General features: G+C 34.0%; 3 protein-coding genes across 5 annotated transcripts in view; 2 read left to right on the forward strand and 1 right to left on the reverse strand.

The window, feature by feature from the left end:
* LOC124936789 overlaps window positions 1–1,619 on the forward strand; it is a 3,477-nt gene extending 1,858 nt beyond the window's left edge. Inside the window, exons 3-5 of one of the 2 annotated variants that reach the window (XM_047477317.1) lie at window positions 545–795; window positions 994–1,167; window positions 1,305–1,619. In XM_047477317.1, coding sequence (XP_047333273.1) covers window positions 545–795; window positions 994–1,167; window positions 1,305–1,391 — 512 coding nt within the window. In that variant the 3' untranslated portion in view covers window positions 1,392–1,619. Of the gene's footprint in view, window positions 1–541; window positions 796–993; window positions 1,168–1,304 lie in introns of both variants that reach the window. The other variant, XM_047477316.1, reaches the window with a different exon arrangement.
* Window positions 1,620–34,501: 32,882 nt separating this feature from the next.
* On the forward strand, window positions 34,502–38,232 carry LOC124934399. Of its 2 annotated transcripts, none has more exons than XM_047474925.1 (5): window positions 34,502–34,837; window positions 36,177–36,303; window positions 37,019–37,260; window positions 37,587–37,760; window positions 37,894–38,232. In XM_047474925.1, the coding sequence occupies exons 1-5, from the start codon at window positions 34,670–34,672 to the stop codon at window positions 37,978–37,980; spliced, it is 798 nt and encodes a 265-aa protein (XP_047330881.1). In that variant the 5' UTR covers window positions 34,502–34,669; the 3' UTR covers window positions 37,981–38,232. The 2 variants fall into 2 exon arrangements, with proteins under 2 accessions (XP_047330881.1, XP_047330882.1); XM_047474926.1 differs by having other exon boundaries at window positions 37,022–37,260.
* Window positions 38,233–39,836: 1,604 nt separating this feature from the next.
* Window positions 39,837–44,271, reverse strand: LOC124934259 (BRAP2 RING ZnF UBP domain-containing protein 2). Its single transcript, XM_047474760.1, has 12 exons — window positions 43,969–44,271; window positions 43,686–43,801; window positions 43,499–43,607; window positions 43,268–43,382; window positions 42,327–42,424; window positions 41,929–42,035; window positions 40,791–41,043; window positions 40,644–40,697; window positions 40,430–40,567; window positions 40,295–40,359; window positions 40,146–40,200; window positions 39,837–40,066 (listed from the first exon to the last, which is right to left on the reverse strand). The coding sequence occupies exons 1-12, from the start codon at window positions 44,188–44,190 to the stop codon at window positions 40,016–40,018; spliced, it is 1,383 nt and encodes a 460-aa protein (XP_047330716.1). The 5' UTR covers window positions 44,191–44,271; the 3' UTR covers window positions 39,837–40,015.
* Window positions 44,272–60,948: the final 16,677 nt, after the last annotated feature.

The raw sequence follows: 60,948 nt of genomic DNA on the forward strand, positions 1-60,948 counted from the left end.
AGATTTGTTTCATTTACCTTACCATTCTTTACTAAAATTTTAACTTTGAAGGATAAGGGGGTTTCATTGTTGTGCTTTTATGCCTATTTGGTATTATGATGTTGATAATGATACAACAAAATCTACATTTGTTATGTTTTTAAAAAATCACAATCATTTAGAAAATAATATAGGTCGAGATATAGAAAATTGTATGCATCATGATTTTTATGCCCAATGATACACAAAATTACAATATTATTTGGATCATCATCCAAAAAACACAATCTTATACCCAAACAAAAGAAAATCACTTTCAGCAATTTTCCAATGGGATCGTGATTGTGACAGATTGCGGACTGAGTTTTCTTGTCTGCCTCTGTTTAGATCCACTACAATATGTCTCAAAATTTTTTGAAGTGTATGTACTCTCTGGCCACTCATGTTTTAGGTCTTTTGGGGATATATACCATAAGTGTATAGTATACAAAGTTGAGGTTTATTCACTAACAAGAGAATCGATATGTATGTATGTACGTATGTATGTGCTAAAATAATGTAGCAGGTGGAGTGTCTGTGGCTGTGGATGGAAATGTAGCTCCTCTTGTTCTTGAGTCGCCTTTAGAGCAGAAGAACTTCGCCGCCACCCCAAGGGATGGTTCTGAATGGGTGGAACTGTTGGTGAATGAAATGATGAATGCATCTAGCATAGATGATGCTAGATGTCGTGCCACAAAAGTTCTAGAAAGCCTCGAGAAGTCAATTGGAGCAAGTCACAACAACACCACTGCAGAGGCAACAAAAGACATTCATAAGGTGAGTTTTTAGCTCTTTTTTGTTGACAACACATTTAACACACAATCAAATGTGTCGATTGGATTGGACTTAATTAGGGTCTTGAACTAAAAGGCTGAGTTTGAGGTCTCAGGTTCGATCCCAACTTAGACCACCTGAGTAAAGTTCAGGAAAGGGTATTGTTGTACTCGAAGCCAACATGTTTGTTTGTTGTTGCAGGAGAACATGATGCTAAAGGAGCAAATTGAATTATTGCTAAGGGATAACACAATTCTGAAACGAGCTGTATCGATTCAGCATGAAAGACAGAAAGAATATGAAGATAAGAATCAGGAAGTTCAACATCTCAAACAAATGATATCCCAATATCAGGAGCAGATGAGAACACTTGAGGTTAGTAAATTCATTTATATGCAGCGTCCTTCTTTCAATTTGTTTTTCAAATCTTTGTTTGTTTGACATAGGACTTTAAAATAAACCGAAAAACAAAACCCCATTTTCCTAGAGACTTATATTATGTGTTGTTATAGGTGAACAATTATGCGCTGTCAATGCATCTGCAACAAGCACAACAAGGAAACTCCATTCCTGGTCGATTCAATCCCGATATATTTTAAATAAAGAGATAGATGATGATTATGATAATGCTGAAGAGTAACTTTCTTGAGAGGTTAGCCAACCGAGCAAAGTTGATTATGTTTCATCAGTAATACTACATTTTTAATATGTTGCTTTCTTTTTTTAATGAATGGTTTATGTAACATTACCCGTTTTTACATCGAATTGTAATGCAACTTGTAAAAGTCCCATATATGTTAATTTATTATGACTTTTAAGTTGTGTCATGGGTGATTGGTTTTAATTTCACTTGTTAGGATGATAGTGATGATATAATGATTCCATTGAAATAATTCATATCATTTAAGGAGTCTTCTTCTATTTTTGTTCTTTTAGGCTATTTACGAAAAATTTAAACGGTTCAATTGGCTTCCTCCAATTGTAAAAATTTGTTTTTAAATAATACAATTTTACATAAAAGTGGTTTTGTTTATGATAATTTTTAATAGAAAAAAGATATTATATTTATCTACAAAATTTAATTATGTATTAAAAATATTTTGTTTCTGAAAAAGCAATTGATCTGTTGATAATGACATGTATTTTTTTGTGTGTATTAATTAATATTTTATATTATATATTAAAATAATAATTCTAATATACAAGAATGTACTATCTTCCAAGAGAGAGCCAATAAATAAGTTATAAATATTAGATTGAAAGATATCTACAATTTTGTGCAAGATGTCATGGTCCACTTAAGTTGGATGGAAAACCAGCTCACAAAAGAGAAATATCTAGAAAGTTCTCTAGAACATTCTAGAAGTGCCCAGATTCTTTCTTCCAAGGATTTCTCTAGAATTCTCTAGGAAGTCCTTAATGTAAATAAGTAGGAAGATGTCTCTAGAATTCTCTAGGACTTGTAAAATATAATTAAATATTAGAAGTCTCTAGAAAGACCTAGGATAAAAGAGTATCTAGAATGATCTCCTCCCATGTATATAAACAAGCCTTGGTCATTAAGCCAAGCACCAAGTAATACAATTCAATCTTATTCTCCAAGCTTTCACTCTCACTCTAAAGTTTCCTTCTTGCACTTTCAAACAGGTTGACTAGTTAGCATTGTGGCAATACTAATCTAGGACCGCACGGGTCGAGGAAATCAAGCATTCGAAAGTTAGCCCGTGACAAAGAGGTCTATTTCTGAATATCTACAATGATAGCCTCAATCTTCTAATATACATATTATTCAAAGAGAAATGATATTCTCAACAACGACAAGTTAACGAAAGCAAGGCCACGAATTCTACGTGGCCTTGCCAGCTAGGAGAGAGAAAAAATAAAAATAAAATTGAAACTTTCTATTTCCTCCAAAAACCAAAATTCTATTATTTCTCTCTCTTTCTCTTTTGTTTCATTTTTCCTAAAGCCACCTACGATTCTCTTATTTCATTTTCACCGACTTCTCTTTCGATCGATCAAAATGGTAAGACTTCTTCCGTTTATGAAACGTTTCATTTTTTCCCAAAACCAAAACCCCCACGACAATCTCTCTCTTTATTTTTCGTTTCAATTTCCCAAAACCCAACCCACTGTCGATCTTACTGAAACGTTTCATCGACTTCTTCTCTTCCGATCGATTGAAATAGAAAGTCTTTTTTCTTTCTTTCGTTTATCTTCCGTTCGAAATGATTGTCATATCAATATTTATGTTTAACGTTTATGGTTTAGCTGCTGAATCGATTTAGATTAGGGTTGTAAAAGATCTGAATCTTCGTACATGACCTACAAATCAAATTAACATTACAATAAGATTATTGGTTTAAAAAAAAATAAAATAGCCATAAAAGATCGTATAGAAACCATTTCGAAGTCTGAAATTACCCTAAAATGGTGATTTCGGGATAAAAAATGCTAATTTCGGGACTAGAAATGCTAATTTCGAGACCAGAAAAGCTGGTTTCGGGACTAGAAAAGCTGGTTTCAGGACCCGAAATGAATAGTTTTGAGACCAGAAAAGCTGGTTTCGGGACCCGAAACGGTAAAAAAAAAGTTTTTTTTTCCGAAACGAGTGGTTTCGGAACACTTTTTTGAATTTTTTTTAATCTGAAACATTATAATGAATCATAGAAAATCAAAAATAATTGAAGATAATGCTGTTATATATTAGAAATTTACATAATTAAAAATTTATTTACAATGTTACAACTTTTCCTTTATATCACGTTTAAAATACAACATACAATTTGAGAGATCTCAAATAAATTAAAATAATCTCATTTCTTCATTAACTTAATCAATAAGAAGATCTGGATCTTCATATATGACCTACAAATTAAATTAACATTATAATAAGATTATTGGTTTAAAAAAAATAAAATAACCATAAAAGTTTGTATAGAAACCATTTCGGAGTCTGAAATCACCCTAAAATGGTGATTTAGGGACAAGAAATGCTGGTTTCGGGACTAGAAATGCTAGTTTTGGGACCAGAAAAGCTGGTTTCGGAACCCGAAACGGCCAATTTTTTTTTTTTTTTTTCGTAATGATTGGTTTCGGGACACTTTTTTGAATTTTTTTTAATCTGAAACATTATAATGAATCAAAAATAATTGAAGATAATGTTGTTATACTAGAAATTTACATAATTAAAAATTTATTTACAATGTTACAATTTGTCCTTTATATCACATTTAAAATACAACCTACAATTTGGGAGATCTCAAATAATCTCATTTCTTCATTAACTTAATCAATAAAAAGATCTGGATCTTCATACATGACCTACAATTCAAATTAACATTACAATAAGATTATTGGTTTAAAAAAGAAATAAAATAGCCATAAAAGATCGTATAGAAACTATTTCGGAGTCTGAAATCACCCTAAAATGGTAATTTCGGGACAAGAAATACTGGTTTCGGGACTAGAAATGCTAGTTTCGGGACTAGAAAAGCTGGTTTCGGGACCCGAAATGAGTAGTTTCGAGACCCGAAATGAGTGGTTTCGGGACTCGAAATTACTCTTTTTACAATACTAATTGAAATTAGTTCTGCAACTAAACCAATAACAACAGCCAAACATTATATAATCATACTTTTGGGTCCCGAAAACACATTTTCGGGACCCATAACAGCCAAAGATTATATAATCATACTTTCGGGTCTCTAAACCATCCATTTCCGGACCCATAATGCAGCAAATACACAATAATCATAGTTTTCTATCGTTAAAATCATTAAAATCCCAAACCCTAACTGCAAAAACCTAAACGATCTTCAAATCATCAAAATGATCTACGATTCTAAAAGAGAAGATGTTATTTACCTTGTCCTTGGAGATCTTGGAGTCTTGTATGGAGATGTACCTGGACCACCAGCCTGAAAAAATAATATGAAGTGAACACGAAGGCAGACAATGAAGTGAACATACACAAATGAGTTCTCTTACCATTTTCGATCGAAAGAAGATGAAGAAAGTAGAAGAAGTCGGGGATGCCGGAGAGAAAAAACGCTAGAGAAGAAATCGGGGTTCGCCGGAATTTTTTCTCTCCGGCATCCTCGACTTCTTCTACTTTCTTCATCTTCTTTCGATCGAAAATGGTAAGAGAACTCCTTTGTGTATGTTCACTTCATTGTCTGCCTTCGTGTTCACTTCATATTATTTTTTCAAGCTGGTGGTCCAGGTACATCTCCTGAAATATTTTTCTTTTTTATTTTTGTTTTGCTTTTTCTCTCTCCTAGCTGGCAAGGCCACGTGGGATTCGTGGTCTTGTTTTCGCTAAAGAGTCATTGTGTTTATCAATACTCTTATTCAAATACCCTATTTTTTCTTGTTTAACTTGTAATTAAAGTATTTTTATTCAATTAATATATAGTAATTAATTTTTTTTGACCTATATTAGTAAATTTATTAACAATTTGTCAAAATGAAGATAAATGTAAATTTCCAACAAATTTGAACTAATTAGAGAACCACCCATTCTTTCTTACCCCGTGATGGACACAGCCACACATTATGTCGTCATAAACTTAAAATGTACTTATAAAATTTAATCGCAAATATATGAAAAAAATATTAAATGGTTTTGTAAAATGATGTTCAAAGATTAAATGAATAATTTGTCTTAGTCTTCAATTCTTTCAAACTTAAACAATTTCCACAGAAATAATGAAGATGGTACAAATACCCATTCCTTATTCAAGATGGACTAAACTAAAGTCATCAACAACACAACAACAAATCATATTCTTATAAAATATTTTATAATATTCTTTTTTTCATTTAGACACTAAGATAAATAATATTTTGAATTTAAGTGGAAACTGTGAGTGTAATTTCAGTTCTCCTCTAATTAAAAAAAATCTTAACTTTTGCTCAATAACTATCAAATAAATATATCGGTTAGACTTTTCAATATTCTTTCCATCATCTATCTTCCTTACTTCTAACCTAAATGAAACGAAGTTATGCGGTATATAAACTTATGTTAAATATTATTATCAATAAATAATAAGGTACATTATAAAACCTAGGTCTAGGTGCAGGTGTAGCTGTAAGTGTAGTTGGTGCCTTGATGATGATAAATCAGAATGACGAAATAGTCCGACGACAGTTTCTTACACTTTTCTTGATCGATGACACATAATTTGGAAAAAAAGAAAATTATTATGGCCCAATTACCATTTGGGGCTCAAATTTGAACATTTTTACCATATGGGGCTCAAAATTTAATTTGAGCCATTTGGGGCTTCAACTATCAATTTTTCTGAATTTAGACACTAAGATAAGTAATATTTTGATTTAAGCGGAAGCTGTGAGTGTAATTTCAGTTCTCCTCTAATTAAAAAAAACAATTCTTAACTTTTGCTCAATAATCATCAAATAAATATATCAGTTAGAGTTCTCAATATTCTTTTCATCATCTATCTTCCTTACTTCTAACCTAAACGAAACGAAGTTATGCGGTATATAAACTGTTAGGATCTAGGTCGCCGCTAGAGGACCGGGGTTGGACCGGTTAGCGGTTCACACTCGAAGGGTGGTGATTAATCCGGTTAGAGATTAACACCGGGGTTTCAATACTACACAACCTGTCACAAACCCTTGAACTAGGTTCAAGCGCGGAAGAGGTTTGCTTTCAGGTTGAAGCGGCACGCTTGTATGATAGGCAGAATCGGTATTGTATAGTGGAGATTTGAAGTTTGATGGATCGGCTTTGGTAACCTGGAAGTTCGGTATGGTTAGGATTAAGTCGGTTATAGTGGTATAAGTCGGTCTAGTGATGAAACCGGCAGACAGTAAATAACAAGACAGGTTTTATGGATGTTCGGAGATAAAACTCCTACGTCACCCCTTCCTCTCGAAACCGCGAGAAGGATATTCACTAAGGAATACAAGTACAAACCGATCGAGACTTATTTCCTGCTCGATAACACTCTTACAATTTACACTGAAATTGTAAAACACACTTCAACTTTCAACACTTAGGCTTTCTAACACAGCACAATCTTATCACTTGTAGTATATGCTCTCTCAAAAATGTGCCACAACGTATATCCTTCTTAAGTCACTGCATTTACTCTTCTTCAGCTACCTCCTTTTATAGGTGAAATATGCCAACGGTCATATTTCACTGCCTTGAATCTGATTGGCTGATCAGAGGTGCAGTGATTCAGTGTTTCAGAGGTTCAGACCTGCGGTCGTTTCCTCAGACCTGGTGCTCTGTCTCAGACCTGGCGGTCTGTTCTTCCGGTGTGTAGGACAAACCTGCCGGGTTTGTCTTTTACTTGATTTAGGCACTGTCTGTTGGACAGTTGTCTGTACTTGGGAGATTTCCTTTCTGTCTTATCCCGAAGTGGAAGGATCCGGTAGTACTGTCTTCTGCAGCCTACAGTTTTTCCTCAGACTTGCATGAATATGGAAGTGTTCAGCCTGTTCCTTTGGTATCGTTCTCAACAGATACCCGAAATGTCTTCTTGTACTGGCCGGTCATTTGACTTGGCCGAAGGGCTTTTGGTGTGAGTGATGTAACCGGACTTCTTCCGGTTATTCCTCTCTTGTGGATGATCGGCTGTTTGATGATTCTGGTTTTAAGCTTTGGCCGATCCTTTCTTTGTGCGGTCATGTTCCGAATACTCTTAGTCGGTTTGGTAGCTTGACCGGTTTGGTTTCTTTAGTCGGTTCTTTTGTTCATCCGGTCCGGTTGCTTGTTCCTACATGGGAAATTTATTTAAGTTAGGTTTATTTGAACCGGTCTGAATTTATCTAACAATTTCTCCCTTTTTGATTATTTTATTTAAAATTATCAAAATCATGTAAGTTTGCAACCGTAGGCCGGTTGTTTTGTTTGTCCGGTTTTTGAGAATGATTTAGAGAATTTTTCGAAAAATTTTGAGAGAGAATTTTGAGAAGGGTTTTGGAAGAGTCTTTATCTTTTATCTAACAATTTCTCCCTTTTTGATTATTTTATTTAAAATTATCAAAACTAAGTAGAAATGCAAAATAAGGCCGGATTCAAAAATAACTATATATTTATATATAGGTAACCGGAAAAGACAAAATATATATAAATACTAAGGCCAATAAGAAAAGAAGGATAGTCCCTATTCAGAGTCCGTGAAGTCATAGATGCTCTTCTTTTTCTTCTTCGGTTGCTGTTGACCGGTCGGTTCGGAAGCTCGCCTTCTTGTAGACCGGGACCGCAGTTGTTCTTCGATTTCATCCTCGACTTGGTCGGCCTGCTGCGATGTACCCGTAATGACCGGTTCAAAGACCTCTTTGAGCATCTCGGCTATCCGAACTTTCTTAGGGGCCTCCCTCTTTCTCTTTTTCGGTGCTGAAGCGGAGGCGGCCGCCTTCTTCTTCTCGTTTTCCTTTGCATAGCCTTCCAGCCTCCGTGCTTCCCTTTCCAACCGTGCGGCATCCTCCGCAGCCTGACTGGCCACTTTCTCAGCAAACCCTGGGTATATGGCCTCTGCTCTTTCCATTCTTGCGGCCTCCACTTCCGCTTCGGTTGGTTGAGACGATCGCGGCGCCTCTTTATCTTTGCTAACTTCGGCGTCCAGCGCATCCTGGACCCTTTTAGCCACTTGAGCATCAGCCTCTACAGCCGCGGCTTCCGCGTTCACCTTAGCCTTTAGAATTTCGGCCATTTGTTCGGAGAGCGCCTTTACTTCGGCCACGAGACTCTCGTTTGTCTTCTCGAGTTCGGAGACCCGGTTAAGTGTCGTGTCGACCCGTTCGCTGAACCATTCAGCCGGATTTCCTCGAAATCCACCTGAGAGTAGAGTTTGAACAATGCCGCATCACGCCCCATGTTATAGAATTTGAGAATGAGAGAGAGCCGCTTCAAAGAGTTTAGAAAGCTTAGAGAGAGAAAGTAGATTCGCGTGAGAATGAAAGAAAATGACCGAAGGTCCCTTTTATAGACGCGGTTTGGAAGCCCAACCGTCCCATCATTAATGGGCGGGAATTTTCCCTCCAAAATGGAAGAGACGCCAAACTGTGGGCGGTAAAACAAAAACGGGGGGCGGCAATTTTGGGCGGGAGATTTCCCTCCAAAATCCTTTGCTTATGTCATTGATGACGCACTCGTTTCTTTGAAACCGATTGATTGAACGGTTTCTAAGTTCAATTGGTTATTTTGAGTGATTAAAGTGTTAACAAATTTGGCAGATTCCATGTGACCGGAAAAGAACGCGGTTATAGTTAGAAGATGTGAACCGGTGACTTAGATAAATGTTCAAAGAATTAAGAAGACACGGTCATTTAAACTGAAATGATATTAAGATTCAAGAAATATCAGAAAAGGAAACCGATATAAGATTCGGTACAGAGATAGGCATACAGAAATAATGTAAAGTACAGCCTATTGAGAAGACATTCTCCAGATTCGTTCTATTGCCGAATCCCTGTCGAGGATGTTTGAAGAGGAGGCCGGTGTGCCCGGTCCGAACTCTGGTCGGTACCCAAGAATCAGCTTGCTGATATGCGGTGCATACCCGAGACCTTTCTTGGTCAGCACCATATTCTTTAGGTTTTCCCATATGACCGATGACCAATTGATGGCCGATTTGCATAGAATGTGGGTCATGATGTTGTAGGTATTCCAAGAATACCGTTGAATAGGTGATTGACACAGAATCGACCGGGTCACAATTTCGAGCAGTAGCTGACCGTGACTAGCAAGTTGGGTTTTTGCCCCAAAGTGTTCCACCGGAAAAGGGGTGGCCGACAGGTATTGCGCGGTTTCAAATCCCGCAAGGTCCTGAATAGTCGGAAAGTCAGAGAAACCTTCAGTGGGTAGACCAAATAGTGAGGCAAATTCAACCTCGTCGATCCAGAATGTGTGGTCTCTGACAGTAGAGACGATATACTTCCCCCCTGATGCAGGCGCTTCGAAAGAAGGTCTTGACATCGTCTAGAAGAATAGGACCAGCCTCTTCAAGAAATGGTTGAAGACCGGTTTCAACGAGAGAGTCATACATGAGTCTCTGCTTAGTAGTACAGTCCCTTATGCCCGTGCAAGAGTTGAAATCGATGCATAGGAAGTTTCCCAGAGTTCTGCTCGGCATGATTTCGGTATTGAGAGAGAGAAACGGGATTCAAGAAGAATAAAAGTGACTTTGTGCTTTCGGATGTGATAAAATGAGTAGAGGATGGCTCCTTATATAGGATCGGTTTTGGAGGGAAAATCTAAGCATTGATGGTTAGTTTTGTTTTATTAAGGAAAAGAATCTTTCCCTTTTCAAGGCGCATGGGGAAGCGGCAGATTGCAAGGCTTGAGGTAAGTGTTAGTTGGGAAGTAACCAGATTAGTTGGGTTTTAAATGTGTGGGTGGTTGGGGGTTATTTCATTAATTATGGTTATCTCATTAAATGCACTTAAGACATAACCGATATTAGATTAGATTAAAACCGAGAATAACAAGGACAATGCCGAAAATGGCAGAAGGAATGGTGAGAAAAACATAAAAACAAGAGAATCATGGATAAAGCCGATAGAGATGTGGGTGAAGCCGACATGATCAAACTTGAGTTGGTGAAAAATACACCCGGTGCATGAAGCAAAACGACCGGATGTAGGAAGGAGTGACTTAGGGTGCAAAGGTGTTGACATCACCATTCTGGCGGTTTCTTCTCCTCCAGACTCTCTCGAACCGCCTATAGAATGGGTCGGTTACTTCTTTGGTGAGCACCTGAGCTTGGTTCAGACCTTCACCGGGACAGGTCAGTACTCCAAGCTCTACGAGGAGACAGCTCAGCTGGGGAATGAAACCGACTGATCGGATGCCGATCATCCAGATAAGGATGTCAAAGAGCACCCTGGACCAGTTGACCGGTGATCCAGTGATTATAGCCGCCATCATGTTGAATGTTGAGACATTGTAGGTGTTGGTGACATCCCTACCAAAGATGCTCTTGCCGATTACATCGTTGAGAAGCTGATATTCAGCTCTCAGACATGATTTTGCTCCATGGTCCTCAACCGGTTCGTCAGACCGGGAAAAGGCCACGCATACTTCGGCTTTTACATCCCCAGGGATGTCCAGATCTGTGATCCCGTGCCTTGGCAGGCTATGACACCTCGCAAAGTCCCGTTCAGTGAAATCGAAGACGATGCCTCCCACTTTGGATTGGATGTGGGTGTCAAAGTGGGGGGTGCCCCGAAACACCCTTGCATTGTGGAAGAACTCCAGAACGGAGTCCGGATAGATGGAGTGCTTAGCACATAGGAAACTCTCAAGGCCGGTTTCCTCCAAAGATTTTATCATTTTGTATATCTCATACTGTTCTGTGGAAGAACAGGATTGAAAATCAACTTGAAGGATGTTGGGAAACTGAGACATTTTGTGCCTTAGTGAGAGGGTGTTCTTGTGACTTGTGAGTGTTGTGGTGAATGTTTGCTTCACTTAAATACTAGTTTAGGGACTATCCTATTGTCCAGGCAATAAATGAAATGATGTGTATTAACTGCAGGATAAGAGATATTGCATGAAATAGGCATGTTTGCAGTCTAGGTGTCGGTCATAGGCCTGGACTGTGAAAGATATCAAAAGATCTTCACGTCTTTTTAGGCGCGACCAGTTACTCTGAAAAGGCAATGTTTCAGAACAGATATCTACAAGCATTGATAGTTGTTCCACTTCTGCGTGAAATTCAAATAATCTAGAATGACCTGCTTCCAAACCGGTCAGTCATCAGTTGTTCATCCCGATGCGGTTAATTGGTGTATCCACCAAGTAGCCGGTCGGTTTACTCTATCTGATGAACTGGGCGGTTCTTCCACAGACACCCTGAGGATTCGAAATTCAACAGCTTAGGAGGAACTACCGGTTTTATCTGTCTGAACCGATTTCCCTTTAAGCATCCTTAGGAAGGATCTGATTAATGTCGGTTAAACCGAGAGTAAGTCTGAATTGAGAGAACTTAGCTTCCTGTAGAGGTTTTGTGAAGATATCGGCTACTTGTTGATCGGTCGATACGTACTCCAGCCGGATATGCTTCAGCGTGACATGTTCCCGGATAAAGTGATGCCGTATGTCGATGTGCTTGGTTCTGGAATGGAGAACCGGATTGTAGGTTATTGCTATGGCACTCGTATTGTCACAGAATATTGGGGACTCTTCGGCTATGACACCGAAGTCCTTCAGCTGTTGTTGTATCCAGAGGAGTTGAGAGCAGCAACTTCCGGCCGCCAGATATTCAGCTTCTGCAGTGGACGTGGCCACCGATGTCTGCTTCTTGCTATTCCATGAAACAAGCCGGTCACCAAGGAACTGACATGTTCCGCTGGTACTCTTTCTGTCAATCTTACAGCCTGCATAGTCTGCATCTGAGTAACTTGTTAGATTGAAAGACGAGTCCTTTGGGTACCACAGGCCGACATCAGGTGTGCCCTTCAGATACTTCAGTATCCTTTTTGCGGCTGTGTAGTGGGATTGTTTAGGATTTGCTTGGAATCTTCCACATACACCGACTGCAAACAGGATGTCCGGTCTACTTGCTGTCAAGTATAGGAGAGAACCGATCATGCCCCGGTATGCAATCTGGTCTACCGATTGGCATTCATCATATCTGTCCAATTTAACTGATGAGCTCATTGGAGTAGCCGCCGAGGAGCAAGTATCCATTCCGAACTTCTTTAATAGCTCCTTGGTGTACTTAGGTTGGCTTATGAAGGTTCCTTCCTTGAGTTGTTTGACCTGAAGACCTAGGAAGAAACTTAATTCTCCCATCATACTCATTTCAAACTTGTCAGTCATCATTTTTGAGAACTGATCACATAATTTAGGATCGGTTGAGCCAAAAATGATATCATCTACATAAATTTGAACAAGTAGGATATGTTCCTTCTTTTCGAATTTGAACAATGTCTTATCCACCGAACCGATGGTGAAATCATGTTCTAATAGAAATGCGGTTAGTGTATCATACCAGGCTCTAGGTGCTTGCTTTAGACCAGTATAAAGCTTTGTTCAGCCGGTATACATGGTTTGGAAATGCAGCATTCTTAAAACCGGGTGGTTGTTCAACATACACTTCCTCACGTAGGTCACCGTTCAAGAATGCACTCTTAACATCCATTTGAAAAACCTTAAAGTTTTTGAAAGCCTCAAACGCTAGAAAAATCCTAATGACTTCAATCCTGGCTACAGGAGCAAATGACTCTTCAAAATCAATGCCTTCTTCCTGTTTGTAACCTTGAGCCACTAATCTGGCTTTGTTCCTCGTGACCAAACCGTCCTCATTGAGTTTGTTTCTGAATACCCATCTTGTTCCTATGACCGATTGATCTTTTGGTCTGGGAACTAGGTACCAGACTTTACTACTCTCGAACTGGTTCAGCTCTTCTTGCATTCCCAAGATCCAATTTGGATCTGACAATGCTTCATCTATTCTTTTCGGTTCAATCTGGGATATAAAGGCTGAGTTAAAATATCCTTCCAGAAGTTGACTCCTAGTTCGAACAGGTTTTGAAGGGTCACCTATAATTTGCTCAGGAGGATGTTTACTATTTCTTCTGAGATTCAGCTCAGGGATGTCTACCAAATTACCGTTTATTTGATCAAGGCTAGACACGTCGGTAGGCTGAGCAGGTTTATCAGACCGACCGGCTTCCTCGGTTTGGACCGAAGTGTCAACTTCCTGTTGTGGAACAGCTTGATCCAGCTGGGTTTCAATGTTACCCATTTGGTCATGGACAAACCGCCTGAAGACCGGAGTCTCATCTTCACTGTCAGAATGAATATCGTTATTTTCCAATCTGTTGTGTAGATCAAAGCATGAAGCTGTATTGCTTTCAACCGATTCATCGAAAACAACGTGAATTGTTTCCTCTATGGTTGCAGTTCTATTATTGTATACTCTATATGCTTTACTTACTGCTGAATATCCTAGCATGATTCCGGTATCGGTTTTTGCATCAAAAACAGCGAGTTGGTTTTTACCATTTATGTGTATATAACACTTACAACCGAAAATCCTGAGGTACTTAAGTTTGGAAACTCTGTTAAAATAAACCTCATACGGTGTTTTGTTGTGAAATTTGTTTATCAAAGACCGGTTTTGTGTATAGCATGCAGTGTTGATAGCCTCAGCCCAGAATTTCTGAGCAATGCCGGAATCGGCTATCATGGACCTTGCGGCTTCCTTGAGAGTCCGGTTTCTTCTCTCGGCCAGGCCATTTTGTTGAGGAGTCCTAGCACTAGACAACTCGTGTCTAATGCCGGATTCATCAAGATATGCAGTTAGTGTGCTATTGGTAAATTCGGTACCTCTATCACTTCGAATGCTGTTAATGCGAGTTGATTTTTCATTTTGCAAACGCTTAAGAAGTGTAATCAGGTTTGATACCGTTTCACGTTTAGATGGTAAGAATATTACCCATGTATATCTAGAATAATCATCAATAACTACCATGGTGTAAAGCATACCTCCTAGGCTAATGACCTGAATCGGTCCAAATAAATCCATGTGAAGGAGATCTAAACATCGGCTAGATTGGATGTTTCCTTTGCTTTTAAAGGATGACCTAGTTTATTTACCCATTTGGCATGTTGAACAAACCTTATCCTGGTTAAATACTATATCAGGAATACCTTCAACTAACTTTTTACCGCGAATGTAGTTTAAGGTTTTCATGTTTAGATGGTTTAGTCTCTTGTGCCATAGCCAGGTTTGATCAGTCTTAGCTATCATGCATATAGGATATTCTAGTCTAGTTTTCCAGTCTACCTTGTAGATATTACCTATCCTATTTCCGGTTAGTAGTACGATGCCTTGAGAATTCTTAACTAAGCATGCATGTTTAAGAAATTCTACCGTGTATCTAGAATCACACATCTGACTAATGCTAAGTAAATTAAAACTTAGGTTTTCAACTAAAAGTACATTATCAATGGTTAGGTTACCATGGACAATCTTACTCTTGCCCACAGTTTTACCTTTTGAGTTGTCACCGAAGGTGATTAGAGCACCGGTTGCTGTTCTGATATCGGTTAACAGATTGCTGTTTCCGGTCATGTGCCTGGAGCAACCGCTGTCCAAGAACCATTCAGAGTTTCCTAGCCGTTTCTTTGGGTCCTGCAAAATGTACATATTTACAACTGTTTGGTACCCACATTTACTTGGGTCCACATGCGATTAGTCCCTTAGGTATCCAGACCTTGATGAACCGGACAATCTTCTTTGCTAGGGTTTTAACTGTCCTTTTGACACTTGGTTTTGTGTATTTCGGTTTTCCTTCAAATGTCCTAAATGGTGATGGTCGTTGATTCGGTGATCTATGGTTTGACCTACGGGGTTCAGGAAAGTTTTCCTTATATCTGAGGATTTCGGCTTTTCTTTTCTCAGGGTCAAGCCATGAATCGGTTGGACCAACATAATCGTATTTTAGCTTTTCTTCCCTATAATATGCGGTCTCCTCTTCTTCAGCGGTACAGGTGCTCTTAAGAAATTTTATAAAGGGGAGGTTTCCTTTTGTAAACCTTGCTTTCCCTATGGGTTTTCGGTCTTTAGAGCTATTCCCTGTGTATCCTATGCCACGCTTACAACGAGGATGCCTGTAGTGTCTATTTAGGTTCTTTACTATATCACTAGATCTCTTAAATGCGACCATCTTATATTGAAGTCGGGCATTCTCTTCCTTGGTTAGTTCTCTAGTCGATTCACTAGATTGTTCGGTCTTAGGATCTAACTCGGTTTCTAGAGTATGGGTATCATCAGATTGTATGACTTCCGGTTCGGTTATGATAAATACATCTGGTTCTATTGGAATAGGTATTGTAGGATCGGTTCTAATTTTGAGGTGCTTAGGTAGCATGGTTAGTAGGTTCTTATATTCTTCTACCATGTCATTCAATGCATTGTATAATTCATCTTTACTAAATTCTTCACAAGGAGAGTCAAATACTTGTTCCTCATTTGCCATGAGACATGTGAGATCATCGTCACTGTCACTGTGAGCCCTTAGACTTCCTCCATCGTCGGCTATCAGTGCTTTCGGTACTTCACTTCCTTCACCGATTTGCTGATAGTTGTTCCGGTTGTTTTGGTAGTCCGGTTTCTGAGTATCTCTCCTTGGTTTCCTGCATTCCCACTTAAAATGTCCCAAACAGTTACAGTTATAGCATCTTACATTGGATTTGTCACCATAATAGTTGTTCGTTGGTTGACTTCTTTTCATGAACCTCCCAAACTTCTGTGCAAGCATTGTCATGGCATCCTCGGTGAATTGTTTGGCGGTTCTGATCGGTGCAGGTGCAGGGGCCGGTATCGGTGCAGGTGCAGGAGCAGGTGCAGCCGGTTCCGTAGATGTGATTAGTGCTCTGGTTGATGTTGAGGCCGAGACTTCCTCTTCAGTTCTGGATATCATCTCGAACTCATATGCCTTAAGATCTTCGAATACATCGTGTAGTTTCATCTTACGTAGGCTCTTTGATTCCCTCATGACCATTGTTTTTATATCCCAAGTACTTGGAAGAGAACTTAAAGCTTTCATAATGACCTCTTTGTTGTCATACTTCTTACCTAGAGATGCTAATTCATCCAGCACACCAGTGAACCGGTCACTATATTCCTTCATGGTTTCTCCTGGTTTCATTTTGATGCTTTCAAACCTCTGTGTGGCCACCATTATTTTGTTCTCCCTTGTTCGTTCATTTCCCTCAAAGATCTGGATAACCGTGTTCCATGTCTCCTTTGCGGTTTTACAGTCTCTGATATTGCAGTATGTGTTTCTGTCCACACTATTTGAGATCCGGTTTCTTGCATGATTATCCAGGTTGTTTCTTCTTCTATCTTCAGCCGTCCATTCCTTTCTATCCTTATCAATGAATATCGGTCCTTCGGTTAGAATGGACTCCATTTCGTCATCCAAGGTGACTAAGGGCAGATGCATGCGTGCCTTCCAGTTGACAAAGTCATCACCTTCTAGCATTGGAGGCCTATCTTGATACATGCTTGCTTGAGTATTGAAACAACCTGGCTCTGATACCAATTGTTAGGATCTAGGTCGCCGCTAAAGGACCGGGGTTGGACCGGTTAGCGGTTCACACTCGAAGGGTGGTGATTAATCCGGTTAGAGATTAACACCGGGGTTTCAATACTACACAACCTGTCACAAACCCTTGAACTAGGTTCAAGCGCGGAAGAGGTTTGCTTTCAGGTTGAAGCGGCACGCTTGTATGATAGGCAGAATCAGTATTGTATAGTGGAGATTTGAAGTTTGATGGATCGGCTTTGGTAACCTGGAAGTTCGGTATGGTTAGGATTAAGTCGGTTATAGTGGTATAAGTCGGTCTAGTGATGAAACCGGCAGACAGTAAATAACAAGACAGGTTTTATGGATGTTCGGAGATAAAACTCCTACGTCACCCCTTCCTCTCAAAACCGCGAGAAGGATATTCACTAAGGAATACAAGTACAAACCGATCGAGACTTATTTCCTGCTCGATAACACTCTTACAATTTACACTGAAATTGTAAAACACACTTCAACTTTCAACACTTAGGCTTTCTAACACAGCACAATCTTATCACTTGTAGTAAATGCTCTCTCAAAAATGTGCCACAACGTATATCCTTCTTAAGTCACTGCATTTACTCTTCTTCAGCTACCTCCTTTTATAGGTGAAATATGCCAACGGTCATATTTCACTGCCTTGAATCTGATTGGCTGATCAGAGGTGCAGTGATTCAGTGTTTCAAAGGTTCAGACCTGCGGTCGTTTCCTCAGACCTGACGGTCAACCTCAGACCTGGTGCTCTGTCTCAGACCTGGCGGTCTGTTCTTCCGGTGTGTAGGACAAACCTGTCGGGTTTGTCTTTTACTTGATTTAGGCACTATCTGTTGGACAGTTGTCTGTACTTGGGAGATTTCCTTTCTGTCTTATCCCGAAGTGGAAGGATCCGGTAGTACTGTCTTCTGCAGCCTACAGTCTTTCCTCAGACTTGCATGAATATGGAAGTGTTCAGTCTGTTCCTTTGGTATCGTTCTCAACAGATACCCGAAATGTCTTCTTGTACTGGCCGGTCATTTGACTTGGCCGAAGGGCTTTTGGTGTGAGTGATGTAACCGGACTTCTTCCGGTTATTCCTCTCTTGTGGATGATCGGCTGTTTGATGATTCCGGTTTTAAGCTTTGGGCGATCCTTTCTTTGTGCGGTCATGTTCCGAATACTCTTAGTCGGTTTGGTAGCTTGACCGGTTTGGTTTCTTTAGTCGGTTCTTTTGTTCATCCGGTCCGGTTGCTTGTTCCTGCATGGGAAATTTATTTAAGTTAGGTTTATTTGAACCGGTCTGAATTTATCTAACATAAACTTATGTTAAATATTATTATTAATAAATAATAAGGTACATTATGAAACCTAGGTCTAGGTGCAAGTGTAGTTGTAGCTGCAGGTGTAGTTGGTGCCTTGATGATGATAAATCAGAATGACGAAATAGTCCGACAGTTTTTTATATTTTTCTTGATCGATGACACATAATTTGGAAAAAAAGAAAATAATTATGGCCCAATTACCATTTGAGGCTCAAACTTTGAACGTTTTTAACGTATGGGGCTCAAAATTTAATTTGAGCCATTTGGGGCTTCAACTATCAAATTTTCTGGATGTAGACACTAAGATAAGTAATATTTTGAATTTAAGTGAAAGCAGTGAGTGTAATTTCAGTTCTCTAATTAAAAAAAACAATTCTTTACATTTGCTCAATAATCATCAAATAAATATATCGGTTAGTGTTCTCAATATTTTTTTCATCATCAGTCTTCCTTACTTCTAACCTAAACGAAACAAAGTTATGCGGTATATAAACTTATATTAAATATTATTATTAATAAATAATAAGGTACATTATGAAACCTAGGTCTGGGTGCAGGTGTAGCTGGTGCCTTGATGATGATAAATCAGAATGAAGAAATAGTCCGACAATTTTTTACACTTTTCTTGATCGATTACACATAATTTGGAGAAAAAGAAAATAATTATGGCCCAATTACCATTTGGGCTCGAACTTTGAACGTTTTACCATATGGGGCTCAAACTTTAATTTGAGCCATTTTGGGCTTCAACTATAATATTTTCTGGATTTTGACACTAAGATAAGTAATATTTTAAATTTAAGCGGAAGCTGTCAGTGTAATTTCAGTTCTACTCTAATTATAAAAAACAATTCTTAACTTTTGCTCAATAATCATCAAATAAATATATCGGTTAGAGTTCTCAATATTATTTCCATCATCTATCTTTCTTACTTCTAAGTTCTAACCTAAACGAAACGAAGTTACGCGGTATATAAACTTATGTTAAATATTATTATTAATAAATAATAAGGTACATTATGAAACCTAGGTCTAGGTGCAGGTATAGCTGCAGGTGTAACTGGTGTCTTGATGATGTCAGAATGACGAAATAGTCCAAAAGTTTTTTACATTTTTCTTGATCGATGACACATAATTTGGAAAAAAGATAATAATTATGTCCAATTACCATTTGGGGCTCGAACTTTGAACGTTTTTACCATATGCGGCTCAAAATTTAATTTGAGCCATTTGGGGCTTCAATTATCAATTTTTTTGGATTTAGACATTAAGATAAGTAATATTTTGAATTTAAGCGGAAGCTGTGAGTGTAATTTCAGTTCTCCTCTAATTAAAAAAAATAATTCTTAACTTTTTCTCAATAATCATCAAATAAATATATCGGTTAGAGTTCTCAATATTCTTTCCATCATCTATCTTCCTTACTTATAACCTAAACGAAACGAAGTTATGCGGTATATAAACTTATGTTAAATATTATTGTCAATAAATAATAATGTACATTATGAAACCTAGGTCTAGGTGCAAGTGTAGCTGCAAGCAGTGGCGGACCCAGAAATGTTTTCTCGGGGAGCTCCAATACATAGTAACGTAGCATTTTTTTGGCGATCAAATAAATGCATTTTCTAATTAAAACTTTACTCGGTAATTACATAAAAATACTAACAAACACAATTATAACATACTAATAAGCACAATTACTAAATTATTCTTGTCCATTAGTCAGTACAAAAGAAGACAAATTTATTCTACGAGATTCCATTTGTTGAAAATATTACAATATTGGCTCATTTTCAATTGTTGAGAAAATATCTTTCTCAACATATACAACTAAACTATCATTCATCCATTCATCTCCCATTCGATTATACAAATCAGTCTTCATTGGAGAAAAAACTCTTTCAACGGATGCAGTTGCAACTGGTAAAATTAAAGTCAATTCTATCAATCGATAAACCAATGGAAAGACTATATGTTTTTCTGTTGCAACCAATTTCTGAGCAAGAATTCCCAAGTCTTTAATTGAAGATAATTGAGGATCATCCCCCAAATTAAATAAGTAAGCCCGAAGTTGTTGTTCCAAAAACAAATAATCATTGTCCGTGAAATCTTCGGGATAAAGTTTAGCAAGACGAATTAGTTTACGAATATCAAATTGGGAGAATGAATTTATGGGATGAAGACATGATATGCAGCCAAGTAATTCTGTATTAACTTTTGAAAAACGATTATTCATTTCTTGTATAATCAAGTCAACAACCTATCATTAAATAATAAATAATAAATATTAATAGATAATAAATAATAACTATTAATATATAAGAAATAATTTTTATTATATACTTGACAAATGATTTCTACACGATAATGATGAAGATTAATGATGAGTTCCCATTTTCCTCTTCGCCTACCATTGCTATCAATTATCATATGCTCATTCATATCAAGTATCGAGATCGAGTGTAATTGACAAAAACTGTTAACTTAGTCCAAAATATCATGCCATCCATTTTTCTAAATTTTTGTAATTGATTTTTCGAACTCGCTATCAATGACATAGCTTGAACTATATTTTGATCTCCTCTTTGTAGGTAAAGTGACAACTCACTTGTAATTCTCAATAAAATTTTCATTAAATAACATAAAAACAAATTCATAAAATATTAACTATATAAAAAAATATGAAAATCTAATTTAATAGACTTCAGCTTAGTTTTTTGAGAATATAAAAAAATATAAATAAGAACAAAAATACAAAAACGTGATAAACACATGTTATTAAGTGAATAAACACTCGAGATACCGAATCAAACCAATATAACTATTTTAACTTGTTTATTAATATTAATTTATATTTTTTTATAAATTTTTGAAATAGTTTAAAATTAAGAAATATAAAACACTATTATTATTTTAATTTTTATATTTTACCCTTATAAGTAATTTGTATTATTAATTATATTGAAATAAATAAAAAATGATGTATAATTATTATATAATTTTAAAATAAATAATATTATTATATGATTTATATTATTTTATATATAACTTTTTATACTTTATTTATATAAATAAATCTTATTTATATATTATTTAAAATTTATGTATTATTATAAATATTTATATATTAAAAAATATGGTTAGTATAAAATAAAATATTAATAATAATTATTTTAATAAAATTATATTTAAAATTAAAATAATATAATTATGAATTAATTTATAGATAAATTATATAGATATAAATTATATTAGTTTTTATTATATTTTAAAATATAATAAATAAAAATTGAAGGTGAGGTTACAAAGCCAACTAGACTAAGAGTTACATATTAAGAATATATATATATATAAATAAATTATTTTATCTTAAGGTTTGGGGAGGCCCGGCCCCTTTGTAGGTCCGCCATTGGCTGCAAGTGTAGGTGTAGCTGGTGCCTTGACGATGATAAATCAGAATGACGAAATAGTCCCGACAATTTTTTACACTTTTTTTGATCGATGACACATAATTTAGAAAAAAAATAATTATGGCCCAATTATCATTTGGGGCTCGAATTTTGAACGTTTTTACCATATGGGGCTCAAAATTTAATTTGAGTCATTTGGGGCTTCAACTATCAAATTTTCTGATTTAGACACTAAAATAAGTAATATTTAGAATTTAAGCAGAAGTTGTGAGTGTAATTTCAATTCTCCTCTAATAAAAAAAATAATTCTTAACTTTTGCTCAATAATAATCAAATAAATATATCGGTTAGAGTTCTCAATATTTTTTTTCATCATCTATCTTCCTGACTTCTAACCTAAACGAAACGAAGTTATGCGGTATATAAACTTATGTTAAATATTATTATTAATAAATAATAATGTACATTATGAAACCTAGTTCTAGGTGCAGGTGTAGTTGGGGCCTTGATGATGATAAATTAGAATGACGAAATAGTTCGAAAGTTTTTTACACTTTTCTTGATTGATGACACATAATAAAAATAGTTATGCCCCAATTACCATTTGGGGCTCGAACTTTGAACGTTTTTATCATATGGGGCTCAAACTTTAATTTGAGCCATTTGGGGTTTCAACTATCAAATTTTCTGAATTTAGACACTAAGATAAGTAATATTTTGAATTTAAGTGAAAGCTGTGAGTGTAATTTCAGTTCTCCTCTAATTAAAAAAAAACAATTCTTAACTTTGGCTCAATAATCATCAAATAAATATATCGGTTAGAGTTCTCAATATTTTTTTCATCATCTATCTTCCTTACTTCTAACCTAAATGAAACGAAGTTACGCGGTATATAAACTTATGTTAAATATTATTATTAATAAATAATAAGGTACATTATGAAACCTAGGTTTGGGTGCAGGTGTAACTGGTGCCTTGATGATGATAAATTAGAATGATGAAATAGCCCAACAGTTTTTTACACTTTTTTTGATCGATGACAAATAATTTGGAGAAAAAATAAATAAATATACCTTATCCCTCACTTGTGTGAAAGAGAGAAGAGAGAAGAGAGAAGAGAGAAGAGAGAAGAGAGAAGAGAGAAGAGAGAAGAGAGAAGAGAGAAGAGAGAGGGGGAACGAACGAAGAATAATGGCCCGATAAGTTCTATGTTATAAAGGTAAAAACAACATAGAACTGAGCTTTCTGATCTTCGGGCGTATTCTGAGAGAAAGCTAGAGAGAGGGGGAGGAAAAAACAAGCTCTAGGTCATTTGATTTTCTTTTTCAATTGTTGCTTCCAAACTGTATTGATGTCTATTTTTTTAAAAGCAGAGGCTCAATTTATGAAGAATGGAGGATACCGAGTAATAAAGATCCAATGTTGAAGGGACAATTCGAACTTCCCTTATCTACGTATTGTTTTTTGGAGTAATATACTTCCCTTCAATACGTAGATAAGGGAAGCTCATGTTGTCCCTCCAACTTTGGATCCTTATTATTGTTGTCCTCCATTCTCCAAAAATGGAGCCTCCGCTTTTAAAAAAATGGACATCGATAGACAGTTTGGAATCAACAATTGAAGAAGAAACACAAATGACCTTGAACTCGCTCTTGCCTTCCCCTCTTTCTAGCTTTCTCTCAGATTACGCCCGAAGATTAGAAAGCTCAGTTCTCTGTTGTTGTTTTTTACCTTTATAACATAGGCCTTATCGAGCCATTTTTATTAGTTCTTCCTCCCTCTCTCTTCTCTCTTCTCTCTTCTCTCTTCTCTCTTCTCTCTTCTCTCTTCTCTCTTCTCTCTTCTCTCTTCTCTCTTCTCTCTTCTCTCTTCTCTCTTCTCTCTTCTCTCTTCTCTCTTCTCTCTTCTCTCTTTCACACAGATAAGGGATAAGATATATTTATTTTCTTTTTCTCTAAATTATGTGTAATCGATCAAGAAAAGTGTAAAAAACTGTCGGGCTATTTTGTCATTCTGATTTATCATCATCAAGGCACCAACTAAATCTACAACTTCACCTGCACCTAGACCTAGGTTTCATAATGTACCTTATTATTTATTAATAATAATATTTAACATAAGTTTATATACAGCATAACTTTGTTTCGTTTAGGTTAGAAGTAAGGAAGATAGATGATGGAAAGAATATTGAGAACCCTAACCGATATATTTATTTTATGATTGATGAGCAAAAGTTAAGAATTATTATTTTTTTAATTAAAGGAGAACTAGAATTACACTCAATACCTTCGCTTAAATTCAAATAATTTTATTTTTTAATTTTTATAAATGAGTACAATATTTATCCCAAATAATTTTTTTTATTTTAATAATTTTTTTTAATTAATTAGATTTTAATTATCACAATAATTAGTCTAATTAATTGTTTTAATTGAGTTTTGGTAATGGGGTTAATTATTTTGATTTTATTTATATAAAATAAATCAAAATAATTATTTTAATTTTATTTATATAAAATAAATCAAAATAATTATTTTAATTTTATAAATTAGTGTATAGATTTTTAGTGTTTATAGTGACTCTTTATCTCTTCTTCTTTAGTCTTTCACCATTTCTTTCACTCTCTTATCTACGTATTGTTTTTTTGGAGTAATAATATACTTCATTTCAATACGTAGATAAGGGAAGCTCATGTTGTCCCTCCAACTTTGGATCCTTATTACTCGTTGTCCTCCATTCTCCAAAAATGGAGCCTCCGCTTTTAAAAAAATGGACATCGATAGACAGTTTGGAAGCAACAATTGAAGAAGAAACTCAAATGACCTTGAGCTCGCTCTTGCCACCCCTCTTTCTAGCTTTCTCTCAGATTACGCCCAAAGATTAGAAAGCTCAGTTCTCTATTATTATTTTTTACCTTTATAACATAGATCATATCGGGCCATTTTTATTAGTTCCTCCTCCCTCTCTATTCTCTCTTCTCCCTTCTCTCTTTCACACAGGTGAGGGATAAGATATATTTATTTTCTTTTTCTCCAAATTATGTGTAATCGATTAAAAAAAGTGTAAAAAACTGTCAGGCTATTTCGTCATTGCTATTTGTCATTCTGACTTATCATCATCAATGTACCAACTAAATCTACAACTACATCTGCACCTAGACTTAGGTTTCATAATGTACCTTATTATTTATTAATAATAATATTTAACATAAGTTTATATACCGCATAACTTCGTTTCGTTTAGGTTAGAAGTAAGGAAGATAGATGATGGAAAGAATATTGAGAACTCTAACTGATATATTTATTTTATGATTGATGAGCAAAAGTTAAGAATTATTATTTTTTTAATTAAAGGAGAACTAGAATTACACTCACAACTTCCGCTTAAATTCAAATAATTTTATTTTTTTATTTTGATAAATGAGTACAATATTTATCCAAAATAATTTTTTTTTTATTTTAATCATTTTTTTAAATTAATTAGATTTTAATTATCACAATAATTAGTCTAATTAAGTGATAATTAAAATCTAATTAATTGTTTTAATTGAGTTTTGGTAATGGGGTTAATTATTTTGATTTTATTTATATAAAATAAATCAAAATAATTATTTTAATTTTATTTATATAAAATAAATAAAAATAATTATTTTAATTTTATAAATTAGTGTATAGATTTTTAGTGTTTATAGTGACTCTACATCTCTTCTTCTTTAGACTTTCACCATTTCTTTCACTCTCTTATCTACGTATTGTTTTTTGGAGTAATAATATACTTCCTTTCAATACGTAGATAAGGGAAGCTCTTGTTGTCCCTCCAACTTTGGATCCTTATTACTCGTTGTCCTCCATTCTCCAAAAATGGAGCCTCCGCTTTTAAAAAAATGGACATCGATAGACAGTTTCGAAGCAACAATTGAAAAAGAAACTCAAATGACCTTGAGCTCGCTCTTGCCTCCCCCTCTTTCTAGCTTTCTCTCAGATTACGCCCAAAGATTAAAAAGCTTAGTTCTCTATTGTTGTTTTTTACCTTAATAACTTAGGCCTTATCGGGCCATTTTTATTAGTTCCTCCTCCCTCTCTATTCTCTCTTCTCTATTCTCTCTTTTCTCTTCTCCCTTCTCCCTTCTCCCTTCTTATCGGGCCATTTTTATTAGTTCCTCCTCCCTCTCTCTTCTCTCTTCTCTCTTCTCTCTTCTCTCTTCTCCCTTCTCCCTTCTCCCTTCTCCCTTCTCCCTTCTCCCTTCTCCCTTTCACACAGGTGAGGGATAAGATATATTTATTTTCTTTTTCTCCAAATTATGTGTAATCGATTAAAAAAAGTGTAAAAAACTGTCAGACTATTTCGTCATTGCTATTTGTCATTCTGACTTATCATCATCAATGTACCAACTAAATCTACAACTACATCTGCACCTAGACCTAAGTTTCATAATGTACCTTATTATTTATTAATAATAATATTTAACATAAGTTTATATACCGCATAACTTTGTTTTGTTTAGGTTAGAAGTAAGATGATGGAAAGAATATTGAGAACTCTAACCGATATATTTATTTTATGATTAATGAGCAAAAGTTAAGAATTATTATTTTTTTAATTAAAGGAAAACTAGAATTACACTCACAACTTTCGCTTAAATTCAAATAATTTTATTTTTTTATTTTGATAAATGAGTACAATATTTATCCCAAATATTTTTTTTTATTTTAATCATTTTTTTAATTAATTAGATTTTAATTATCACAATAATTAGTCTAATTAATTGTTTTAATTGAGTTTTGGTAATGGGGTTAATTATTGTGATTTTATTTATATAAAATAAATCAAAATAATTATTTTAATTTTATTTATATAAAACAAATCAAAATAATTATTTTAATTTTATAAATTAGTGTATAGATTTTTAGTGTTTATAGTGACTCTTCATCTCTTCTTCTTTAGTCTTTCACCATTTCTTTCACTCTCTTATCTACGTATTATTTTTATGAGTAATAATATACTTCCGTTCAATGCGTAGATAAGAGAAGTTCATGTTGTCCCTCCAACTTTGGATCCTTATTACTCGTTGTCCTCCATTCTCCAAAAATGGAGCCTCCGCTTTTAAAAAAATGGACATCGATAGACAGTTTGGAAGCAACAATTGAAGAAGAAACTCAAATGACCTTGAGCTCGCTCTTGCCTTCCCCTCTTTCTAGCTTTCTCTCAGATTACGCCCAAAGATTAGAAAGTTCAGTTCTCTATTATTGTTTTTTACCTTTATAACATAGATTTTATCGGGCCATTTTTATTAGTTCCTCCTCCCTCTCTATTCTCCCTTCTCTCTTCTCTCTTCTCTCTTCTCCCTTCTCTCTTCTCTCTTCTCCCTTCTCCCTTCTCCCTTCTCCCTTCTCCCTTCTCCCTTCTCCCTTCTCCCTTTTCCCTTCTCCCTTCTCTCTTTCACACAGGTGAGGGGATAAGATATATTTATTTTCTTTTTCTCTAAATTATGTGTAATCGATCAAGAAAAGTGTAAAAAACTGTTAGGTTATTTCGTCATCGCTATTTGTCATTCTGACTTATCATCATCAATGTACCAACTAAATCTACAACTACATCTGCACCTAGACCTAGGTTTCATAATGTACCTTATTATTTATTAATAATAATATTTAACATAAGTTTATATACCGCATAACTTTGTTTCGTTTAGGTTAGAAGTAAGGAAGATAGATGATGGAAAGAATATTGAGAACTCTAACCGATATATTTATTTTATGATTGATGAGCAAAAGTTAAGAATTATTTTTTTTTAATTAAAGGAGAACTAGAATTACACTCAATACCTTCGCTTAAATTCAAATAATTTTATTTTTTAATTTTTATAAATGAGTACAATATTTATCCCAAATAAATTTTTTTTATTTTAATCATTTTTTTTAATTAATTAGATTTTAATTATCACAATAATTATTCTAATTAATTGTTTTAATTGAGTTTTGGTAATGGGGTTAATTATTTTGATTTTATTTATATAAAATAAATCAAAATAATTATTTTAATTTTATTTATATAAAATAAATCAAAATAATTATTTTAATTTTTTAAATTAGTGTATAGATTTTTAGTGTTTATAGTGACTCTTTATCTCTTCTTCTTTAGTCTTTCACCATTTCTTTCACTCTTTTATCTACGTATTGTTTTTTGGAGTAATAATATACTTCCTTTCAATACGTAGATAAGGGAAGCTCATGTTGTCCCTCCAACTTTGGATCCTTATTACTCGTTGTCCTCCATTCTCCAAAAATGGAGCCTCCGCTTTTAAAAAAATGGACATCGATAGACAGTTTGGAAGCAACAATTGAAGAAGAAACTCAAATGACCTTGAGCTCGCTCTTGTCTCCCTCTTTCTAGCTTTCTCTCAGATTACGCCCAAAGATTAGAAATCTCAGTTCTCTATTATTGTTTTTTATCTTTATAACATAGATTTTATCGGGCCATTTTTATTAGTTCCTCCTCCCTCTCTATTCTCCCTTCTCTCTTCTCCCTTCTCCCTTCTCCCTTCTCCCTTCTCCCTTCTCCCTTCTCCCTTCTCCCTTCTCCCTTCTCCCTTCTCCCTTCTCTCTTTCACACAGGTGAGGGATAAGATATATTTATTTTCTTTTTCTCCAAATTATGTGTAATCGATTAAAAAAAGTGTAAAAAACTGTCAGGCTATTTCGTCATTGCTATTTGTCATTCTGACTTATCATCATCAATGTACCAACTAAATCTACAACTACATCTGCACCTAGACCTAGGTTTCATAATGTACCTTATTATTTATTAATAATAATATTTAACATAAGTTTATATACCGTATAACTTCGTTTCGTTTAGGTTAGAAGTAAGAAAGATAGATGATGGAAAGAATATTGAGAACTCTAACTGATATATTTATTTTATGATTGATGAGCAAAAGTTAAGAATTATTATTTTTTTAATTAAAGGAGAACTAGAATTACACTCACAACTTCCGCTTAAATTCAAATAATTTTATTTTTTTATTTTGATAAATGAGTACAATATTTATCCAAAATAATTTTTTTTTTATTTTAATCATTTTTTTAAATTAATTAGATTTTAATTATCAAAATAATTAGTCTAATTAAGTGATAATTAAAATCTAATTAATTGTTTTAATTGAGTTTTGGTAATGGGGTTAATTATTTTGATTTTATTTATATAAAATAAATCAAAATAATTATTTTAATTTTATTTATATAAAATAAATCAAAATAATTATTTTAATTTTATAAATTAGTGTATAGATTTTTAGTGTTTATAGTGACTCTTCATCTCTTCTTCTTTAGTCTTTCACCATTTCTTTCACTCTCTTATCTACGTATTGTTTTTTAGAGTAATAATATACTTCCCTTCAATACGTAGATAAGGAAAGCTAATGTTGTCCCTCCAACTTTGGATCCTTATTACTCGTTGTCCTCCATTCTCCAAAAATGGAGCCTCCGCTTTTAAAAAAATGGACATCGATAGACAGTTTGGAAGCAACAATTGAAAAAGAAACTCAAATGACCTTGAGCTCGCTCTTGCCTCCCCCTCTTTCTAGCTTTCTCTCAGATTACGCCCAAAGATTAAAAAGCTTAGTTCTTTATTGTTGTTTTTTACCTTTATAACTTAGGTCTTATCGGGCCATTTTTATTAGTTCCTCCTCCCTCTCTATTCTCTCTTCTCTCTTCTCTCTTTTCTCTTCTCCCTTCTCCCTTCTTATCGGGCCATTTTTATTAGTTCCTCCTCCCTCTCTCTTCTCTCTTCTCCCTTCTCCCTTCTCCCTTCTCCCTTCTCTCTTTCACACAGGTAAGGGATAAGATATATTTATTTTCTTTTTCTCCAAATTATGTGTAATCGATTAAAAAATGTGTAAAAAACTGTCAAACTATTTCGTCATTGCTATTTGTCATTCTGACTTATCATCATCAATGTACCAACTAAATCTACAACTACATCTGCACCTAGACCTAGATTTCATAATGTACCTTATTATTTATTAATAATAATATTTAACATAAGTTTATATACCGCATAACTTTGTTTCGTTTAGGTTAGAAGTAAGGAAGATAGATGATGGAAAAAATATAGAGACCTCTAACCGATATATTTATTTTATGATTGATGAGCAAAAGTTAAGAATTATTTTTTTTTTAATTAAAGGAGAACTAGAATTACACTCACAACTTTCGCTTAAATTCAAATAATTTTATTTTTTAATTTTTATAAATGAGTACAATATTTATCCCAAATAATTTTTTTTATTTTAATCATTTTTTTTAATTAATTAGATTTTAATTATCACAATAATTAGTCTAATTAATTGTTTTAATTGAGTTTTGGTAATGAGGTTAATTATTTTGATTTTATTTATATAAAATAAATCAAAATAATTATTTTAATTTTATTTATATAAAATAAATAAAAATAATTATTTTAATTTTATAAATTAGTGTATAGATTTTTAGTGTTTATAGTGACTCTTTATCTCTTCTTCTTTAGTCTTTCACCATTTCTTTCACTCTCTTATCTACGTATTGTTTTTTGGAGTAATAATATACTTCCTTTCAATACGTAGATAAGGGAAGCTCATGTTGTCCCTCCAACTTTGGATCCTTATTACTCGTTGTCCTCCATTCTCCAAAAATGGAGCCTCCGCTTTTAAAAAAATGGACATCGATAGACAGTTTGGAAGCAACAATTGAAGAAGAAACTCAAATGACCTTGAGCTCGCTCTTGCCTCCCCTCTTTCTAGCTTTCTCTCAGATTACGCCCAAAGATTAGAAAGTTCAGTTCTCTATTATTGTTTTTTACCTTTATAACATTGATTTTATCGGGCCATTTTTATTAGTTCCTCCTCTCTCTCTATTCTCCCTTCTCTATTCTCTATTCTCTCTTCTCTCTTCTCTCTTCTCTCTTCTCTCTTCTCTCTTCTCCCTTCTCCCTTCTCCCTTCTCCCTTCTCCATTCTCCATTCTCCCTTCTCTCTTTCACACAGGTGAGGGATAAGATATATTTATTTTCTTTTTCTCCAAATTATTTGTAATCGATTAAAAAAAGTGTAAAAAACTGTCAGGCTATTTCGTCATTGCTATTTGTCATTCTGACTTATCATCATCAATGTACCAACTACATCTGCACCTAGACCTAGGTTTCATAATGTACCTTATTATTTATTAATAATAATATTTAACATAAGTTTATATACCGCATAACTTCGTTTCGTTTAGGTTAGAAGTAAGGAAGATAGATGATGGAAAGAATATTGAGAACTCTAACTGATATATTTATTTTATGATCGGTGAGCAAAAGTTAAGAATTATTATTTTTTTAATTAAAGGAGAACTAGAATTACACTCACAACTTCCGCTTAAATTCAAATAATTTTATTTTTTTTTATTTTGATAAATGAGTACAATATTTATCCAAAATATTTTTTTTTATTTTAATCATTTTTTAAAATTAATTAGATTTTAATTATCACAATAATTAGTCTAATTAATTGTTTTAATTGAGTTTTGGTAATGGGGTTAATTATTTTGATTTTATTTATATAAAATAAATCAAAATAATTATTTTAATTTTATTTATATAAAATAAATCAAAATAATTATTTTAATTTTATAAATTAGTGTATAGATTTTTAGTGTTTATAGTGACTCTTCATCTCTTCTTCTTTAGTCTTTCACCATTTCTTTCACTCTCTTATCTACGTATTGTTTTTTGGAGTAATAATATACTTACTTTCAATACGTAGATAAGGGAAGCTCATGTTGTCCCTCCAACTTTGGATCCTTATTACTCGTTGTCCTCCATTTCTCCAAAAATGGAGCCTCCGCTTTTAAAAATATGGACATCGATAGACAGTTTGGAAGCAACAATTGAAGAAGAAACTCAAATGACCTTGAGCTCGCTCTTGCCTCCCCCTCTTTCTAGCTTTCTCTCAGATTACGCCCAAAGATTAGAAAGCTCAGTTCTCTATTATTGTTTTTTACCTTTATAACATAGATCTTATCGGGCCATTTTTATTAGTTCTTCCTCCCTCTCTCTTCTCTCTTCTCTCTTCTTTCTTCTTTCTTCTCCCTTCTCCCTTCTCCCTTCTCCCTTCTCCCTTCTCCCTTCTCCCTTCTCCCTTCTCCCTTCTCCCTTCTCCCTTCTCCCTTCTCCCTTCTCCCTTCTCCCTTCTCTCTTTCACACAGGTGAGGGATAAAATATATTTATTTTCTTTTTCTCCAAATTATGTGTAATCGATTAAAAAAGTGTAAAAAACTGTCAGACTATTTCGTCATTGCTATTTGTCATTCTGACTTATCATCATCAATGTACCAACTAAATCTACAACTACATCTGCACCTAGACCTAGGTTTCATAATGTACCTTATTATTTATTAATAATAATATTTAACATAAGTTTATATACCGCATAACTTTGTTTCGTTTAGGTTAGAAGTATTGAGCACTTTAACCGATATATTTATTTTATAATTGATGAGCAAAAGTTAAGAATTATTATTTTTTTAATTAAAGGAGAACTAGAATTACACTCACAATTTTCGCTTAAATTCAAATAATTTTATTTTTTAATTTTGATAAATGAGTACAATATTTATCCCAAATAATTTTTTTTATTTTAATCATTTTTTTAATTAATTAGATTTTAATTATCACAATAATTAGTCTAATTAATTGTTTTAATTGAGTTTTGGTAATGGGGTTAATTATTTTGATTTTATTTATATAAAATAAATCAAAATAATTATTTTAATTTTATTTATATAAAATAAATCAAAATAATTATTTTAATTTTATAAATTAGTGTATAGATTTTTAGTGTTTATAGTGACTTTTCATCTCATCTTCTTTAGTCTTTCACCATTTTTTTCACTCTCTATCTCTTTTTTTAGTCTTCACCATTTCTTTCTCATTCAGGTTGATTCATTTTTTCATATTATCTCTTATTTACACAAATTTTATCATTCATTCACAAGAGGTTTACATGCAATTAAAATTTATTTTTACTTCTATTATAGCTATTACTTTTAGATAACTTTAATTTCTTTTTGTTTTAAGGAAATCTTGTCAAATAAGGAAAAAATTATTTTATCGGTAAGTCTTGTTCATACTTTCTTTATGTATTAAGAGAAAATTATGTTTATATGTATCGCTCATGGATGAATATAGAAAAACACTATTATATATATATATATATATATATATATATATATATATATATAATCCCACTAAAGCTTAAGAGACCAAAATGTCACGGTTCAATTCCATTTGGAAGCGTTTTGAGTTGACTGTGGGGTTGTCATGCTAGCTCTCATTTATTCATATATATATATATATATATATATATATATATATATATATATATATATATATATATATATATATATATATATATTGAATAATTAGTCAAGACACTACGAAAGAACAAAAATAAGTATAAGGGTGTCAAAGATAGAGTTGGATGAATATAAAAAAAAACAACCAAATTATATAAAAAAAAAACATGGTTGAATGCTTTGATGTTATTTTTGCATGAACTATTGTTCTTACAGGTACTTTGCAGGAATCTCCACATGAGACATCACCATACGATTCCTCGGACATACGGTATCAACTAAGAAAAGTATAGTTGAAATATACGTCTCCATGTTATATATTTTCTCTCTTAGCATTATAATTCTTAGGTTTTCAAATTAGGTCCCTATTGTAATCAAGCTTGGACACGCGTTTTTGCTAAACAAGAATCTTTTCTCCAAACTCTGTCCAAGAGGATATTCTATACACACCTCATTTTTGCATCCCTAAAATTAAAATGAATATTCTCGGTATAATATGATGATCATACTTGATTACTAAACTGAGAGATAAAAAACATAAATACCATTCAAAATTGGCCCGTGTTTTCTTTTAAACTTGGTTCAAGCGTTAATTTTTAAAAATACTTAAAATCTGGATGATCCAATCTTTCAGATTGACCAGTTTAGAAAATCATGAATTTTGAGTATAATATTAATATTTGACAAAATGTATAGAACAACTATTTTAAGGCTCATTTTTGTGCTCAAATACCATTTCATAAAATTTTAGAATTCTAGAGATATGATATGTTCATATTGACCGGATTGGAAAATTATGAATTATGAATATAATATTTATGATGGCAATTTTGTATAGAAGATGTTCAAAATGCCAAAATGATGAAAACTAAGTCAACTCGGACGTTTCAAAACTCAGTCAACACAAGTAAACACAAGTCAACTACACCGAGACTATTCGAAATGTGGAGACGACATCATTGTGATGTCAGTGGAAGCCTTATTTGAAAAATACGTTCTTCAAATGGTGATATTCGGCTGAACGAAGAACATCATTTTCCTACAACATTAAAAAAATATTATGGCCTCAATACTTGATGGTTTCGAATGATTTTGTATGTTTTGAAAAGATTGATGAGTGCTCTACAAAGTTCATTTAAGCCTGATATGAGATTGAAGCTCTAATCGCAAGTAATCGTCGATGCAAACAAGGTGTCCAAAATGGGGTTAAAGTAATTTTTAGAGTTGTTGAAGTCTCGGTTGGAACAAATTCGTTGAAGACTGAATTCAAAAGAATAATAACTTTAAAAAAATTGTAAGTTGGTCCACACTCAATGGTTTGGACTGATTCATGCATTAGTATTCATATTCATGGATCTCTTAGTTCGAGAACTAAAAATAAGATGATCGAATCATTTCTTCTCACACAAATTTATTATATTTATTAAAAAAAATATAATTATTGAAACTAAATAAATAAGAATAATTATTGAAATGAAAGAAAAAATAAAAATTAGTGACAAAAATATATAAAAAAATTATATTTTGGAAAGAGAGACTATATATAAAAATGCAAGAGAGAAAGTTATAGCCACAACGAATTCGAATCTCTCTCTCTATCTAGGTTTTTCCAATTCGCTAAAATTCTTAACGTAGTTCATAGTATCCAATCCGGAACGAATTAGATCAAACTCTTTCGTCGATTATATTTCAAAATTGTTTCCGTAAAACAAGGAGCGGGCAGAGATTGAACGATGTCTGCTATTTTGTGCGGCAAAAGATCCATTTTCGAAGACCTACAATCATCGCCGGCTCCGAAGAGGATCCGGTGTTCCTCTTCGAGGTCTCCAGTTCATCCCTGTCCTTCCAATTCGGCACTTGTCGATCAGCTCAGACTTCTCTTTCCTCGGATGGATATTCAGGTATATTCTTTCCCAAAGATCTAGTTTACTTTTCTTACTTGAATTTTAATGAGTTACGCTGTATCTGTTGGTTTCCCTAGAACAAATTATTCTTATGTTCTTGTTCTTTTCTTCCTTCATTTTGTCCCCTAAGTTTGATGCTATATATTTAATAAAGTTGTATTAAGTTGTGGATTATGAAAAATAGGTTCTTGTATTCGTCTGCTGCAAACATTCAAACGATCTGATATCTAACTCCATACACAATTTCGATAAATTACACATGTTCCAGAAAATAATTTTATAATCATACACAGTGAGAATCTGTAATTAGCGTGTTCATGGAGCAGGATATTTGGCATATGAGAGATTTAGGGAAGAGATTGTGATTTCATAGTTGGATGGTGTGGTTGAGGGATTCAAAGGTTATGTATGTTATCCAAAATTGGATTCCTGATCGAATCGAGTGGTGACATGTTTCTCTTTAAAGGTGCATGAGGCAAGATTATGAACAAGAATAATGCAATTTCTTGTGGGAAAATGTATGGTCATACAAAAAAACCTATGAGAGAGACAAAAGATGAAGGGTGAATAAGAAGATCGAGGTAGAATGTGTTTTTTATACATTAATGAATGTGTCTTTTTACAGTCAGCACACAATTGAGCCCAATGTGATAATCACGTCATGACAAGTATTTTGACTGCAAATGAGTTTCAATAGTGAATACATTTATGTCCTTTCATAAGCATTGTCTTACCCAAGTTTAGATAAGTTGTTAGTTTGTTTTATGAGGCAACCTCAATGCTAATTATGTATACAAGCACTAGCTGTAAATGAAGGGTAATAATTAAATGAATGAAGAATAACTTGGCCACTTATCTTGAAGAATTCTTTGTAAAATCCTTTTCTCTCGACATTTTGCTCAACTTTTCCCTTATTTCTTATTGCTTTTAAACCTAAACCTCACGAACACGAAGTGTACCAAGTGGTATTAAAGCTCATCAAACCAAATAAGAGAGAAGTACATGCCGAATTTGTGTTACTAGAATCTCAATGGTAAGAGTCCCTAAGGTTTATCATCTAATTTACTTTTATCGCAAGTTGTGAGATAATTGTTTGACACGATGTTAGTTCCTAATATGAGTCAACCTATATGCTTATAAATAGAGGCACTAGCTGTAAATGAAATATATGAATGAAGAACAGTTCTCTTGACCTCTCAATGTTATTGGATTTTACTCATCTCAACTTGTCTATCATATTATCCTTTGTTTCTTATAATTCCAATCCCTAACCAGGCGGTTTTGAGGCATTTTTCTAACAGAGTAGCTGAATAGTGATAGATTGTTCTATTTTCAGGATCTTGTAAGAACCCTGAATGAATGCGGTAATGATTTGGATTCCGCTATCAAGAGCTTACATGAGCTTTCTCTTGGACATAGTAACCCCGATCTTGTGGCCCAGTTAAATGCATCAGCGGAGAAAGGTAATCATTTTGTTTTTATTTTGGTGCTTGTGGCTTGTACCAAGTCTTGAGGTCCATATTTGCTTCAATCCAGAGTTCCTTTTCTCTTGCATTCACAAACTTATTGTTCATTTTTTTATTTCTGTTTTGGATAGGAATGTTCAAGGTAGGTGTAACATCTTTCGATTTCCCACTTTTAGATATGTTTCATTTACCTTACCATTCTTTACTAAAATTTTAAGTTAAATTTTAACTATGATGCCTATTGGTATTATGATGTTGATAATGATACAACAAAATCTACATTTGTTATGTTTTTCAAAAATCACAATCATCTAGAAAATAATATAGGTCGCGATATAGAAAATTGTATGCATGATTTTTATGCCCAGTGATGCACAAAATTACAATATTATTTGGATCAACATCCAAAAACTACAATCTTATACCAGACAAAAAAATCACTTTCAATAATTTTCCACTGGAATTGTGAATGTGACAAAATAACAGTTTCAAATAGACTCAAAAGTCTAAGATTGCGGGCTTTCTTGTCTGCCTCTGTTTAAATCCACTAAACATGTCTCAAAATCTTTTGGAAGCATGTGTAATCACCGGCCACTAGTGTTTTAGGTCTTTTGGGGATATATACTAAAAATGTATAGTATACAAAGTTGAGGTTTATTCACTAACAGGGAACCGATATTTATGTATGTATGTATGTGCTAAAATAATGCAGCAGGTAGAGTGGCTGTGGATGGAAATGTAGCTCCTCTTGTTCTTGAGTCGCCTTTAGAGCATAAAAATTTCGCCGCCACCCCAAGGGATGGTTCTGAATGGGTAGAACTGTTGGTGAATGAAATGATGAATGCATCTAGCATAGATGATGCTAGATGTCGTGCCACGAAAGTTCTAGAAAGCCTTGAAAAGTCAATTGGAGAAAGTAGCAACACTGCAAAGGCAACAAAAGATATTCATAAGGTGAGTTTTTAGCTCTTCTTTGTTGACAACACATCTAACACACACACAATCAAATGTATCGAGACTAACTTAGGGTAAGCTCAAGTGGTAAGAGTCTTGAACTAAAAGGTTGAGTCTGATGTCTCAGGTTTGACTCCAACTTAGATCACCTTGATTGAAGTTAATGAAAGTGTAATGTTGTGCTAGCAACCTTTATGAAAAAATCCTTCTTAAAAAAAAGTTATTTATTTTACCCGATCAAGTGATAAGAGTTTTGTACGAAAAGGCTGAGGTTTTATGTTTGATGGAATCTACTAGATAGCAACAATGTTTGTTTGTTGTTGCAGGAGAACATGATACAAAAGGAGCAAATTGAATTATTGTTAAGGGATAACACAATTCTGAAACGAGCTGTATCGATTCAGCATGAAAGACAGAAAGAATATGAAGATAAGAATCAGGAAGTTCAACATCTCAAACAAATGATATCCCAATATCAGGAGCAGATGAGAACACTTGAGGTTAGTACATTAGTTATATGCATCGTCCTCCTTTCAATTGTTTTTCAAATCTTTGTTTGTTTGACATAGGATTTTAAAATAAACCGAAAAACAAAAACCCATTTTCTTAGACTTATATTATGTGGTGTTATAGGTGAACAATTATGCACTGACAATGCATCTCCAACAAGCACAACAAGGAAACTCCATTCCTGGTCGATTCAATCCCGATATATTCTAAAGAAAGAGATCGATGATGATGATATGCTGAAGAGTAACTTTTTTGAGAGGTTAGCCAACCGAGCAAAGTTGATTATGTTTCATTAGTAATACAATACATTGTTTTCTTTTTTTAAAGGAATGGTTATGTAACATTACCCATTTTTACCTCGAATTGTAATACAACTTGTGAAACTCCCTGTTAATTTACTATGACTTTTAAGTTGTGTCATGGGTGATTGATTGGTTTTAATTAAAACTTGACATTTTCTAATATCCTTTTGTTCACTTGTTAGGATGATAGTGATGGTATAATAGTGACATTTTCTAATATCCTTTTGTTCACTTGTTAGGATGATAGTGATGGTATAATGGTGCCATTGTTATAGTTAGTTCACTTCATTTATGACTTCTTTTTTTGTTCTTTTAGGCGAGCTTGTTGGAGATTGAGTATGATAGGTGAAGATATCTAACGAGGAGGAATTAGGGATATAATCGGTTTGCCACAACTAATTGTTGAGGTCGGTTTGAGAAAATTTAAAACTGTCGGTTTTGATTTAGAGAGATAGTGGACTTCCATGACATTTGCAAAATTTTTATAAATTTATAATCACTCAGTTTAAGTCGAAACAAGTGATAAAATAATCTAGAATGTCTAGCTTAATTTAAAAAGCGAACAAATATTTATTAAGCATTACTGTACCTTTTTATAAGACATTGTCAATTGAGTTTTGTTAGGATATTTGTGGGAGTGTAAGGGTTTGTATTAAATAAATTGTCATTCATGTGATCCTGACAGATAACACACGCATGAGAAAATGCATCATATAGCTATTAAATATTGTATATGTCTCGATAATTTGGAGTCGAAATCGCATCTGTTATTTCATTTTCCTACTGTGGATGGTAGTCTTCAATGAGGGTTGACTGAGATCCAGTGAGTTATGCTTGTGTTTTTTATTGGTGTGGACTAAAACGATTAGATCGATAAGGATTAAACAATGAGTTTTTATTCTTACTATCTTTTAGCGGATTATTTGGCTGAAAAGAGACCTTATAGTTATCAATGATCGAAGATGCCCGATGCAGATCAACGTCATTATTATGACTTTTTCTGAAATTAATATAGATAAAATTGTGAAATCGTGGAGTCGTTTAGCAATCTTATTGCTCTTTTTGAGGACTTAGGTTTCGATTTGTCTTTTAACCTAGTTGTTTTTCGATTTTTTGTTTGTTTTATCTATTATTATGTTTTTGTCGTGGTAAAACATCTCTTATTTTATTTATCATATTGCATTTATCATTTTAAAAAAATAAAACTTATAAAATTTAATTCGAATAATATTGCATTTATCATTTTAAAAAAATAAAACTTATAAAATTTAATTCGAATAATACATGTTCTTGACAAATTTAACGTTACGAATTTCTTTAATCCGACTCTTCAGTCGTTTGTTGGTTATGCCTTTCCGATTATTTTGATGATTTTTATTGAGTCCATATTCGTCCCCTTTATCCGTAATGACATGTAATAAAATTGTCGAATGAATTATTTTTAAAATGATCTTTCTTTTAAATTTTTTTTATATGTATCCTTTTATATTTTTAGATACCACTTAGCAAAATCATTTCTGACATAACTTATCAACCACAGGCAAAACAAAATATTTTTACAAAAATTTGTCATTTTAGTTATCCTAAAGATGGTCCAATTTTTTTTTTTATATTTTTGTATAAATTCATCATAACATTTTTCTTATATTAAATTCCAGTCTGTTTCAACATTATCATGATGTTTCTTTCAGCATGTAAGTAAATGAAATTTTGGGTCAAATTTGCATCAACAAATAAACCATAACTAACTATTAGATGTTAATCTAATGGACCAAACATTAAGCATATTAAAACGAGGAGAAGATGGAATTCCACAATAGGGTCGACAATCTTCGCGTTTTTCAAACAAAAACAACAACTTGTTCTATTATGGAAATATAGAATGAAGAAAAATGCTATAGTTTTTAGTAGCTTTGATGCATATATTGTGTAAATTCTCAACTCTATTCTACTACTTCATTATCCATTTCAAGGCTAATCATCAGTTCCTTCAACTGCAAATACCATCAAAGATTAACATCTTTTTTACAGCTATTGAGGAAATCCAAGGCCAAAAACAAAAACAAAAAATACCTGATCCTCCAATTCTTGTAGTTTTTCGTCGTGAAGTTTTAAAGTTTTTGCTTCCCTGAATATATACCCAGACAAAAAAAAGAACAAACCTGTTTAGCTCGGCCCAATGTAACAAATGCCAATGGATAGAAAACCACATTCTCTCTTACCATTCCTTTGTTTTCACCATCTTAGCTTTGAGTATCTCCAGGTTTTCCTTTACACTTCCATTTATCTAAATCAATCCAAAAGAAAAAAAGATCAAGATTTATTATTTTAAAGTCAAAATTTGTATTAATAAATACCTCGTCAAGAAATTGTTTCTCTTCAATGCATGAATCCAGTTTGGTTTGCATCCTCTGCAACTTTTGATTGTCTTTTACAGCTTCAGATATCTTTCTTTCCACTTCATCTTCAACCTCTTGTAGCATAGACTCGAAATACTGAAACCCACAAAAACACAACAGTTAATTTGTTTAGAGCTTGGCAGGAATAAATGAAAGATGAACTTAAAATTACCTTCTTTTGACTCTCAAGTTGTGTAGTAAGAAGTTCATTGTACTCTTGCACAATCTGTAATAAATAAAGGCAGTAGAGGAGGAGGTTAGAGCAGTATTTTTTGACCAATTATGACTAAAAAATGACCCACAAAATAATAATCATTACAGCTTCAACTCGACTGTCCAAGATAACCTCACTTAGCCCAGCATCTAATTTGCAGTCGAAACCACCACATGAACTACCATCAGCATGTGTACAACGCTCGTTTAATTCAACAAATTTCCCATCAGTTTTCGATTGAATAAGGCGATGCACATAGTTGTCCCCAGCATAGTCCCATACACGGCGTGTTTCCAATTCAAGGGAGTAACAATGTTCTGTTTCTTTCCAGTGTTGTTCAGCATGTCCTCCTTTATACCTGCAATTAATAAACCATTCATAAAATCTCTCCTGCTTTCCTCTTACTGAAGTTCTTTTTTTACCTCATTTGGAAACACTTATAATTCTTGTTTGTGTATCCGGATTCGGATCCAGAAGAGAAACAACCAATAATTTTTTTAATCAGTCTTGACTAAGGTGCGTAATAAAAATAAGATTTGAATAACAGATTTTGTGTTTAGATTTTTTTAAGTATACTAAGTTGTATTCCTTTTCCAGGACGATAAGATTTTTGCAAATGTTCATTTCTTGTGTTTCATTTGATGAGATCTTCTTTTGTATACAACTCCAACTAAGATAAAAGTTTTATATGGTCTTCAATGTCTAATGATAATTTATTTTAGTCAAATAAAGACAATGAATGATATTATTTGAGAATAAGGAGAAATGCGACCAACTGCGAGGGAGAAGCGCCGCAGTGACACATGTCGATGTCTCACAAGGAAGAAGGCCAAAACCGTTAATTTCAACATTTTACAAGTGACGTAATTTGTTTAATTTCTTGGGGTTAAAGTTGTGTTTGGACGCCCTTCCTAGATTACCAAATTAAGTCATCCCTAACTTATCAAATGAGCTATAATTTTTAGCTTAATTTGAGTTTAATCTAAATAATTAAGTGATTTTAAATATTTGTTATCAAATGAAGTTAAATAAACACTTAATTATTTACATCAAGTGATAAGTTGTGTTATCAAACACCACATAAATTTAGTGTCCAGACATAATATATAATCCAGATAAGTTACTAGATCTAGAACCTTTGTGTCCATGTGTTTCCAAATGCAGTCATGGGAAAACATGAAAATGATTTGAAAGGACTCATGTATGAATACTCAGAAAAGAGAAGGATACAGTAATCAATTACCTGCCACAACCAACAAAGCCACAGATGACACACATCCAGAGGTTCTCAGAAGTCTCACAAATGAAACATTTAGACTTTTCAGGCTGCTGTTGGCAATATCTGCACACCTGAAATAAAGTCCAGATAGAGATTTTCTCGCAAAAAAAGAAAAGAAAACAAATTTCAGATATAGAATTCTCTAGGATATGTTGGTAACGTTAAGTTGGCTGGTTGCATAATCCATCTCAAGAAAGAAAATAAACAATTTATCTTAAGAAGTTTTCTAACTGAACTCTAGAATTGAGTGTAGTCTTCAAACTGAATCCATGTGGAGATTGATTGGGTGAATTCTATTTTCATAACCAATATATGTGAAAATGTATAAAGAAAGATTATTCCAATACGAAAAAAAAACTTACAGGACAAGAAGAATCTGTCCAATTGGAGATACAAGAGCAATGGAATGAATGATTGCAGATTGTCGTGAGAATTCCACCAGTTTCTTGATCCAACTTCTCTGCAGTGAATAGGGAAGATATCATAAAATCGGGAAATCATTTTCAAGACATAATACATGACATACTAGTAGTGGCTTCATTTGCAACATTTCTACAGATTTCCTAACCAGATGTGGATCGACAAGATCACATTTCTATATGAACTTTGTCTAACTGAGATACAAAAATCAATTGATGGTTTCTCATTTCACAGTTATTACAACATAAATGGGTACATCTCTTTCCGTAAGATCAACCAAACAATCTTCTATATCACATTGAAATACATATTCTAAAAACACTGTTTGTATTATTCAGGCATTTGTTCAAAACTTGTTATCAATAATGTTCCTATTATTATTCGTGACATCTCTGTTAATAAAAAGCTTTAACATTAAAAAAGTTTTTAAAAAATGAACACACAGGTCCCTAAGCATGTATTAATATATAGAAACATTTGAAAACTAAACATAGTGAAAGACATTTAAAAATTGTATCAGTTGTTTCTCATCTGGATTTGAATCCAGATACAAAAATATAGAAACAAATATAAAAAGTGTTTTCAAATAGGGTCAATGTGTGACATACTAGTAGTATGTTTGCATTATATAACAGTTACTAAATTAATGATTCATAGAAGTGTATAACTTCCTTTGCATATGAGAAAGGAAACTGGTTAGTGCTCTTTTGCTTCATTTATGCTCTTTTGTCATATCACTCAAAACACTTTGAAGCAATATCCTTTTTTTGCAAAAAGGAAAAATACTTGTATTATTAATGAAAAGATTTACAGAATACTTTGAACCATTTATGCTAAAGTTGATATTCATTTCAATATCCAACTAGCAAGAAAAGAATCATACCAAGGCACACCGGGCAGGAGTTCTGCTCTGTAGAAGTTGCAGCAGAAGTCTGCACATGTTCAATTGACTCAGTGTATTGCACATCAACTGTGAAAAGTACTCGGCAAGCCTCGACCTGAAGAGTTAAAAGAAATGTACACTTGAAGATTGCAGAAGCAATATCAACTTTCTGACATATAATACGTTATCAGCAAAAAAATTCAAATAAATTCAGTAAGACGAAAGAAATACCTCCAAAGATGAGTAAAGTCGGCCATTGAAATGCTGGTAGAAAGCATCTGTAGAGCTCTGATCATCAAATTTTATCAATACACTATACTGGTCATCAACTCCATCATTTCTATACCAGAAACATTTCAGCAAAAATATAAAACAGCACATGGTTTAATAAGAAAGACATGAATATAAGATATTCAACCTGACAATTCGCATTTCCAGCATATGTTGAATAAAAGAACCACAAAATTGACAGAAGTCTGCATATGTCATATGGTTGGGAACTCCAAGTACACAAAGAAGAGTCTTCCTTTCAACCTAGGAAGAATCAATCATACAGGAAGAAAGAAACAGTTGATTAAATCAATCTTGTATACCCTAATCAACAATAGGGTTATTAAATCAAATAGAATTTACAAATTTTAGTCCTGCAATCAGAAAGGATTTAAAAATGGGAACTGTGCAAGAATGAGAGGAAATTTTACAGGTAATTTGGATGAAGATGAGGAGAGATCGTCGATGAAAAGATGCATCACGCCTCTGGTCTCTTCAATTCGAGGGTTTCCAGAAGTGAAATGAAAAGCTTGAGTGATGCCGATTGACGCAGAGGAGGTGGCGCTGCTGGAATCACAGGGAACCATAAACGCAGGATCAGTAGAAGCTCCGGCGAGTGGTGCGCCGGAACTTGTTGACGTAGATTCTTCCATTTGGAGAACCGAAGACTAGAATCAACGATTCGTAAGGTATTAAGAATCTTCAATTGAAATATATGATGAAGAACATTTTCTATTTCTTTTCTTTTCTCACAAGCTTTTCTTTTTATATGGAACAACAATTATTTTATATACCACATATAATTAAAATAAATTATTAATGATCTAAATATCAAATTTTATAAATAATTTATAAAAATAAAACTCTCATTTGTAATGATTTAACCATTATTCATTTTGTTGAAGATTCTTATAAAGACAATTTTTTTTATTTTTTTGAATTTTTTAATAATCAGAATTGAAGTGAAGTAATTTGAACGAATCAATAAAATAATGTCAGAAAAATCTTTTATAAATATTCTGAGCACCAGTTAAAATTATCATTTGACGAGGGTAGATAAACAACGGAAAAGATTCTGCCAAGTGAAAATGGATTATCTATATATATATATAACCAAAATAGTGAGAAATTCATACAAATAATGGGAAAATACATTTAGGAGGTCCTCCATATTAAAGATAAAATACAGTTTGAAGCCTAAAACTTTGCCGAGCCAACTAACACCCCTTTCCACTACGAATTCTTTATTGAAAAAATGAAAAATAACTTCAGATTCGATTATTTCGTTTCATTTGCTTCTAAGAAGGGGACAACACACTCAAAAAATGATCAACAACACAATCAGAGAGTATGAGTATCAAACGACCCACAAATAATTGAGAGTATTATTTAGAATATAAAAATTCAAGAAAAAAAATTGATCCGACTAAATAGGATGTCGGAATAAACAAAACGTAACCTAATTCAAGTTTAAGTAATGGAGAGAGAAATGAGGCATCATTCCATGCTAATAAAGTCATCGGAGTAAAAAAAAAATTGACATTTGAACCTCTTTGAGAATGTTAAAAAAAATAAAACTTAGTGCTCTGAAAATGAAAAATAATAATAAATTAAAATTATAAAAATATATAAGCTAAATTGATTAGATGTAAATATTATCAGATCAGCCTAGTTGATTCATATAGTTACATGAGGTGCAATATTTGGAATGTATTTACGTCATGTAAAATGTTTTCGGGAACATTCAATTTTTATTGTGGGTGATGGACATAAGATCAAATTCTGGGACGATACTTGGTATGGTGTTAAATGGTTGGCGGATATTTTTTCTAAGCTTGCTTTTGTTACCATTTGTAGAGAGGCCTCGTCAAAGCTATGTTTGACTCTCGGTTTATTAATTTTTCTAGTCGTATATAGGGTTGAGCATTTTGTGGATTAATCCGAAATACTAATTTAAATTGAATAGTTTTAATTGGATTGAGATCAGATTGGATTGAGTCCGGATCAGATTAAATTCGGATTAGATTAGGATTATCCAAACTATTTAAATAAAATTATATTTTTTAATTTGTTTTTCTTTAAATTACATTTCACCTCAATATAATATATTTTTTATTTATTTATGTTTAGTCAACAAGACTTTTTTTTAAATTCAAATTATAAATAAAATTAATTATAACATTAAAAAATTAAATTTTTTTTAATTAAACATTAAATAATAAAATAAAATAAATTATTAGATTTTCTTAATCTAAGATGTGAGTATTTGATGTACTAATCCAAACCGAATCTAAATTACAAAATTGGATTAACTATTTCGATTCGAATTAAATTTGGATTAAGTTTAATTCGGATTGGATTTGAATAATCCAATTAATTTAAAATTATTGAATAATTTTATGTTGACATTTACAAATATATAAATATTTTTTAGTTTAGATTGTGCAAAACATATTCAATCCAATACATATTGGATATGTATTAATTAGTAAAATGGTTTAGATTACGGATTAGATAAATTTAGTTTTAATTTAATACGGATCGAACAAAACGGATTGGTTTTATCCGTTTGTTCACCCCTAACCGTATCAAATATAAAAGAAGATTGAATAGAGAAGAACATGTCTCATTATAGACTATTGTTCATGTTTATAAATAAGGGTGTAAACCCATTTTCTCGGGATTTTTTGCGATTGCGGAATCTGGATAATTTCAATGTTTGGCATCGTTATATTTTGTTCAATAAGTTCAATTTAGTTGAACCTTATTAGTAAAGATTACGAGAGAGTCTTAAATGTCTTCCAATATTATTATTTTTTGGTTGAAGTGTCATTCACGACGACATTCTAACTGATGATTAGATGTATACGATAGATGTATACGGAGAAACATAGAAGTGGAGGTGATATCCCATATTATTTTACATTGACATGTTGAGTCTTGTGTGAAACTTGACTGGAATTCAATAAAACTTGACTGGAATTCAATAGGAATAGGATATCTTGGAGATAATGTGTGGTTATTGGAAGGCATGAATCCAAACAACTATAAGAGCTAGACTTAAAATATGGATCTATATCTCTATTATTTTAATTCTTTTTATCATGTTAAAGAATTAAAAGGGTAGAAGATCTTGTGACATGTCATTGAAAATAATGACATGTCATTTTCGGCCAATGGAATTAAAGATGACTTTTACATCATGCATTTTCATTTGAATTTTGAAATTCAAATGACTTGGTTTGGTTCCATCTTTCCTTGCTCTAGGTTGGAATTCTTTAGGAGCTTCCACTACCTTCTCTTGGATGGGATCTTGGACCCTTTTAACCTAAGTCCACACATTTCTCCTTTGACCTTAAAACCTTTAACCTAAGTCCACACATTTCTCCTTTGACCTTAAAAAAAATTGCAAAACATTAATAATGAAGGAAAAAGATTTTATTTAATTATTCCTATTTAAAAGAAATAATGGTATTGTTGCTATATTTTAACAAATAATCTAATTAATCTAAATAATAATTAAATTAATATAATTAACTAATAATATATAATCAACTCAAATTATATACATAATACATATTATCGAATTTTCATATATATATATATATATATATATATATATTAAAAAAATTGTAAATTGATGTATATATAAATATATATTATATTTTTATTTTTTTATTTAAGGTAATTTAGTTTTAAAAAAAACTTGAATATTATAAGTAACATAAAAGTCTTAATATTTCTATTTTAGGTAAATTATCAGCTTAACTTTATTAAAAATCCAAAAATAATTATTTTTATAAACTCAATTGTTCTAAACAATAACATTAGCAATGTGTCTGTGTATTAATTTAAAATAAGAATGAACTCGTAATTATTAAAAGTATAAACTATAAATCAGGAGCGAAAATGAGTGTCTACAATAATATTGTACTTCCAAGGTATAAGTTACAAGTTTAAGTTTAAGACTTATATATATTGGTCCATTTGAATATATTTTTTATTTTATTTTTTTCAACGCAGTAACGTGAAACCAATAAGATTTAAACTTTATCAAGAAATCAACGATGTTCGGTAGTTAAAACTTTAATTTACTGTGGTCAATGGTCAAATTATATTAACATTGTTTTCATTTTAACAAAAGAAAAACAAACAAATCCCAAGCATAAAATGATAATAACTAAAATAAAATAAATTGATAATAAATTAAAAATAAAACATAAAACCTTGTATTAATTAGAATAACGGAAAACCCCACTAATACAAGAATAATAAAAAACAGAAAAATTAAAATAGGTAAAAAAAAACCTAAACAAGACACAACAAACAAACAAACCAACGTTTATAGCATGCAAAATAAAAATAAACAATACTTAATTAAAAAGACTCTTAAAACATTATTATCTTTCGAACCATTCAGGTGCCTGAGCCGCCGCCATTACCTCCTCCACGACGGCGGTCAACACATCTAGGGTTGACTCCGGCTGAATTCATATTCTTCTTAGTAAGTTTTCTTGGAACAGGTGGAAGTGGTTTTAACTCATCCTTAAGGAATGACATGGCCTATTTGGATGAAGCAGGGCGGAGCTAGATCATAATTTTTCGGCGTTATTGGTATTGGTGATCGTTGCGACAGAAAAAGGCATATGGAGATCTTCTTGACGAATCTAACGATATAAAAGAATGAGACATAGTTAAGTTGTGACATAGTTTTATTAGAAGGTATTTAAAACATCATAGGACATAGATATCGAAATTAGACTAGTAATACATTTCAATTTTGTGACATCATTTTTATTATAAACTATTTAATATCAAAATTACCTGCAAAATTCATCTGGCATACACAATTAAAAACAAATGAGGCGGGATGCCAACCACCATTTTCGTTCATGAAGAAGTTGAGATTTTTGTCAGTGAAGTTATTAGACATGGTGGAGATGAGTTTCGATTTGAAGGTCTAGAGGAGAAGTGAATGATGTTTTTTATTTATTAATAGAGAATTATATAAAGGCACATGGAGTGAAGATGGCGTGGTCTTTACAAATAAGAAAACCGTTACTTTTTTTAATTAAAAAATAATAAAATAAATTTAAAGTTGTTTTTATTTTTCCTTTTTTATTGAAAAGTTATTGACTTTGTTTATTTGTTTACAATATGCATGATATTTGGTAAGTGTTATTTTTGGTAAAAAAAATTGATTAATAATTAAATATTTTATCAAATTTTTTCCTAAAAATGTTCATTTAATTCAATAATATATTTTATACCAAATAAAAATAAAGTTATCTTATTTTAATATTTTTTAAAATTATTGTAATCTGTTTAGTAAATTCTGATAAATACAAACCAAACTAATTGTAACATTAAATTTTAATAAAAATAAATACATATCAACTTGGTTGATTTCTTTTCTTGATGGAACCTTCATTAAATATGACTCTAAATGAAATAAAATTATTTGGAGAAATTAGAAGGATTTGATTTTTATTTTTGGGTTTTGATTAGGGCGACAAATGAGTCGTTCGTGAGACGATCGGTCAAAATTTGAATTGAATTTGACTTTGACCGAGTTCGAGCCGAGCTCGAGTCGACTCGTTTAATATTCGAGTCTATCTCGAGCTTATATAATGTTTGATCGATGACTTGTTCAGCTTTTTCAAGTCTCATAATATATTACAATTTTTATTTATTTAATATTAAAACTTAAAATTTTTTAAAAATAAATAAATTCTTCTCTCTCCAAGTCCAAATAAAAAATTCATAGTGCATATTATTATATATATTACCTTAAAGTATATAATCTTAATTTCTAATGAATCATCGTAACTTTTCATCTATTATTTCTTAGTTTTCATCCTTCTTTCACTCCTTATCTATTTTTTTAAGCGAATCTTTTTTCGACCATTTTGTCCTCAACATGGACATGTTCTACACCATTCCTTTCCAACATGGCCATATTCTGGACCATTTCATCTCAAACATGAACATGTTCTAGATCATTTCGGCTTCCAACATGGACACAGGGCCGGCCCTGGGGTAAGCCCGACAAGCCCTCGGGCTAGGGCAGCCCACTCCCCAGGGCAGCCCATTTAATAAAATATATAATTTATATATAGATAAATATATAAGATATATAGATAAATATATGATCTTTAAGAATATAATATTATAGTAGAGTGGTCCAAGATGCAAACTTAAAATTTTGCTTAAGTTAGTCGGGACTAGGGCATCCCAAAACTCGGGGCCGGCACTGCATGGACATGTTTTTAGACCATTCAGCCCCAACATAGACATGATTTGGACCATTCGGCCCGAACAGACCAATATTACCAATATTTCATCTTAGTTTATTAGACATTACACTTCAGTTTTAAAAATAACATTAAAGTTTAGACTTACATTTCACCTTAAAAGAACATTACAGTTCATACATTACAATTTGAGTTAAAAATAACATTATAGTTTAGTTCGGTGGACGTCTTCTTCACGGTCGTCTTGTTCGCGGTACTCATCTTGTTCATAGTGGTCTTCATGGTGGTCTTCTTCGTAGTGGTCGTTTTCTAGGTCGTCGTCTGCTTCAATTTGAGTTTATCATTAGAAGAGAAATCTAAAACTCGTACTTTTGAGATCTTTTCGATTGGAGAAGGCTATGATTTGATTATAGTCTGGCTTTGATTTGATCAAAACTGAAGAAGAGCGCGCGCTTAATTTTTTAATTATTTATTTTATTTATTTTTTCCACCATGGCATATTTTATCCACGTGGCTGACAGGTAGGGGTGCAAGTGGATTGGATCGGTCGGTTTTTATCAAAATATTCATCACATCCGTTGGTATTAGTTTTTCAAAATTTTCACTTGTCGGTTGACGGTTGAACGACAGTTGGATTTGGTTAGTTTCGATCGGTTAATCGGTTCAAACCTAACATTAAAATTTTTTTAAATCTAGATATTTAAACCAAAAAATAAATAAAATTACAATAAAGCTAAAATGTGAACATAATTAAACACAAAAGTGTAAGATCTAGACACAAAATGTTTCAAAAAAACACAAATCCAGTGTTTAAATTTTAAATTACATAACAATATAATTTAAGCAACACACAAAAACAACTCAAATCCTCCATCCTCCAGCACCTTCGATCGGTTGTCGTGCGCCCTTTGGAACGTGTTCTGTTGTGCAAGGAATGGTCGCGGTCATCTTCTCTTACCGTTTACCGGAACATTTCGTCAAACCCCCTTCTGCAGAGACTTGATGTCAAATCGGCGTCGATCGCCCTCCTCTTCTCACTTTTCGTTTATAGGTTAGTTCGGACCTCGGTCGGGACATCAAACCACACCGCGAGGCGCGGGTAGGTCTCCATTGAACTTCTTTATTGTCGTTTGAATCAAGTGTTCGGTCTGGAGGAAGCTTTCGTAGCTACAGACCGTTCCAAAATTGCTTAAACCCTTTCTTGTTTGAGCAATTATTTTCAAGCCCCTGTTTCGGTGCAATTGGTTTCCAATCGTGCTGTTTGCGCCCACCCTTTGCTGCAGAATTCCAACCTTTGTGGCTCCTTTGAAGATTAGGCAGTTTGCGCTTGATCTTTCCAATGACTGGTACGCGCCCGTCTAGTGTAGTTACTCGGGCAAGGGGCGTCCTTCAAGTCCGCCCTGATGATCCTAAGAAGGTGCTAAAGGGGCCGTCGACAAGCAGCAAGGCTAGGTCTGATAGACGAACTCGCAGGTCTCTTAACAATCCCAGGAAGCAGAAGCCAGAAATCATGGATGAAGTCCTAAACAACGGAGAAGATGCGCCTATTGATTCTATGCCAAATACATCATCGGGTATGAGTTCTTTTCCACATGCTGATGAATTACATGAGAATAGTTCTAATAGGGATTCATACTGTAACAATATGCATGTTCATAATAGAAATGATAGGATTGAATTGATAGGAAAAGATAGTACTGCATATAGAAATGATAGGACTTTAATTCCAGAAAATTCTGTTGTTACTGGACTTGCTGGACAGAATGGACCGTTAGAGTCGCTGGTTGGTACCCTAGACCTGACCGGTCATTCTGTTGAGAAATTGGATTTGAAATCTTGTCTTGTTAAAATTGATGACAATCGGGTCGCTTGTGCTGAAAATTCAGTCCCAATGTTAGAGATAATCTGTCAAAAAGGCTCTAAGGTAATGCAAGAAAATGACATAAATTGTACAGGTTTATTGGGTCCTATTGAAAGCTCAAAATTGGGGTCTGTTTCTGAATCGGGTGAAAACATTATGCTGAGATTTATGTCTGTTTTGAATGATCCTACTGAAGTTGGTACTGGTGTTCCTATTGAGGTAAGTATGACAGAGCTGAATAAGACTGTTGATCGATAATTAATAGGTTCAAAGAATATTACAAGGTCGGGGTCAGTTTTAGAAGCAGGAAAACATGACAATTTGGGTAATTCAGGTGCAGAGAAAGATCATAAAACAAATTTTACCGGTCCTACTAAAGAGGATGCTAAACTGGGCAAAATAGATCATTTTGAAATTGCCTCTACAGGGTTGGAGATATCAGCTACTCAGAGTCCATTAGGTCCAAAGAAGGATATAATTTCAGAGTCTTGTTCTACAATGAGAAATCTTGAAAATCTAAAAGTCTCGGGTTCCATTAATGATCAGAATGCTAAGTCTACATGTCCTACTAAGGATCAAATGGAAAGTCAGATATCCAGACTATGTACTAGGCTTGAAAAAGGTTGGACAGAAGACACTAAATGCGCACAGGATTCTGAAACTGAGGCTAAAATTGCAGGATCTTCTAAACAGCCTGCACATCTAGCTGAAACTGTTAAAGGACATAGTCTAACAGAATCTGGAAACACTGAAAAAATTGGATCTGAGTTAGAGCTATTCATGGAAATAAATTCAGCTAAATTAGAAAAGCCTAATAATCTAGACCAGAGGATTCCCACTGACCCATCAACGTTCTTTTAACCTCAGCAAATGGTGCTTTCATGTTGCCCATAAAATGACCAACTATGACAAACTCCCATGCCTTGACACATTTTTCTTCAATTTCGGGTGGGAGCTCAAATTGGTGCGGATGATCAAGTGTAATTACCTTTGGGAATAATGTGTCTATCTGGAATTTTCCCTTTTTCTGGATCGCTCATGGCATTTCCATTCCACACATTTCCTTCTTGCCAAGTTTTATTTGGGTTGCTCATGATAGTGTACACCTTTGTTTTATTACATTTCGAAATTTCCTTCATGGCGTCAACCATCCACTTAATCACTTCATCATATTGGTCTTTGTTGAAGATATTCCAATTCTTTAGATAGTGACTGTTGAACTGAGCATTCAACTGATCATTTCTTTCTTGGGGCATCGTAATCTCTTGTTTATTAATTTGGAAAAATAGCTTCTTCATCTGGTTTCTTAGTCTTGCCAAATTTGCTATTTCGTTTTTCCTCATTGACCACGTTGGACCAGCAGTAAGATCCTTGTTATTAGTCTGAGTATTTTCTTTGCCAGGAATTGCAGCAGTAGGAGGAGCTGAGGAGGTGACTGTTTCAGGCATGCTATCTTTCCTGACTTGTTTGTTCTTTTCGGCCCATCTAACCCTTATATTTCCCACAAAACCGTTGCCTTCAATTGTTCCGATCTTCTTTAGAATATCCCCTTTAGTGCTCTTCTCTTGTGTATCAGTTTTCCTCTTTTGAATGCTATCAATTGGCATTTCAGGATCCAAATTAACGAGTGGAGAAAACGCACACAGGTTCAATATCTCAGGGTTAGCCTCGGGTGTCACAGTTTCCTTGGGATTTACTTCAGCATTCTTCTTAGAACTTGAGTTATTTGCCTTCATGTTTTTCCTTTCTTTGATTTTCGATTCATTCTTACCCTTCTTAGTTGTTTTAGAATTATTCGATCCAGTTTCTTGATCGATCTTTTCAATTTCAGCATTTGTTTTGGAAGAATTATGCCTCTTTGCTTTTGGTTTGATCTTTGTTGCCGATATCTTCTTCATGGACTTATGATATTCGAGGTCGCATATTATTGTTTCATCATAGTCAGTGCTATCGTCTGATTCCAAATCAACATCTATGCTTTGGTTCTTTTGATTCGACCGGTGGCTCATAGCTTTGTTAGTAGATTTATTATCTTGGCGATTAGGACCGGTAGAATGTGGATATGTGATGTCAGGACCGGCATTTAAAGAGATAGGACCGGCATTAGAAGAGTTAGGATTGACATTAGAAGATCTAGGACTAGCATTAGAAGAGTTAGGACCAGCATTTGAAGAGCTATGACCGACGTTTGAAGAGCTAGGACCGGCATTTGAAGAGCTAGGACCGGCATTTGAAGAGATATGACCAATGCCATGAGTAGTTTTAGTGTATCCAGGACCGGCGTGTTCAGGATCAATGACTGGAATATTCATGTTATCCACCCTTGTTAGACCCAACTTTTTTGCAACCAAATTATCTTTTTCATACCCAGCCAAGCGAAAACCGTTGGCTAACCCCATATTAGACCCGGCCAAGCGAAAACCGTTGGCTAACCCCTCATCAGACCCGGCCAAGCGAAAACCGTTGGCTAATTCTTCTAGTTTCATACATTCTTCACCTCTTATACTCTGACTTAAATTCTGACCCAACTTATTTGTAGCTTCCATGAGATCCATACCCAGACCTAGATTGTCATTCATGATGTCATCAATCAACGAATCAATATAATTTCTAGTCAAGCTTTCACCATTGGCTATACCAATCAAGTTCAGTTCATCATCGATCACAATCAATGATCACGGATTCTACTTTCTATCCTTCAGGAATGAAAGCGAAATAAAGTCGATCATAGAGAGCGAATATACTTTTATCAGGGGAAAAAGATTCAAGTTGTACAAGTGGAGCGAGGAACTTAATACTAATCATAGACCGCTTGAACTTGAACAAATCTAGGTGAATCTCAAGAATATTCCACCACACATGTGAAACCCGATGGGCCTGGCCTATATTTCAAGCATTATAGGCAAACCATTTATGTTTGACCCAGCAATGGAAGGTTACGAGCGTGCATCTGTGGCCAGAGTTAGTGTCGAAATCCATCCAAGTAGCTCTCTTCCAATCAAGCTTGAACTTAAAGATAGACTGGAAAATTTATTTGACATTGGAGTACAATACGAATGGAAACCAAATCGATGTATATGGTGTAGCACTTTCACACACGCTACGAATAAATGTCCAGTCAATAATAATCTAAAATCGAAGGCCAATAACAACACTCAAGTAAGCGATATCAATGACTCTAACCAGGCTCAGGTTGAGAGAAATGTGAACAGATCTGAACTTAACAGCAATGAACGCACTAAGGATGATAAGATGGGCAACCAAAAGCAAGAACAGATAAGGGTAAGGAAGAAGATATGAAAAAGAATGAAGTGGGTAAGGGTACAAGCTGGCCTTACTAACGTTGATCATATTAGTCATGTTCAGAGCACCGGTCCTAGGGATTCTGTTTTCTCAAGAATAGGTCCTGTTCAAAATGTCAGTCCTGGTCAGGGTATCGGTCTTGATAAAGCTGGACATAGACACACTGGTCCTAGAGATTCTCATAAAGCTATTGTTCCTAGCCATATTGACCATATTAAACCTGGTCTTGGACTTGTTGATCATGAAACTACTCAAGCTATCGGACTTGCTACTACAGGTCCTGATGAAAAATGTGCAACCATTGCTGATCCTGGCTATATTGGTCCTAATACTGGCACAAGTCCTATTATTGTGGATGATACTATTGTTGGTCCTAACTCCACCGATCCCAATATTGATCAAAGAACTGGTCTTGATGTAACTACATGTCCTAGTTCCAAAGTTTCTGAAATTCAAAGATCTATGGGACGAGGAATACTTGGTCCATATGAAACAAGCAAAATTGGATCTGAAGGCACTCCAATAGGTCGTGAGTCTACTCTTCACAGTTCTAGGAATGCAAGCATGAACCTAAAAAACAATGTCATCAAAATTCGAAATGACCTGACCCTTGGGCTCAGAGCCACCTTTCGAGATGATGAACAGGAGAATCTTGGAATAAGTAATAAAGAAGCTCTTGAGAATGGACTGGGAAATCTTAGGTTTTGTGAAATCAAAAGATCAAGTGCAGAAGAAGACAATTTGGTCTTGAATAAGGCAGTGAGCCTTAATTCTGAAGTAGGGCGAATAAAAACCGATAACAAACATGAATCTAGTAGTGAAGAGGTTCAAAGTCAGAAAAGACCTACTAAAGCAGAACAAGATGAAAATCGAAGACAAAGTAGAAAGATCCTGGATCTAGAAGCTACTAAATCTATCACGGGAGAAGATGAGATCTACATGAGGCAACCCTCACTCAATGGCAATAGTGTTCCATGTAATCAAACTATAGCCATTGAGGATAGTGAGGCAAGTGATGCTTATAATTTCTCTGATGAAGAGGTCCAGGACAGTCTGGAAAGTCAGGAACCCAACACTTATATTCATTCATGAATATAGTGACATGGAACATAAGGGGACTCAATGACCCTCTAAAATATAAAGAAATCAGGAGGATCATTGAGAATCAGAAGATCACTATTATGGGTATTCTTGAGACAAAAGTCAAAAGTCGGAACGTTGAGAAGGTTAGCAAACTGTGTATTGATAGTAGCTGGGAAATCATTCACAACTCAAATGACAAAACGGGCAGAATCTGGGTTATTTGGGATAACAAAGTTGTTGAGGTGATGACTCTTTTTCGAATGATCAAGCAATCCTGGTGGAGGTCAAAGACAGAATCACAAGAATCGTGTTTAATCTTGCTATTGTCTATGGTAGCAACTCAAGCACGGACAGAAAACTCCTCTGGAATTGTCTTAGAAACTGGATCGGTATTGATAAATCTTGGGCTGTCCTCGGTGATTACAACGTAACTAGAAACGAATCTGATCGTAGCCCAGAATCTGAAATTACTCGGGATATGATTGAATTTAATGACTGCATCAGAGATATGGGTTGTATCGAGCCTACCAATTCTGGGAACTTCTTCACTTGGTCTTCTACGAGAGGGAATGAACAAATTAGAAAAAGTAGAATTAACAGATGTCTGGTAAATGAGAACTGGATTAACCAATTTCCGAGAAGTCAAATTCATGTTTTGAATCCGGGTATATTGGATCACTGCCCGATTAAATTATTCTGGGAAAAGGAAGAAAGGTTCAAAAGGCCCTTTAAATTTTTCAATTTCTGGATGGATAACGATAAATTGAAGGGTATCCTCGAAAGCGTATGGTCAACAGATGTCAGAGGTTCCAACATGTACAGAGTTTCTGAGAAGCTTAAGCTCTTGAAGAATCATCTCCAAAGCTTTGACAAGAAGAAGTTCAGCAATATCTCCAATAGAGTTCTGGCTGCTAGAGAAGAACTGGAAGAGGTTCAGAAAAAGTTATTAAGGGATGATAGTGATGAACAACTCAATTAAACAGAAAGATATGCGCTTGAAAAGTTCAGGAAGCTGAGTCTGCTTGAAGAGAATTTTGTTAGACAGAAATTAAGACAGAGCTGGCTTTCGTTGGGTGACAAAAACACAAATTTCTTCTACAGAAAATGCAAGGCTAGAAACATGAGAAACAATGTGTACAGGTTGAAAAATGATGATGGTGAATATGTTCAGGGTCAAAAGAGTGTCCAAGATCTGGCTATTGATTTCTATAAGCAGCTTATGGGTACAAGAAAGCAGCATCAAAGTCACCTGAATATCTTGTATCAAATTATTGATAGGAAAATCTCTGCAGAAGATAGTCGCGAGTTGATAAGGGTGGTCACGAAGGTTGAGGTTAAAGAAGCTCTGTTTAGTATTGATGGGAATAAAAGCCCAGGTCCTGATGGGTTTAATGCACAGTTCTTCAAAGATAATTGGTCGGTTGTGAGTAAAGATGTTACTGATGGGGTTCTGGAGTTTTTCAAAAATAGGAAGATGTTAAAGCAATGGAATACAGCGGTCCTAACCTTGATCCCCAAAACTGCGGTACCTGAACAAAGTACAAGATTTCAGACCAATTTCCTGCTGCAATGTGATTTATAAAATAATTTCAAAAATCATTTCTAAACGTTTTAAAAATGTTATAGGAAAAATAATAAATATTAATCAATCTGCATTCATCCCCGGTAGGACAATCTCTCATAATATTCTTCTCATGCAGAGCCTATTAAAAGGCTACGGGAAAAAGAAAATATCCCCGAGAGTGGCTTTCAAAATAGATATCAAGAAAGCTTTTGACTCTGTTAGATGGGAAGCCATTCGAGACTTTTTAGTTGTTTCTACTTTTCCTATGATTTTTATCGATTGGATTATGCAATGCGTTTCATCATCCTGCTTTGTTGTTAGCGTCAATGGAGTCCATAGAGGCTATTTCAAGAGTGAAAATGGGGTAAGGCAAGGGGACCCCCTCTCTTCTTACCTTTTCGTAGCTATCATGGCGATCTTTGAGAGCATCTTCGCGATGTTCCGAAAGAATCGTCCATACATCTTTCACCCATTCTGTGAGGTAGAGGAGGTAACACATTTATGCTTTGTTGACGATTTATTCATTCTAGCGCACGCGGACGTTGATTCCATTAAAACTATTAGGGTTGCACTAACGTTCTTTTCTGAGGTAACAGGTTTAACTATTAATGAAAGCAAAAGTGTGACATTTTATGGAGGCGTGAAGGACGAAACAAAGCAGGACATCTTCAACATCATGGGCATCAAGAAAGGCAGATTTCCCATAAGGTACTTAGGAATTCCGTTAACTGCGAAGCAGATCGAGATCTCACACTGCAAGCCGCTGATTGAAAAGGTAAAAAACACGATATCTGGCTGGGCAACGAAAAAACTTTCTTATGTAGGGAGGATCGAACTTATCAAAACCGTGGTTATGGGCATAGTTGGCTATTGGGCGCAGCAAATGGTCATTCCGAAGAAGGTAATGAAGGAACTCGACACACTGATGAGAAACTTTATCTGAGGTAATAGTGGAAGAGGAGGAAAGAAAGTCAAATGGACCGCTCTCTGCAAACCGAAGGACGAAGGAGGCATCGACTTGAAGAACTGTATCGAGTGGAACAATGCTCTAACCTTCAAGCATCTGTGGGCTTTGGAGCGCAATCAGGAGTCACTATGGATCAAATGGGTGCATACGAGATTTATGAAACACGAAACCAACATCTGGACCTGCAAAATTCACGAAGGTATGAGTTGGTCTCTAAAAAAGATTCTTAAACTAAGAAGCGATATTGCAGATCTTTATGACATCCGACTAAGGGACGGGAAAGGCACTCTATTCTGGCACGACCCTTGGTTTGAAAACCAGCCTATCATCGACAAGGAGCAGTTTCAAAATACTCGTATCAGAAGGGACTGCGCAAAAGCGAAAATCAGAGACATCAAATACGGGAATTGGAACTTGCTCTTGAGAAGAATTCTAGAAGGAAAGAGGATACTTGATCATATAAGTAACATACAACTACACGACAGACCGGATATTCATGAATGGAAAGCTGAGGACAATGGGAAGCTGGTATTGAAGAAAATATGGGAGGTAATCCGGGAAAAGGCGTAGAAAGTAGAATGGGCTCCTCTTGTATGGTCAACGAAGATTATCCCTCGACATCAGTTCATTCTATGGCTCGCCTTTTGGGAAAGACTCAGCACACGTGATCGTATCAGTAAGTATATGAGCATCCCGGACGCGAGCTGTCTTCTATGCATAGGAAATGAAGAAACCATAGATCACCTATTCGGGAGCTGTTGTATTGCTTCGGAGCTTTGGGACAGATTCTATAAAAGCCTGGAGCTGATCAGTTTCCCGAGCGAATGGAATGAAATCAAAGAAGCGGCACTACTCAAAGCCAAGGGAAATATATTTGCAACAAGCGTGTTCAAGTGCGGCTTTGGAGCAGTGGTGTATAACATTTAGCAAGAACGGAATGCAATGGTATATGATAGAACCCGCAGGAGCATTGACGAGTTATGGAAAGATATTGTATCGGATTGCAGCGCCCTCACGGGAACGTGGAGAGGAATTCCAAGCACGGAGCAGAACTAGAATATCTTCAGGAACTGGAATTTACTGTTTTTTAAACTCACTAGAATTGAAAGTATTGTAAACAGATAATTCATTTACGTTTTTAGCTTTTATTCAGAATGTTACGACTTCAAAATCATTCTAGGCCTGTCTAGAATGATCTCTTAAACTCGTGGTTTTTTCCCGTTTTGGGGAATTTTTAATGAAATGACGCTAAGTCGTTTTCCCCCCCAAAAAAAAAAAAACAACTCAAAAGCTTCTTCAAATTTAATACCCCAAAATTGCTCAACATTAGACATAATTTAACACAACAACTACCATTTTTAGTATACTTCATGTCATCTTCGATACATTTTTATAACTCCTCGTTCACAGCCACATTGATAAACATTTCTTCATATATCAAACAAATTAGATTACAAAAAATTAATTTAATTAAAAAAATTATCAATTAACTCGTACCTTCTTCAATAATTTCAAGAATATGAACATCATTTAATATATCTTCGATCACATGTTGAAGAGGTTTTGAGCGCAACCAATCTTGTGTGCAAATAAGTGCCTCCACGGTTGCAGGACTCATTGAGCTACGAAATTCATCAAAAACTCTTCCTCCCGTGCTAAAAGCTAATTTTGAAGCAACGGTAGAAATTGGTATTGCTAACACATCTCTAACAATTTTAAAGTTAATACTAATCTTTAAACAAAATAACAAACTAATAGTAAACTAACATTTACTAACTTCTAACCTAATAATAATTTGTAAGAACTGACAATAATAGTAAACAAACAAGTAATACTACTAATATTTGGCATTTATCTTAAGGTCTTCAACAATTTGGAAATTTAGAACAAAATGATGATATGTTTTCGATATGCCTTTACGTGTAGTGTCTAGTTGAAAGTTCTGAAGTAAGAATGAAGAATAACAGATAATTAAAAAATAGAGGAAAGATATATTTATCTTTGTAAAAGAGTATCTTTATTAGTGAAATGAGTGATATGATTGTTTAAAAATGATTATTGAAAAATTAATTTTATTTGAATATTTTTAAAAACCCAAAGAGAACCATGTCTTTAATTGGTTGTTCACGAGAGAAAATAGATACCGATCTTGTAATCATTTTGGGTTTTGAGTTGGTTGTTCAAAAGAGAGTTAGGTGGTTGCTTGATTTTGTGATCAATTAATGTGATGACATTGTTGTCTATTCAAATTACTTAATTGTCTTTTCACATTTAATAATTCTTCTTTAAAGTAAATTGTAAGTAAATTATCATATATGCAGTTATAAGGAAAATAAACCGGAATTCGAGCTGGCCAAGCTCGGCTGCGCGCGCAGCAGA

The sequence above is a fragment of the Impatiens glandulifera genome, chromosome 4 (genome assembly GCF_907164915.1).
Source record: "Impatiens glandulifera chromosome 4, dImpGla2.1, whole genome shotgun sequence".
In the NCBI taxonomy this organism is placed as follows: Eukaryota; Viridiplantae; Streptophyta; class Magnoliopsida; order Ericales; family Balsaminaceae; genus Impatiens; species Impatiens glandulifera.

What these genes read in the sequence shown, in the direction of transcription:
- LOC124934259 (XM_047474760.1), bottom strand. Translation starts at nt 44,190, where the DNA reads ATGGAAGAATCTACGTCAACAAGTTCCGGCGCACCACTCGCCGGAGCT. An exon ending in CTCCTGCCCGGTGTGCCTTG is followed by an intron (nt 42,425 to 43,267) that starts GTATGATTCTTT and finishes TATTCACTGCAG; the next exon opens with AGAAGTTGGATCAAGAAACT. An exon ending in TACAAGAATTGGAGGATCAG is followed by an intron (nt 40,067 to 40,145) that starts GTATTTTTTGTT and finishes TGGTATTTGCAG; the next exon opens with TTGAAGGAACTGATGATTAG.
- LOC124934399 (XM_047474925.1), top strand. Translation starts at nt 34,670, where the DNA reads ATGTCTGCTATTTTGTGCGGCAAAAGATCCATTTTCGAAGACCTACAA. An exon ending in CAACAAAAGATATTCATAAG is followed by an intron (nt 37,261 to 37,586) that starts GTGAGTTTTTAG and finishes TTGTTGTTGCAG; the next exon opens with GAGAACATGATACAAAAGGA. An exon ending in AGCAGATGAGAACACTTGAG is followed by an intron (nt 37,761 to 37,893) that starts GTTAGTACATTA and finishes GTGGTGTTATAG; the next exon opens with GTGAACAATTATGCACTGAC.